Source organism: Oncorhynchus kisutch, linkage group LG25 (genome assembly GCF_002021735.2).
Source record: "Oncorhynchus kisutch isolate 150728-3 linkage group LG25, Okis_V2, whole genome shotgun sequence".
NCBI lineage: Eukaryota > Metazoa > Chordata > Actinopteri > Salmoniformes > Salmonidae > Oncorhynchus > Oncorhynchus kisutch.
Genome location: NC_034198.2, coordinates 21618661 through 21690749, shown reverse-complemented (window position 1 = coordinate 21690749; position 72089 = coordinate 21618661). Strand labels below are relative to the sequence as shown.

The 72089-nt window shown below is 44.9% G+C and overlaps 4 protein-coding genes and 1 long non-coding RNA gene across 6 annotated transcripts in view; 4 read left to right on the top strand and 1 right to left on the bottom strand.

The window, feature by feature from the left end:
• Window positions 1-2230, top strand: part of noxo1b (NADPH oxidase organizer 1b) — a 7776-nt gene extending 5546 nt beyond the window's left edge. The window contains exons 7-8 of the mRNA XM_031804590.1: window positions 912-1029; window positions 1492-2230. Coding sequence (XP_031660450.1) covers window positions 912-1029; window positions 1492-2230 — 857 coding nt within the window. The remainder of the gene's footprint in view (window positions 1-911; window positions 1030-1491) is intronic.
• Window positions 2231-8933: 6703 nt separating this feature from the next.
• LOC116357485 (uncharacterized) lies at window positions 8934-14678 on the top strand. 2 transcript variants are annotated; one of them, XR_004205491.1, is made up of 5 exons: window positions 8934-9057; window positions 9160-9276; window positions 9673-9861; window positions 10013-10102; window positions 14217-14678. It is a non-coding gene; the product is annotated as an uncharacterized LOC116357485 (long non-coding RNA). The 2 variants fall into 2 exon arrangements; XR_004205492.1 differs by lacking the exon at window positions 9160-9276.
• A 722-nt stretch (window positions 14679-15400) lies between these two features.
• On the bottom strand, window positions 15401-41483 carry LOC109870015 (testis-expressed protein 2-like). The gene is made up of 12 exons (XM_031804589.1): window positions 41022-41483; window positions 30537-32040; window positions 29310-29510; window positions 28699-29032; window positions 27924-28174; window positions 27675-27824; window positions 27271-27459; window positions 24913-25127; window positions 22482-22619; window positions 18960-19175; window positions 16510-16630; window positions 15401-16323 (listed from the first exon to the last, which is right to left on the bottom strand). The coding sequence occupies exons 2-12, from the start codon at window positions 32007-32009 to the stop codon at window positions 16108-16110; spliced, it is 3504 nt and encodes a 1167-aa protein (XP_031660449.1). The 5' UTR covers window positions 32010-32040; window positions 41022-41483; the 3' UTR covers window positions 15401-16107.
• Window positions 41484-44592: 3109 nt separating this feature from the next.
• neurl2 (neuralized E3 ubiquitin protein ligase 2) lies at window positions 44593-46212 on the top strand. Its single transcript, XM_020460946.2, has 2 exons — window positions 44593-45700; window positions 45835-46212. Exons 1-2 carry the CDS (start codon window positions 44890-44892, stop codon window positions 45948-45950), a joined length of 927 nt encoding a protein of 308 aa, XP_020316535.1. The 5' UTR covers window positions 44593-44889; the 3' UTR covers window positions 45951-46212.
• A 202-nt stretch (window positions 46213-46414) lies between these two features.
• LOC109870435 (methionine-R-sulfoxide reductase B1-A) lies at window positions 46415-48861 on the top strand. The gene is made up of 4 exons (XM_074933789.1): window positions 46415-46583; window positions 46878-47020; window positions 47187-47304; window positions 47509-48861. The coding sequence occupies exons 1-4, from the start codon at window positions 46529-46531 to the stop codon at window positions 47517-47519; spliced, it is 327 nt and encodes a 108-aa protein (XP_074789890.1). The 5' UTR covers window positions 46415-46528; the 3' UTR covers window positions 47520-48861.
• Window positions 48862-72089: the final 23228 nt, after the last annotated feature.

Below are 72089 nucleotides of genomic sequence, written 5' to 3'. Positions count from 1 at the left end.
AGTAAGAGTGCATACATTTACATGTAATCTGTTGTTACTCCCCAACCCTGGTAATGATCATGCAGTATAGTAAGCTTCTTGATATGCCACACCTGTCAGGTGGATGGATTATTTTGGCAAAGAATAAATACTCACTAACAAGGATCTAAACAAATTTGTGCACCAAATTTGAATGTAATAATATTTTTGTGCGTACGGAAAATGTACCTGTTAGCAAAGGTGTCCGCTAGAGATGAGATACAGGAGCTTTCAGGGATTTGTTGTTTTGCATCATGTCTACTTTGATGATAATTAGCATTTTCGAATCTGAGCGTAAATAGTGCCGAATATATTGATAAAAGTCACCTTGTCCGAGAGAGATTTACATGCTTATCAAAATGTCATGCCAGGGTCTACACAAAACACAGGCCTTATTTTAAATGTTTCTAAAATCCCCTATGGGAAAAATGAATGGTGGAAAAACAATTGGAACTATTTCCCTGTTCGACTGCTGTGTTTTATGGGTATTATGACTCCACTGTGAGGCTCTATACGATTGCATGTATTTATCATTTTACATATTTATGTTTAGCTCACATAATATAATGTAAAAGTATGCATTAACGTGACTGTAATAGAATACATGTGGCAAAACGAATGTAGACATTAGTAAATGCATTTCTATAGTTTACAAAATATGCAGGCACGGTGACTCCAACACAGCGCCTCCTGTCAGACATGTAGTGTATATAAATCATGGAGAATGACAGACTGAGATTGCATTCCAGATTACAAGATTGCATTACAAGACATTCTGTCATGGTTTTGAGATTCCTCAAGATCCAATATCAATAAATGCCCCGAAGGCTTGCTGTAGATGATGTAGAAAGGAATCTCTGTTGTTTTAACTTGCTTCCTGGTTTGTCCCTCAGGAACTCTCTACTGCGCTGTGAGGAGTTACTCCACTAAGAAGCATGACGAGGTGCCTGTTCCTATTGGCTCTGTGGTCGAGGTGCTGAGGAAATCAGACGACGGATGGTGGCTCATCAGGTATGTTAACTTGTAGCCTGACTATCTGTCTGCCTGTCTGCCTCTCAGAATGCTACACAGACAAAGCAACCAACACTGCGTTTCATTGTTGGGTCTGTAATACAAGAAAATGCAGACAATGTACAACCTCTCATTGTCTTAGCTGAGATAGTGTGGCAACAGGTATGTGGGAGGAACTGTTGAATGCATTGTCGCTACAAACGTGATTATGGCCACCAAAAGTTAATACCTGAAATAAAATGACATAAATCAGGGAATCCTGTGGTTTTCTTACAGAGGTATTTGGTAACTAATAACAGTAAGGAGAGTAGGGATAACATAACACTTGTTGGTGGTTCCCTTTGACAAATGACGATTGATGGCGACGAACGGCGCCACTTTCAACGTTCATGACCAGAAGATGTCCTCTAATCAAAAACAAACTCTTTGAACCCTGAGTGACACAACTCTTTTCCCCTCCAGGTATAAAGGCAGAACGGGCTACTCTCCCTCCATGTACCTGCAGCCTTACAACAACCCACGTGCTGGCCTCCACAACCTGCAGAGAAAGCTGCACAGCTCCTCTCTCAATCTGGCAACCCACATGGACAGCTCTACTCTCAACTTGGCATCCAGCAGAGACAGCCAATCTGGCAACTGTTACCCACCCACACTGTATGAGGAGACAGGGCTGCAGCAGCACACATCAACCCAGCCCAGGGATGATCCGTACCGGGCCTCCTGTCTCCAGAAGACCCGCTCTCTGGAGCTCCTGTCTGAGACCCTTCCCGACATGGCCGTCCCTCCATCCCAAAGAGAGAGAGAAGACCTTGAGTCAAATCCGGATCCAGCAATCCGCAAGAGCAGCATCAGCTGGACCAAGTCCTCCAACTCTGACATCAGCTCGTCAGGCCGGAATGTCAGGACGTCTTCTTCCAGCTGCAGTGAGGAGGAGCCCCAGAGCCCCCCAAACAGCCCCAGGTCTTCACCCCAGCTAAGGGAGAGTAACAATGGCTGCAGCATCCCAGATAAGAGTCTGTCATCCAGCCCTAGCTCCAGGTCTAAGATTGGGTCCTGTAAGATGCCCACCACTGCACCCAGGGTGCCCCCGCGACCCAGGGCCCAGGAGATCCTGACCCGGTGTACCACCATGACCCGCAAGGCTGCCTTGGCCTCCAGAGGGAGGCTGTTCTCCCTGCAGGACCCCGTCCAGACCCACTAGAAAGGCTGGGAGCGGTGGCGGGGGAACTGGGAGATGGGGTTAGGGTTATGGGGAGCCGTGGGTGGTGGAGAGTGGGGTTTTTGGGGTTACACTATTCTCTCCAGGTTGACTTTACATGAAGCGCAGTACTTTGAGTATGGCTTGCAATACAAGGGTTACATTTGCATAAAAATGCCTATTCTGTATGTTACGTTAACCATAATTCAATTCCAACCATTTTTATACGAGTAAAATACGTAAAACAGGAGAATACATTTTTGTCTGTGAAATACACTCCATGACCAAAAGTATGTGAACAACTGCTTGTCGAACATCTCCTTCCAAAATCATGGTCATTAATATGGAGTTGGTCCCCCCTCTGTTTCTTTACCAGCCTCCACTCTTCTGGGAAGGCTTTCCACTACATGTTGTAGCAGTACTTCCATTCAGCCACAAGAGCATTAGTGAGGTCGGGCACTGATGTTGGGCGATTAGGCCTGGCTCACAGTCGGCATTCCAATTCATCCCAAAGGTGTTAGATGGGTTTGAGGTCAGGGCTCTGTGCAGGCCAGTCAAGGTCTTCCACACCGATTCCGACAAACCATTTCTGTATGGACCTCGCTTTGTGCACAGGGGTATTGTCATGCTGAAACAGTAAAGGGCCTTCCCAAAACTGTTGCCAAACAATTGGAAGCACAGAATCGCCTAGAATGTCATTGTTATGCTGTAGTGTTCAGTTTTCCCTTCACTGGATCTAAAACAGACCATTATTCCTCCTCCACCAAACTTTACAGTTGGCACTATTGGGGCAGGAAGTGTTCTCCTGACATCCACCAAACCCAGATTCGTCCATCGGACTGACAAATGTTGAATCGTGACTCATTACTCCAGAGAACACATTACCACTGCTCCGGAGTCCAATGGAGGCGAGCCTTAAACCACTCCAGCCGATGCTTGGCATGCTTGGTGATCTTAGGCTTGTGTGCGGCTGCTCGGCCATGGAAAACCATTTTAGTTATTGTGCTGACGTTGCTTCCAGAGGCAGTTTGTAACTCAGCAGTGAGTGTTGCAATCAACTGAGGACAGATGATTTTTACGCGCTTCAGCACCTGGCAGTTCCGTGCTGTGAGTTTGTGTGGCCTACCACCTCGCGGTTGAGCCATTGTTGCTCCTTGACGTTTACACTTCACAATAACATAACTTACAGTTGACCGGGGCAGTTCTACCAGGGCAGAAATTTGACAAACTGACTTGTTGGAAAGGTGGCATTCTATGACTTCCACGTTGAAAGTCACTGAGCTCTTCAGTAAGTCCATTCTACTGACAGTGTTTGTCTATGGAGATTGCATGGCGGAGTGCTCGATTTTATACACCTGTCAGAAACGGGTGTGGCTGAAATAGCCAAATCCACTCATTTGAAGGGGTGTCCACATACTTTTGTATACATAGCGTAGATCATGCACCAAATGCAGTGGAAATGCTTTAATGTGCGTTTGTTGAGGAATAACCCTCATGTGGCAGTCAACTTTCAGTCACATGATGTTATGTTGTGAAGTCCTCCCACTACGACTTGGAGAAGCACACAGTTTAATAGTCTACAGATTCAATTAGTAATGATGAACCTCACAGGGTGGTGAAAGTGCATGGTGATGATGAGCTTGATACTCCTTAAAATATCCTCATTTTATGCTGGTGACATGTTGATCGGGGCTTGGCTGTCAATTGACAAATAAATATGATCTTGCTTTTATCCATAATCATATTTAAAGATGGGATGGAAACACATTGTACTTATTTTATTTTTATTAGTTAACTGAAAAATTATATGACAAAGTGATTTTTATGTGCACTACGTAATTACGCACAGCTTTTCATTTTCATCAAGCCAGTTTGATGTTAACAGACAAAAGGTCAAATGTGGATATTTTTTGGGTGCGCATATTAAGATATTTGCTTGAAAATCTTTCGACAAATTGATGGAAATCTAGCTAGTGTTGAACTTTAAAATGTGCTGACAACTTTCTGATGTTATTTATAATTGATAAACTATTGCTATTTAATTATACTTATTTAAATGAGCATGAAATGCTCACAGGTTATAAAGTTAGAAATTAATTGGCTACTAGTCTTAACCTTTTAAAGCCACACTCCTTCATTTGTGCATACACTTAAAGAGTAGGCCCCAAACAAAAAATAAATAATTTGACATGCAAATAAATAATACTACTCCTATTACTACACGGTAACACAAATGTTCACAAAAATGTCCCTTTTCTATTTTGAGATGAAACATTATATTCTGATGATATTTTCAATGCACCTTTCCTGTCTGATTTTAATATGAAGGAATGAGACACGCGGTTGTCTCTGAAAGATACGGGATGACACAGAATGAAATATAGTATGCTTGTATGATATCATTTGTATCTACTTTGCTTTAATATGGTAGAATGATTTTCATTATGATGTTGAAATTGCGCATTTGTTTCCGGAGGGGCATTTTCAAGGGGGTTCAGTTTCAATGTATTATTGAAATGCATGGAAATGCTCTCGTTCTACCCCTTTAGAGTTGACCAATGACTGGTTTGTTTGTTGTAGCCTACATATCATTCTTCTGTTGGTGTCTGAAGTCACTGTTATTCCATACTGGAATTTTACTGTAACCATTTATCATTACTGTCTGTATGCCTTATACGCATTCAACATTATCCTATACACTTAATTCAATGTATTTGTCTTCTCTCTTTCCAAGTCTTATTTTTTTTTACAGTGGTCATGTTTCATATATCTTCCACCTGTATAGTAATTATCTATTGTATTTTACAGTATTGTATTGTACTTATGTATTGTAGTGGTCCTGTACGTGGCTCAGTTCAAAAGAGCATGGCGCTAGCAACACCAGAGTTGTGGGTTCAATTCCCACTGCGGTCACATACCAACATGTGTGCACTGTCGTCACTTTTGATAAAAGTGTCTTCTACGTAATGGTATATATTACGGTATTACAGTACCATATTGCCCCCCACCCATCAAACAGGCCCCAGCAACTTCATTTTGGACACATGTTTACTGTATAGGGGATGCATTTATTTCTTGTTGTGGACTTCCTGGATAATTGAAGTATAGGTATTGTATTACTGCGCTATAGGAGCTTTTTGCTGCACCTGTACGAGACCAATAAACTTTGATTTGATTTGTTACATGTTTTGATTTGTTACAAAAAATATCCGTTTTTTTTTCAACTTAATGAAAAGTCAAATCATAGTATTAATCGTCATAGTATTACATTCAAGTATATACAATTGAAGTCAGAAGTTTACATACAGTTAGGTTGGAGTCATTAAAACTAGTTTTTCAACCACTCCACAAATGTCTTGTTAACAAACTATATTTTTTCCCAAGTCGGTTAGGACTACTTTGTGCATGACACAAGTCATTTTTCCAACAATTGTTTACAGATTATTTCACTATAATTCACTATCACAATTCCAGTGGGTCAGAAGATTACATACACTAAGCTGACTGTGCCTTTAAACAGCTTGGAAAATGTCAGAAAATGATGTCATGGCTTTAGAAGCTTCTGATAGGCTAATTGACATAATTTAAATCAATTGGAGGTGTACCTGTGGATGTATTTCCAGGCCTACCTTCAAACTCAGTGCCTCTTTGCTTGACATCATGGGAAAATCAAAAGATGTCAGCCAAGACCTCAGAAGAATAATTGTAGACCTCCACAAGTCTGGTTCATCCTTGGGAGCAATTTCCAAACGCCTGAAGGTACCACGCTCATCTGTACAAACAATGGTACGCAGTTATAAACACCATGGGACCACGCAGCCATCATACCACTAAGGAAGGAGACACGTTCTGTCTCCTACAGATGAACGTACTTTGGTTTGAAAAACGCAAATCAATCCTAGAACAACAGCAAAGGACCTTGTGAAGATGCTGGAGGAAGCAGGTACAAAGTATCTATATCCACAGTAAAACGAGTCCTATATCAACATAACCTGAAAGGCTGCTCAGCAAAGAAGAAGCCACTGCTTCAAAACCACCATAAAAAAGCCAGACTACGGTTTGCAACTGCACATTGGGACAAATATTGTAACTTTTTGGAGAAATGTCCTCTAGTCTGATGAAACAAAAATAGATCTGTTTGGCCATAATGACCATCGTTATGTTTGGAGGAAAAATGGGGAGGCTTGCAAGCCGAAGAACACCATCCAAAACGTGAAGCAAGGGGGTGGCAGCATCTGTTGTGGGGGTGCTTTGCTACAGGAGGGACTGGTGCACTCAAAGCAATTGAGGAGCTGAGATTCTGATTCACATTACTCACTTTTTCTTGGACTCTTTTATCTTTCCCAATGAGTTCAATTCCATTCATTTCAAATGGAAGATTACTTACATGTTCAAGGACCCTCTTATCCAGAGTGACTTACAAGAGCAATTAGTGTTATGTACCTTGCTCAAGGGGTCATCGACAGATTTTTCACCTAGTCAGCTCAGGGGTTCGAAACAGCAACATTTTGGTTACTGGCCAAACGCTATTAACCACTAAGCTACCTGCTAGCTTGCTTAAACGGAATAATTAAATGCATTCCTTAAATGCAGTCATAGGGATTGCCATGACACTTTCCAGCATTTTAATGTGAGATTGTAGATTTGCTTCTAATTGAGGTGAGAATAACAGTATGTTACGTAACTTGGTTGTTTTAGGCAGGTAGCCTAGTGGTTAGAGTGTTGGGCCAGTAACCAGAAGGTTGCTGGATTGAATCCCTGTGCTGACAAGGTAAAACTCTGTTGTTCTGGCCCTGAGCAAGGCAGTTATCCCACTGTTCCCTGGGCGCTGTGGAAGTCGATTACGGCAGGCTCCCCACACACCTCTCTGATTCAGAGGGGTTGGGTTAAATGCGGAAGACACATTTCAGTTGAAGGCATTCAGTTGTACAACTGACTAGGTATCCCCCTTTCCCTTTGACCTCTACCAGTCTTGTCTGTCATAAGGATTAAGTCTCCTTGGCCTGGACACTGCTGGATGATAAATGAGTTTGTCTCTCAAGTTGTTGTCGTTGGTAAATAACCTCTCTCTGCATGTTGAGAAAAGGCCTTTGTTAACATGACTCATACTACAGTAAAATTGATTCTTATTTTTGGACATAAATGTCTCTTAAACGTATCATACTCAATATAAATCTTCACGGACAATATATGTTTTGCTTTTCAAAACAAGAAAACAAAAAAGCAGTTCATGACCCATTTATTAGTATGTTAAATAATGAAGGTATTCTCATAGTTTCTCTCTAAGAAATATAGTACTCACAGCAGCAATCCATGCCTTATCACAAGCAGATTACAGTAGCCCACTATATCTAGATAGTGAAAAATATGTCAATAAAACAATAAAGGAAATATATAAAAGAGAAGAATGTGGAGTTTCCAATTCATTACATCTCTGATTGCGTCTATAATTCCCACTATTGCTACTAAAGCAAATCAACAGTGTACTTTAGGAGTGGCATTTGCGGTCAGTAACAAAGGGTTAATTGTGTTGACATTATGACTCCTTCATCCAAACACAAGGAAGAACACTGATAAAACATTTAGATGCTGGGAAGAGTAGATACATTTTGCCACTTGGCATAGTGCCATGCTTGCTTATTGCACACAGGTGTTGCTAAAAGAATGACGGCTTATTGGGCAAATGTGAACATATTTAATGGAAAGTGACGGCAAAGACGAGGGAACGTTCCTGGCGGGAATTGTTTAGGGATCAATGATTTACTGGTGGGAATGTTTTTAAGGGAAGGTTTAAGACTGTAAGAAAGATAATAAAGATTTGTATGCATCAGGAGATTATTCAATTGAACTTTAACCCCAACTCATTGCTGATATATAAAAAAGCATTCCCATGTCTCCAATTTACTGGAAGCCTGTAACGTTTTTCCAGTAAGTGAGATCAGTGCAACGTACTCAAAGCATGTCACAAGTTGGCATCCATTCAGAATAAAGGAGGGATCAGCATACATGTGGCGCTTAAGAAAGGTGACTTAATAAGACCAGTCAAAGCATCATCTCAATCAACTCACTCGACAGGCCAGGTATCTGCAGATACCCGTCACACAGGCGTCAATAATAATCAGTATCCATAATTCTCACACTACCAACATTGCTGAGTAACAACTTCGCCCTGTCTCCATCCTTACCAGATGTTTAGAAACATTTAGCCAGTAAGTGAGACCTGTGCATTGTCTTCCCAAGCATACGTAGCAAGTTGGTGTGTTTTCAAGATTCATAATCCACATAATAATTGACATTTACGGGATTATTTTCCTGCAGTAGCAAACTGGCTCAAATTAAAATCCTACATCTGTAAACACCACAGGTTTTCAAATATGCAAAATAATAGCACGCTTTTAAAAACCTTGGTTCTCATGAAAACCTTCAGCCAATGTCACAGACAAAAGTTCTGAAATGCATGATGTATAAAGTAAACCACAAAATTAAGTTGGCTGTTACTGAAAGTGTACTTTTTATTGAATAGAGACCTCAGCTGAGTTCTGAAAGAAGCCTATTCATAGTAGCCCATTCAATGTGGCAGTCAGTCAGAACAATAGCTAGAGAATGTGTTTGGTTTGGAAGCTCTAGAGCCTGCCGCCATTCAAAGCCCTATTTCTGTTTCCATGGCAACATCTAGTCAAAGCAGTAAAGAGAGGTAGAGAAGAAAATACCCAGGTGGTGAAATCACTAGCTCTGGACATTATCATGAGTTTTGAGCCAAACAGTAAGTACTATAGTGTGGGCCCTAAAACTTCAGAGAAGAGGAATGACATGGAGCTGAATGATTACTGGTCAGTTGGTGTCTTATTTCCAGGGTGTTTTAGCAGTGTATTGTTGTGGCTCGGCACTAATGACTATTTGTTTGTGTATGTGTTTGTGCTGTTGACATGTAGGCTAGTCCTAACTAAGGGAGTGAGGGGCTGAGCTGTGGGAATGAAAGCTGAGCTATGGGAATGAAAACAGTGGCAACTGTGACCTCATGACAATTGAAAATAGAGCAGGGAAATATGGTGAGTTAGGAAGTGTAAATTATAATGAACAGTGACTTTATGGATGGAATATGGATTATGATTTTCGAGAACAACTTTGTGTCTAGAGAGCTACAGGTATCCAAAAATACATCTGCTGGTTGATTCTTCCTGTGTTCCTTTTCACGGATTCTGATTTATTATAACAAAGTGGCTTTGATTTGACTAACTTACTGCTTTTGACATTCCTTTGATTCAGAACTACCTAAAGTAGTGTGTGTGTGTGTGTGTGTGTGTGTGTGTGTGTGTGTGTGTGTGTGTGTGTGTGTGTGTGTGTGTGTGTGTGTGTGTGTGTGTGTGTGTGTGTGTGTGTGTGTGTGTGTGTGTGTGTGTGTGTGTGTGTGCGTTACGACGTGGACCTGTTTGTGGGCGGTCCAGACTATGATCTGCTCTGCACCATCTGTAGATCTGTCCTGAGGTATCCTGTCAGAGTGGCCTGGAACCATGTATTCTGCAAGATCTCTATCCTACAGTGGCTCAGGAGGTAGAGTACACTGGGTCATCTCCTCAGTGTAACCTTAACTGGATTATTCATAAGAAAATGTAGTAGCTGTGTTATTATGAAAGGTACGAAGCAACCTGTGTTTCTAGGACACAAAATGTAGATTTTTGGCATATTTTCACAGTGCTTAAATATGATGACCATCTAGTTTCTTCAGGTTTCTACTGTAGAAGTGCAACATTTTATGTGATTGATTCAATTCTGCTTTCTCTCTAGACAGGAGACACGCCACTACTGTAGGAAACCTATCAGGTCCAGCTTTATATTTGTCATGTACAATTTGAGGAAAACTATCAGCCACCTCGGGTGAGTCATGACAGCCTAATGTTGCTAAATGTTTCTTTTACAAAGTAATTGGTTTCCTTTTCCTCAAGAAGCAATGTGTGAGGGTCACACAGTAGGAAGGAAATGGGATTTTTCAAGCATAGAGGAACACATGGGAGGCTTGTCAAACTTTAGTTTTTGTTTTCTGGGGATTGTGTTGTTTATTATTGGGCACAGGAGAGGCTAGTTGATTGTTTTACTGTCTACATTCATTTTTATGGCCGGTTTTACTATTTTTTTCCATCCTTACACTCTTAGAAAAAAAAGTGCTACCTAGAACATTAAAGGGTTAAACGGCTGCCCACATAGGAGAACCCTTTAAGGAACCCTTTTTGGTTGCAGGTAGAACCATTTTGGGTTCCATGTAGAAACTTTTCTACAGAGGGCTCCTCATGGAACCAAAAAGGGTTCTACCTGGAACCAAAAAGAGTTCTCCTATGGGGACAGCCGAAGAACCCTTTTTTTCTAAGAGTGTTGCCAAATTTGCTCATCTGCTTGCATGTGCCTCCTCTATATCAAGGTGTGTTGGTACTTCCCTTATGCATTACACTTTTCAGCACATTAACTTTTATTATAAACTGGTGGAATGAGCCCTGAAATCTGATTGGCTGAAAGCTGTGGTATATCAGACCATATACAACAGGTATGACAAAAAATGTATTTTTACTGTTGTAATTATTTTGGTAAGCAGTTTATAATAACAATAAGGCACCTCAGGAGTTTGTGGTACATGGCCAATATACCACGGCTAAGGGCTGTATCCAGGCACTCCGCGTTACATTGTGCACAAGAACAGCCCTTAGCCCTGCTATTTTGGCCATATACCACACCCCTCGTGCCTTATTGCTTAACTATACCGCAGGTCTATATAATCTGTCTATCCTGCCCTCTATTCACCATTCATAGTGACAATACTGGTAGGTGGATTGTTTGTCCAGATCTGCAATAGGCTAACTAGCAATCATACCACACATAAATGCCTTCAAAGCTGCATACATTTTCAATATTAATCCACAAGAACAATTAGGAATAGATGATAGGCAGGTTAGAGGCAAGGTGCCTTTACTGTGCATGAAAAAACAGTGAAGATCTAAGACATGCAGTTCAGAAAGCTTGATCTTGTTTAGGGACAATAAAATGATCACACCTAGACTAGCCTACAACACCACAATACAATGAACCTACCTAGACTAGCCTACAACACCACAATACAATGATCCTGCCTAGCATAGCCTACAACACCACAATACAATGATCCTACCTAGACTAGCCTACAACACCACAATACAATTATCCTACCTAGACTAGCCTACAACACCACAATACAATGATCCTACCTAGACTAGCCTACAACACCACAATACAATTATCCTACCTAGACTAGCCTACAACACCACAATACAATGATCCTACCTAGACTAGCCTACAACACCACAATACAATTATCCTACCTAGACTAGCCTACAACACCACAATACAATTATCCTACCTAGACTAGCCTACAACACCACAATACAATGACCCTACCTAGACTAGCCTACAACACCACAATACAATGATCCTGCCTAGCATAGCCTACAACACCACAATACAATGATCCTACCTGGACTAGCCTACAACACCACAATACAATTATCCTACCTAGCATAGCCTACAACACCACAATACAATTATCCTACCTAGCATAGCCTACAATAAAATTATCCAACCTAGCATAGCCTACAACACCACAATACAATGATCCTATCTAGCATAGCCTACAACACCACAATACAATGATCCTACCTAGACTAGTCTTCAACACCACAATACAATTATATTACCTAGACTAGCCTACAACACACAATACAATGATCCTACCTAGACTAGCCTACAACACCACAATACAATGATCCTACCTAGACTAGCCTACAACACCACAATACAATGTATACTTGCATTATTGTTTTCAAGTGAGTTTCTACTCAAGGCTGCAGTGAAAAGGTAATTTGAATAATGGTGCAAAGGCCTTGTGATATTTCATTCCATTTAAGAATTGTGCTTAAATTCTCCCCTTGTGGAGGTCAAACATTTTAAGCAGCTAAGCAGACTATCTGTGGGGGAAAAAAGAGTAGAATTAATTGAACTTGGTCTGGTCCACAGAATTATTATGGACTCCAGATACCTATCCAAATATGTTTTATTTGTTAGAGATGTTCACCAGCATAATACCAGAGCCAGAGACTCGACTACTCACTGTTTAAATCTATCTAGTAAGAACACATTTTTATAGACCAATTTGTTGAGTGGAACAAACTACCACTGTAACTCAAAGCCATACTAACCATAATCACGTTTTAAAAGAACGTCAAAATCTGGCTAATGAGTGAACAGTATAACCTTTTTGTCTGTATCTATATAATGTGTCTGTGTCTATGTAATGTGTCTGTATCTATGTAATGTGTCTGTGTCTATGTAATGTGTCTGTATATAATTAATGTGTCTGTGTCTATGTAATGTGTCTGTATCTATGTAATGTGTCTGTATCTATGTAATGTGTCTGCATCTATGTAATGTGTCTGTATATAATTAATGTGTCTGTATCTATGTAATGTGTCTGCATCTATGTAATGTGTCTGTATATAATTAATGTGTCTGTGTCTATGTAATGTGTCTGTATCTATGTAATGTGTCTGTATCTATGTAATGTGTCTGTATCTATGTAATGTGTCTGTATCTATATAATGTGTCTGTGTCTATGTAATGTGTCTGTATCTATGTAATGTGTCTGTATCTATGTAATGTGTCTGTATCTATGTAATGTGTCTGTATCTATGTAATGTGTCTGCATCTATGTAATGTGTCTATGTAAATAATAGGGACCACAATGGAAATAAGTTCCTAACTTTATTGTGGAATCCCGATCACTTAAAAAAAGATTTGTCTGTGTGTATATACACAGTGCCCTCCTTAATTATTGAGGTAGTGAAGCATTGTTTATTAAACTCCAAAAGTTTGGATTTGAAATTATACAATGACTATGGGGTTAAAGGGCAGACTGTCACCTTTAATTTGAGGCAATTGTTTGTACATGTTCGCCCCAATTTTAGGGGAGAAAATTATGAATATTCATGAGTGGGATAGTTACCAATGGGGGTATGATATTAGTGCCTCTGTAACTTTCTCACTCATCATTATTCACAATTCATTCAGGATTATCCGTAATCATGGTAGCATCCACATTTATGTAGAAGTGTTCAGAAACACATAATATTCTTATTTACAATAAAAGTGACTCCGAAATGACACAATCCATTATTTACCATTCATTCTAAAAGATCATCTGAAGCACAACCAAAACAACCAGAAAAATCATCCAATAGATTTGTAGTCACAAGCTTGATGTAGTCATTGCATGTTATGAATATGCAAATACTTAACTTTAATAAAAATATAAGTGAATTTGGCCCAATACTTTTGCTCCCCTAAAAGTAATTTGTCATTTCTAAACGGTTCACCCAATATGGATGAAAAGACCCTCAAATTAGAGCTGACAGTCTGCACTTTAAATCCAAACGTGTCAAATATAGAGTCAAAAGTACAAAAAATACTTTACTGTCCCAATAATTCAAATTGTTGAAAATGTGATTTCCTCCTAGTTGATTGTTGCCTGCAGCCGGCTCTGATCGTAGTGTAAATGATACAGGCAAGGAGACTGAGCTCGTCTGTTCTGGTCGGCGAACCCTCAACGTTCTAGCCTGTAGCCTTGCGTGGCATCGACTGCGCCACAAAAGTGGTAAAGTCGATATCCACGTTTATAAACACAGGGTCGCTACAATTATTGTTATTTGGGGTCATAAAAATGAGCAATTTTTCTTACAGTACAATACAGTACAATGGGAGGGTCGTGAAAATATGTTTAACTTTGTCTTGTTTTCTATGACACCTTGAGCTGGACCAGTCCCCCCCCCCCCCCCCAGTAAATGCAGAACTATCCCTCAATCTTGTAAACATCTGACCACAATCTTTGACTTGACTTTGACTTGCACTTTCCCACAGTCTTCCACTCCCCCCCCCCCCCCCCCCTCCTCTCTCCCCTTCTCACTCTCCCATGCAGTGTAACAATGATGGTTGCTCGGCCACCTTCCCTCTGTCTGAGGAGTTCCTTGGTGCACCGGTCAGCCCTGGAGCCAGCTCTGCCCCATGGACTGTGGTGCTCTGCTCACACAGGCCACCCAGAACCAACACAAACAACTGCTTCAGTTTGGATTCCAGGCTAGAATTTCCCCTTGACAATATACAAATGATCTTGGTGTAAATGGATGAATCCTCTTTGATGATGATTATGGTTACCCTAGGCGGCTGAAGCTGCAGGTGGAGTCCCAGAGGCAGAACCACAGAGCCATAGCTAGCGCCCTCCGGAGGAAGATGAGGAGAAGGCAGATACAAGTTAGGAGGCAGGTGGCACTCATCTGTGAGAGTCTAGAGGTCATGGGAGAGGCAGAGGAGGGACAGGAGGGTGAGGGAGAGGGTGAAGGAGAGGTGTATGAGAGATATAGAGAGGGGGAAGGAGAGGTGTATGAGGGATATGGAGAAGGGGAAGGAGAGGTGTATGAGGGATATGGAGAGGGGGAAGGAGAGGTGTATGAGGTATATAGAGAGGGGGAAGGAGAGGTGTATGAGGGATATAGAGAGGGGGAAGGAGAGGTGTATGAGGGATATGGAGAGGGGGAAGGAGAGGTGTATGAGGGATATAGAGAGGGGGAAGGAGAGGTATATGAGGGATATGGAGAGGGGGAAGGAGAGGTGTATGAGGGATATAGAGAGGGGGAAGGAGAGGTGTATGAGGGATATAGAGAGGGGGAAGGAGAGGTGTATGAGGGATATAGAGAGGGGGAAGGAGAGGTGTATGAGGGATATAGAGAGGGGGAAGGAGAGGTGTATGAGGGATATAGAGAGGGGGAAGGAGAGGTGTATGAGGGATATGGAGAGGGGGAAGGAGAGGTGTATGAGGGATATGGAGAGGGGGAAGGAGAGGTGTATGAGGGATATAGAGAGGGGGAAGGAGAGGTGTATGAGGGATATAGAGAGGGGGAAGGAGAGGTGTATGAGGGATATGGAGAGGGGGAAGGAGAGGTGTATGAGGGATATGGAGAGGGGGAAGGAGAGGTGTATGAGGGATATGGAGAGGGGGAATGAGAGGTGTATGAGGGATATAGAGAGGGGGAAGGAGAGGTGTATGAGGGATATGGAGAGGGGGAGACTACAGAGGAGAGTAACACAAGCAGCAGCTCCTAATATGGGAACAGGGTTTATTTTTGTATTTTACAAATGATTAATGACGTTTTAAAAGACATACAGGTTTTTATATAAAATAATGATTATGCGGAACTATGAAAATTAAAGAGGTTTGTATTTTAATTAAACTTTTAATTTAATTTTGGTGTGTTTTGTACAGACTGCAGATGTATTCTGATGGAATGTTTCATTTTCATAATGTTTCTATTAGGTTGATTATTGTATTCTGGCAAATCCAAATGTTGAATAATTAAAAACATGACATAAAAACATTTCTATATGTCTTGGTTTTATTCAACGATCGTTTTCATCTTTCACGTATTAAATATGGACTCTCTGATCAAAAGGAAATTGAACTGTAAAAAATGAAATCAACACGCAAACACACATCTCTTTACTGTTCCTCACATGTAAACATTGACCAAAGGTATCACTTAAAGTCTGTAATATACAGTATCTCACTACATTTGGTGGCACATCTATACTGAACAAAAAAAACGCAACATGCAACAATTTCAAAAATGTTGCTGAGTTACAGTTCACATAAGGAAATCAGACACTTTAAATAAATACATTTGTTCCTAATCTATGGATTTCACTTGGTGGGCAGCCAGGTCCAGCCAATCAGAATGAGTTTTTCCCCACAAAATGGCTTTATTACAGACAGAAATTCTCCTTTATTTCAACTCATGAAACATGGGACCAACACTTTACATGTTGAGTTCATATTTTTGTTCAGTGTAGTCCAAGTCCAAGTTTGCAGCAGTGTTGTCCTGGGAGATCCTCTCCATGGACTCCATGGAGGAGTGTTGTGAGTGTGACGACTGGGCTGGACACTCCTCCAGCAGCCCAGCTGGAGGACTGTCCATCCCAGAATGCATCAGAGGCAGGTAGATATCGTCCATGTTGGGCAGCACAAATACTTTCTGGAATGGAGAGAAGACAGATTAATTGTTTTATTGGGGATAGATTGTCTTACTTGGGATTTGGGGGGAAGGGGAGGCAGGGGAGAGAGAGCGAGAGAGCGAGAGAGCGAGAGAGCGAGAGAGTGAGAGAGCGAGAGAGCGAGAGGAAAAGAGGTGGAGCAGCAGGAAAGGGAAGAGAAGTCTAACCTCAAACTCATCCTGCAGCTTCTTCTCGATCCACTCGGTCACGTGACAGAAGGTGACCTCCCTCTCCCCCAGCTTGGGTCTGACACGCAGGTCCAGCTTGGGAGGCACACAGAAACTGTACCTGGAATACACACACACATGCACAAATATAGGACCCTATCAGGACCCTATCTTTCAAAGATAATTTGTAAAAATCCAAATAACTTCACAGATCTTCATTGTAAAGGGTTTAAACACTGTTTCCCATGCTTGTTCAATGAACCATAAACAATTAATGAACATGCACCTGTGGAACGGTCGTTAAGACACTAACAGCTTACAGACGGTAGGCAATTAAGGTCAGTTATGAAAACTTAGGACACTAAAGAGGCCTTTCTACTGACTCTGAAAAACACCAAAAGAAAGATGCCCAAGGTCCCTGCTCATTTGTGTGAACGTGCCTTAGGCATGCTGCAAGGAGGTAAGAGGACTGCAGATGTGGCCAGGGCAATAAATTGCAATGTCCGTACTGTGAGACGCCTAAGACAGCGCTACAGGGAGACAGTATGGACCACGTGTAACAACACCTGCACAGGATCAGTACATCCGAACATCACACCTGCGGGACAGGTACAGGACGGCAACAACAACTGCCCGAGTTACACCAGGAACGCACAATCCCTCCATCAGTGCTCAGACTGTCCGCAATAGCCTGAGAGAGGCTAGATTGAGGGCTTGTAGGCCTATTGTAAGGCAGGTCCTCACCAGACATCACCGGCAACAGCGTCGCCAATGGGCACAAACACACCGTCGCTGGACCAGACAGGACTGGAGAAAAGTGCTCTTCACTGACGAGTTGCGGTTTTGTCTCACCAGGGGTGGTGGTCGGATTCGTGTTTATCATCGAAGGAATGAGCCTGTACTCTGGAGCGGAATTGATTTGGAGGTGGAGGATCCGTCATGGTCTGGGGCGGTGTGTCACAGTATCATCGGACTGAGCTTGTTGTCTTTGCAGGCAATCTCAACGCTGTGCGTTACAGGGAAGACATCCTCCTCCCTCATGTGGTACCCTTCCTGCAGGCTCATCCTGACATGACCCTCCAGCATGACAATGCCACCAGCCATACTGCTCGTTCTGCGCGTGATTTCCTGCAAGACAGGAATGTCAGTGTTCTGCCATGGCCTGCGAAGAGCCCGGATCTCAATCCCATTGAGCACGTCTGGGACCTGTTGGATCGGAGGTTGAGGGCTAGGGCCATTTCCCCCAGAAATGTCCGGGAACTTGCAGGTGCCTTGGTGGAAGTGTGGGGAAACATCTCACAGCAAGAACTGGCAAATCTGGTGCAGTCCATGAGGAGGAGATGCACTGCAGTACTGTACTTAATGCAGCTGGTGGCCACACCAGATACTGACTGTTACTGTTGATTTTGACCCCCCTTTGTTCAGGGACACATTATTCAATTTCTGTTAGTCACATGTCTGTGGAACTTGTTCAGTTTATGTCTCAGTTGTTGAATCTTGTTATGTTCATACAAATATTTACACATGTTAAGTTTGCTGAAAATAAACACAGTTGACAGTGAGAGGACGTTTTTCTTTGCTGAGTTTACATTTTTTCCTCAATAACGTAGAGTAAGAGCTGTGAGTCAGAGCTAGAAGGTTGTTTGGATTGGGGAGGTGGGGGGGGGGGGGGAGTAAACAACATGGTCTTGTAGTGGATGCAAGCCTCGAATGGAAGCCAGTGGAGTGGTGTGTGGCAAAATGGGGTGAGATGAGAGAACGTGGGAAGGTTGAATACCAGGCGGGTTGCAGCGTTCTGTAAAAACACCAGGAAGTCAGCTCCAAGAGATTATCATTTTGGAAATCTGTTCCCAAGTACTCCCGTGCATAATAAAGAGACACGTGATCGTATACAAATGTAAGCAAGGTTTGAAATTATTATGTTATGGTCAAATATTATATCTGTTTTGGCTTCTTGTGGTTAATTTGAAATCTAGAAATTATTTGCAATTATGTTCAGGCCCACTGACCTTCTGCTCGAGAAAAAGTCATCCGGCTGAATCGAGTTCATGATCTGTGTCGTAGAGTGGGTCATACCATATTCTATCTGTAGGGGGAGGAGGGATATGGAGTGTTGGCTGTACCATATTTTATCAGTAGGGGGGAAGGGATATTGAGTGTGGGCCGTACCATATTCTATCAGTAGTGGGAGGAGCGATATTGAGTGTGGCCCGTACCATATTCTATCAGTAGGAGGAGGAGGGATGTTGAGTGTGGGCCGTACCATATTCTATCAGTAGGGGGAGGAGGGATGTTGAGTGTGGACCGTACCATATTCTATCAGTAGGGGAGGAGGGATGTTGAGTGTGGGCCGTACCATATTCTATCAGTAGGGGGAGGAGGGATGTTTAGTGTGTGCCGTACCATATTCTATCAGTAGGGGGAGGAGGGATGTTGAGTGTGTTCCGTACCATATTCTGTCAGTAGGGGGAGGAGGGATGTTGACAGCCAGTGTTCCAGAAAGCTCCTGAACCTCCACTGCCAGCAGCAGGGGCGTGTTGGACATCTCCTCAATCTTCTTTTTGATGTACTCATTCTCTGTCGCCTTCTGGAAGTACTTAGACTTAGCAATTTTGTCTACAAATCTCAAAATCCGCCTGCCTGTCCTCCCGCCACCAGCAGCAATCCTGCAGAGGGGAGGAGAGGAGGAGAGAGGACTTATACATGAGAGGACTTGTGCCTTCAGACTTATGCCTTCAGATGTAAATGTCACACCGGTCACAAATGAAAACAGCACTGCTATAACCTGCACTGCTATGATCTAAAACTAAGGGCCCTATTCAATCCATAGCACTGAATATCCACTTCATAGCGAGATTAACAATTGACGTATTTTAATCGAGATCTATTGCAATACGGATTGAATCCAGCCATAGTAGCTTAAATGTAAGCTATATTCTGGGAAAGTGATGTCAAAGTACAGTGCATTCGGAAAGTATTCAGACACATTGACTTTTTCCACATTTTGTTACGTTACAGCCTTATCCTAAATGGATTTTTTTTAAATCCTCATCAATCTATACACAATACGTCATAATGACAAAGTGAAAAAAGGTTTTTACAAATGTTTGCAAATTACATAAGTATTCGGGCCCTTTGCTATGAGACTTGAAATTGAGCTCAGGTGCATCCTGTTTCCATTGATAATCCTTGAGATGTTTCTACAACTTTACTGGAGTCCACCTGGTGTAAATTCAATTGATTGGACAGGATTTGGAAAGGCACACACATGACTATATAAGGTCCCACAGTTGACAGTGCATGTCAGAGCAAAAACCAAGCCATGAGGTCGAAGGAATTGTCTGTAGAGCTCCGATACAGGATTGTGTCGAGGCACCAATCTTGTGAAGGGTACCAAAACATTTCATTCTACATTTAAAATCCCCAAGAACACAGTGGCCCCCATCTTTCTTAAATGGAAGAAATTTAGAACCACCAAGACTCTTCCTAGAGCTGGCTGCCCAGCCAAATTGAGCAATCGGGGGAGAAGGGCCTTGTTAACCAATGATGGTCACTCCTCTGTGGAGATAGGAGAACCTTCTAGAAAGACAACCATCTCTGCAGCACTCCACCAATCAGGCCTTTATGGCAGAGTGGACAGACGGAAGCCACTCCTCAGTAAAAGGCACATGACAGGACTCTCAGAACATGAGAAACAAGATTCTCTGGTCTGATGAAACAAAGATTGAACTCTTTGGCCTCAATGCCAAGTGTCACATTTGGAGGAAATCTGGCACCATCCCTACGGTGAAGCATGGTGGTGGCAGTATCATGCTGTGGGGATGTTTTTAAACCTAGTTAAATTAAGAGATCTTTGATGAAAATCTGCTCCAGAGCGCTCAGGTCCTCAGACTGGGACAAATGTTCACCTTCCAACAGGACAACGACCCTACGCACACAGCCAAGACAACACAACAGTGGCTTCGGGACAAGTCTCTGAATGTTCTTGAGCGGCCCAGCCAGAGACCAGACTTGAACCCGATCAAGCATCTCTGTAGAGACCTGAAGATAGCTGCGCAGCGACACTCCCCATCCAACCTGACTTGAGATGATCTGCAGAGAAGAATGGGAGAAACTCCCCAAATACAGGTGAGCCAAGCTTGTAGCGTCATACCCAAGAAGACTCTAGACTGTAATCGCTGCCAAAGGTGCTTCAACAAAGTACTGAGTAAAGGGTCTGAATAATTATGTAAATGTCAGTTTTAAAAAAAATACATTTGCAAAAATATCTAAACCTGTTTTTGCTTTGTCATTGTGTGCAGACTGATGAGGAACTTTTTTTACTCAACTACAAATCCTTGTCTATTTTTTGAGGCTACCAGAGGGCCGTTTCATTATTTGTAGCAGCCATAAGGGCATGAAATCAGCAGACGGCAAGGCAGGTTGAAGTGCTCGGAGTGTAGATTTATTTACAGGTGATCCATGGTGAAAGCGCCATATACAAAATATACAAGGACAATAGGCCAAAAGAAATCGCCCTCTGTATCAGGTTCAACCTGTCCTATCTGAATGGACAAGTAGAGGGCAAGACTGTGTAGCCTCCCCTTGAGAAACCAAATGGAATCTGTCTAACAGAAGCTCAAACATTATATGATAGAATCACTTGGTCCCCAGAACCATACAATTACCCAATTGGCAATTACAACCCATAAACTGGTTCTACAATGTAAAAGACCATTTCCACTTCCATTGTTACATTCCTTTTAATCAAGATGAATGATTGGTAATGATATTTCAGCACCAACAATCAATTTCTCTTATTTAAGGTTCTGACTCCAAAGCGGGGAGCGCAGACAAACGGAAGTCCGACAGAACCCGGGAAATAGGAAATAAACAGAACCTCTACCAGATAAGTCTTGTGAACGTTCATGTGCACAGTAAACGGTACAGAGATGGAATGATGAAACGCTATCAATTATTGTAGTATTAGATGAAATATAGATTTACCAGATAGGGCCTATGCACTTTAACGTGTGAAAACAACAGCAAACACTTCAACAAGAGAAAAAAAGCAGTTTGTAGAGCATAATGAAGAGGTGCGCAATGGTGCATCTTTACCACAGTAATAATACAATTGAAACAAATTCCAAAGGCAAGTTTCATATGTAGATGATCAATTTAAAGCTGTTGCATACCAGCAGGCCTATGCTAGCAACTGTTGCCCCATTACTGATGAGCTTGTAAAGTGTTCTTACACACCAAGACATTTTTGTAGCTGTATATGTATTACGGCAATCCTCTCTTCTATAATTTAACCTGATCCTATAGCTGTACAGCAATCTGTTCTCTAGCTCGTCACCCGACCTGTGTTGATTGACAGCTTGCTGGTCCAATCACAGTGCCGAGTGTGTGTTTCACTAGCCAATCTGTTACAGTTTTTTTTGCAAGGGCGATGCTGTGCTGCTGTCGCTGGCTGGGTGTACAGTAATCCACATAGACTCTGTGCCACAAAATGAGTGACAAAACATGACAAAACCTGGCCAGATAAGTTCAAGTCATCAGTCTCGAGTCAAAGCCGAGTCCCAAGTCTTGAGGGTCCAAGTCAAGTCTCAGGTTATTTTATTTTCTATCAGGTTGAGTCTAAAGTCATCAAATTTGTGACTGGAGTCAGATTTGAGTCCAAGTCATGTGACTCGAGTCCACAACTCTGGTTGTGACTATAGAAAATTATATTAGGGCTCGAAGCGCTTCAGCTTGAAATGTCAAGATAATTTCAGATGAAGCCAACATATGCAGCGTTTACCGTGAATGCAGTCTCTGCTAGCGTGGGAACATTGCCTTTAAATGTAAAACGAGCGTCAAAACCGAATGTCACCGCTACGAATTGAAACGAGGCAAATACAGTACAAGGTCACAGTCAGGAAAAACTCCTGGCCGCATCATTCTACATGGCCGTCTATATTTGGTGTGTAAGAGAAAGAGACATCAATTACCCTTCAGCACCAGGTAGAGTCCCCTTTTCTCCCACAATGCTTTGGTGCTCTGAGAGCAGTACTTCCTCCTCATCTGAAGAGCCGGCGCTGGAGGACTCTTCATCACTGTCAGCCAAAACACTGAGGACGGGTCTGGACCTGGACACAAAACACAATAACACAGGTTTCCTAAGTGTCTCGTGTGGCTCAGTTGGTATAATGTGGCACTTGTAATGCCAGGGTTGTGGGTCCACTTCCCATTGGCAACTAGTACAAAAAAGAGTGAAAATGTATGACTGTAAATCGCTCTGGCTAAGCATGAGAGCAAAATGATTTCAGCTCTCACTGAGACTAACCTTAATCCTTATCTGAGTTCAGCCCCAACCCTAGCTTTATCCACAAACCTGATAGAGACATTTTGGGGATTTGACACCTAAATAAAACCATACTCAGCAGAGCCAACCATACTGTAAAAACAAGCTCATACATGCTCAACAAAAAATATGATCTATTGTAGGAATCCATTTAAATCTGGAAACAGACCAACTAGTCAACATAATGTATAGAGAGCTCTGTCATGTATAGATAGCTCTGTCATGTACAGAGAACTCTGTCATGTATAGAGAGCTCTGTCATGTTCAGAGAGCTCTGTCATGTATAGAGAGCTCTGTCATGTACAGAGAGCTCTGTCGTGTATAGAGAGCTCTGTCATGTATAGAGAACTCTGTCATGTATAGAGAACTCTGTCATGTATAGAGAACTCTGTCATGTATAGAGAACTCTGTCATGTACAGAGAGCTCTGTCATGTATAGATAGCTCTGTCATGTACAGAGAACTCTGTCATGTATAGAGAGCTCTGTCATGTACAGAGAGCTCTGTCATGTATAGAGAGCTCTGTCATGTACAGAGAGCTCTGTCGTGTATAGAGAGCTCTGTCATGTATAGAGAACTCTGTCATGTATAGAGAGCTCTGTCATGTATAGAGAACTCTGTCATGTATAGAGAACTCTGTCATGTACAGAGAGCTCTGTCATGTATAGAGAGCTCTGTCATGTATAGAGAACACTGTCATGTACAGAGAGCTCTGTCATGTATAGAGAGCTCTGTCATGTACAGAGAGCTCTGTCATGTATAGAGAGCTCTGTCATGTACAGAGAGCTCTGTCGTGTATAGAGAGCTCTGTCATGTATAGAGAACTCTGTCATGTATAGAGAGCTCTGTCATGTATAGAGAACTCTGTCATGTATAGAGAACTCTGTCATGTACAGAGAGCTCTGTCATGTATAGAGAGCTCTGTCATGTATAGAGAACACTGTCATGTACAGAGAGCTCTGTCATGTATAGAGAGCTCTGTCATGTATAGAGAGCTCTGTCATGTATAGAGAACTCTGTCATGTATAGAGAACTCTGTCATGTACAGAGAGCTCTGTCATGTATAGAGAGCTCTGTCATGTATAGAGAACTCTGTCATGTACAGAGAGCTCTGTCATGTATAGAGAGCTCTGTCATGTATAGAGAACTCTGTCATGTACAGAGAGCTCTGTCATGTACAGAGAGCTCTGTCATGTATAGAGAACTCTGTCATGTATAGAGAACTCTGTCATGTATAGAGAGCTCTGTCATGTATAGAGAGCTCTGTCATGTACAGAGAGCTCTGTCATGTATAGAGAACTCTGTCATGTATAGAGAACTCTCGTCGCCGGCCTATTAGCTGCCATCGATTCCCTTTCCGTTTGTTTCTGTTTATTGGGTTTAATTGGGTACACCTGTTTTAAATTAGTGTTTGTTTGCAGACTATTTAAGGGCACTAGGCCCGCTGGGTATTGGTGCGGGCTTCTGTTACAACTTCTAACAATGGTGAGTGGAGGAGTCAAGCTCAGAGAGCAGGTAATTCTGTACGTGGATATTTTATTCCATAGACTGTGGAGCCACGACATGCAAAACACCAGGGTCATAAAACAACCCGTCCCAAAATACAACGGACTAAAACTGTCCAGAAAAAATACTGATAACACTCATACACCAGATAACAGGGAACAAGCCTGCACAAATACCCAGCGGGCCTAGTGCCCTTAAATAGCCTACAAACAAACACTAACTCAAAACAGGTGTACCCAATTAAACCCAATAACGGAAAGGGAATCGATGGCAGCTAATAGGCCGGCGACGATGACCGCCGAGCGCCGCCCGAACAGGAAGAGGCACCATCTTCGGCGAGATTCGTGACATAGATGCCGCAAGGCAGTGGTTATATTGTAGCCTGAAATCCAGATCTGTTTGGTGCAAAAATTCCATAATAGCACAAACAGACTGCAACCCAGGCTAGTAATTTTGCAGTTCAATTTACAATGAAATAATAGCGTTAGTTGTACTACGTAAAATGCATGTTGTTCAGTACACCATATATTTTCTTTTAGATGATAGTGCAGTATTAACTGTAATGTGACTGACCCTTGGCTGCCAGTATCAGTGAGGCTGTCAGTGTCCAGGCTTCCCTCCTTGCCCTCCTTGCCCAGTTTGGACAGGTTGATCTTGGTCTCCAGGGTCATCTGCAGGGCCCCAGTGTATACCACCTCCAGCTCCAGCCACAAGCCTGGAGAACACACACACACATGTGCGAATGCAAGCACGCACACACACACACACTGCCGCATGCACACACACACACACACACACACACACACACACACACACACACACACACACACACACACACACACACACACACACACCAGCACAGAGATTAAGAGGCAGATCAGATGATTGAGAGGGAGGAGACGGTCCATTGCTCATGTCATCTGATTATGATAGAGTCCTGAGCATCAGATGAGTCGATATTATTACAGTAATCTGTTGTAATCTCAGTGAGCCAGGGAGCTGTTACGTCCTGCTGGGGACGTGCAGCATATTGGTTTGGTGGTGGTGTGTCTATGTGTGTCTGTGTGTGTCTATGTGTGTGTGTGACTATGAGTGTCTATGTGCGTGTGTGTGTCTATGTGTGTCTATGTGTGTGTGTGTGTCTATGTGTGTCTGTGTGTGTGTGTGTGCATCTGCGAACGCATACACACGGGGGGCATTTATAGTGCTTGGACAGGATTTGCTGGCTTGTGCTTAATAGTCTATTGACGCACCCGTGCGTCAATCTAAGTAAAATAATAAAAAAGATATCCCATCAAAATCTGTCAGATTATAATAGAGATATCACATCTCAATCTGTCAGATTATAATAGAGATATCACATCTCAATCTGTCAGATTATGCTAGAGATATCACATCTCAATCTTTCATATTATGCTAGAGATATCACATCTCAATCTGTCAGATTATGATAGAGATATCACATCTCAATCTATCAGATTATAATAGAGATATCACATCTCAATCTGTCAGATTATAATAGAGATATCACATCTCAATCTGTCAGATTATAATAGAGATATCACATCTCAATCTGTCAGATTATGCTAGAGATATCACATCTCAATCTTTCATATTATTATAGAGATATCACATCTCAATCTGTCAGATTATAATAGAGATATCACATCTCAATCTGTCAGATTATAATAGAGATATCACATCTCAATCTGTCAGATTATAATAGAGATATCACATCTCAATCTGTCAGATTATGCTAGAGATATCACATCTCAATCTTTCATATTATGATTGAGATATCACATCTCAATCTGTCAGATTATTATAGAGATATCACATCTCAATCTGTCAGATTATAATAGAGATATCACATCTCAATCTGTCAGATTATAATAGAGATATCACATCTCTATCTGTCAGATTATGCTAGAGATATCACATCTCAATCTGTCGCATCCACCTATGTTGGCCTTCCAAATCTACGGTGGAAGGTGGCCGAGCTACAGCGGTGTTTGTCAGACCATGAGACATCCCGAAAATCGGTCTTCTCACAGAAATGTCTGTAGCGTCTGAACGTTATGACCCTTCTATGGAAAGGGCAGACTCTCAGGAACACGATGGTGTTCTCAGTTTTGCTATACGAACCACAGAATAGTCATGGGACTCGTCTGAAGGAAACCCATACCAACAAATGGAAATATAGAGGTAGTTTTGTGTCCCAAAAAAATAAGGGGTTAAATATGTGTAAATATTTCCTTTCTTATATCTGCTAGATATGGGACAGATACTTCAAAACCTTTTTCCTTATGATAATTTTTTTTAACTATATTTTTTGCCATTTATGAATTCAATCTGTTTCTATCGGCGATAGTAATAAAGGCCAAATTAAATATTTTTGCAAATATTATTATTATTATTATACCTAAAGGGGTCCTAAAACAGCTAAATGATCCACGGTATGACCATCTTAAAACAATTCCATGTGTTAGTTTAGTTCCTACAGAGAGGGTTAGTCTGTAAGCCCTTTCCTCATGTCTCTCTGCTCGCATCACAACTTGCGCAAGGCAACACGACCTGCGTCATATCCATGCCTCTCTAATCACACACCATCCCATTTACAGGTTCATACAGAGCTCCCTCTGCACAGTCCACATTTGTCACCATCATTCTTTTGGGGAATTATAATCTGTCGTAATTTGCTGTAATTTGCAGACCTTCATAATCAGGACAAATCCATTTAATCTGCTTCTAAGTACCCCTCCAGAATCTAGATTAGACTAAGTATGACACATTGTCATTGTCTTTCACTAATTGGTGCTCTGAGAGTTTCATGTACTGTATGCAGAGTGGGCTGATTCGCTGTGTCATCATTAGGGTCAGGAGTTATTCCTGACAATATTTGGGCCGCAGAGTTTCTCCTGGTCAGGTCACATGGTCTGGAAAACACCCGGCCCTAGTCATCATCGCAGAAACATCAGGGAGAGTAAAAAGGAAGAGTGAGCTTTTTAGTTGACACTCGCCTCTGCTGTTGACTACAGGTCTGGACGCACTGGTGATTTGGGGCAGACAGGAGCCCATGTCCAGTTCAGTCAGAGTCAGCTCATTCATGAAGTAAGGCAGCTGCACACACACACACACACACACAAACAATCAAAGAATGTAATTTCGCTCCTCTGTGTTGCTTGTTTCCAGTGGATTTTGTGGTTATGTTGGCTATATACTACTATATACTACTATATACTATATACTATAGACAATTACCAAATAGAAACATTGTACAAGCTCCCCTTACTTCTGAAGAGGGGATTTTACACTGTGAGAGCTCACACACTCACTCTGATTTTGCTCAACTTTTTCTGGATCTTTCTGGAGACAATGTCCGCCCAATATTTCTCACGCAGGAAGTCCCAGAATATTCGACCAATCAGTGCATTGACCCAGTCAGTGTTGTCCTCCACCGGGAACTCTGGGAAATCACAGGTGCACTGTAGGGAAATATATACGCCACTACAGATTAACACACTATTTAATTATATAATCTATCTGTTTCTAGATGTCTCATTCAGGTGGTCAGCAGAACTCACCCTCACTTTGTTGGTGGGGCTTGTCTCTGTGCTGTTGAGGGGTGGACTGGGCAGGGGGCTGGGCTGCTCTGAGGGCAGGAAACGAGCCATGTAGGAGGGGTAGTCCAGCAGTGGAGAGCCCACCCTGGATGGTTGGATGGAGGGGGCAGAAGGGGGAACGGGGAGGTCCTCTTCAGTGCTCCCAATCCTGCTGGAACCTCTGCTGTCCTGGGACCGTCTTGATGGGCTCACCCCTCGCAATACCGACACATCTAGATACAGAGATGACAGCTGTCGGTTCACAGATTTTACATTGTTGTGATCATTTCTTTTAAGTGTTACATGAGAGTGCATCTGCAAGGAAATGTGTAATATTCGCAGCGATAGATTTAGCTTCAGGGGACTTAGTGGACTGTCTAAGACGTAGGACAACACTGTTCAGTTTACTACCAGGACAGACCAGAGCAGGGACAGAAACATGTGTGGTTAAGTGCTTTGAGAGCATCACGACAGTACTATATTCTCCTACATGTCCACGCATCTGTAATCTACAAATGAATCATCCTTGAATACATTGAACTGGAGCATATAATCCACTAGAGTAACATTTGCTGGATTTATCCTTCCCTTTCCACATGTATTGCTAATGCATTATATTTTCATGGCCAATATATGTACTGTGAAGATTTGTCATTACACAAAAAACACAAATAAAATACTAACGCAAAGTCAATTAAATGAGGGAAAAAGGCAACCATACAAGACAACAAAAACAAACAAAAACAGTTTATCCTACCTGATCTGCACACACATCTGCCAGGCCTCTCATTCTCCTTCTCCTTCTCCTTCTCCATTACCATGGACGCGGACAGGAAGTGATGAAACCACTCCTCCTTCTCTCTTCCTGTCCGTCCGAAGAGGTATAGGGTTGTAGGGAGGTTGGCTGCTGGTTTGAGGTTGGAGGTGGGTCGTGTTTGGAGTTGGGGGTCTCCCCCCTGCTCCTCTTTTGGGGTCTCCACTGTGCCCCTCCCCTCCTCCATGACCCCCTCTCCCTCTGCCAGCTCAATGCAGATAGGGTACTTCAGGTTCCACAGCCTCTTGCGGGCTAGCTCAGAGGGCAGCAGGAACACCTAGTATTACAACTAGACTTATTAGAAACCTCTTATAACACAACATTAATACATCTGGTTATTATGCTTTCAGACCATCTCAAAAAACATTGCAAGCGCCATGCTAAACCAACTGGGCTACAGAGGACCACTACTGACGCGATTATTGTATGTAACACACATATAAATACATTTTAAAAACATCTCAAGGTTTTATGAAGTCAATGAATAAAACATTGGCATCATATTTCCTCAAATGAAGCGTTAAGCTTTGAACAGCGAGGGTAAGCAGACAGACCTTGCTGTGTCGTAGCTGGAAGCAGCGCGTGCTGACAACCGCAGCCTCGGGAGGCTTTTCATCGTAGGTGGCTCTGCGGCTGATGTTGTTCCTGGGGTAGTCCAGGTGGAGGCAGTGCCCCTCCAGGCTGGCGAACACAGAGTGGGTCAGGGACAGGTGGTAGGTCTCTGGGTCGTACTCAAACATCTCGTTCAGCCAGCCCTGAAACCAATGGGAACATACCCAGTTATATAGTGAGACAGCAAGTGAATACCTGAACGTCACATGGGAATACTGAGAGCATGCTTCAATGACTACGACAAGCTGTTGTGTAACACGCTATTTTATATGTTGATAATAGCTTGTCCTTCAGAACACATGTCAATGCAGTTAGTCAAAGAGTGAACATACACCATGGCACATAGAGAAAGCTACAAAGCAAAACATCTATCGATATTAGACATGACTCTTCGGGGAGCCTCGGTCATTTAAATGGTGTTAGTGTTAGAGGGGAAAAGTCTCAAAACTCCCTCGCACTGATGTCCACGACTAACTGTTCACCCCAAGGCTCAGTCTGACATCCACTTTCCAAACAAATCCACCAAATAACCAAGGGAATTATCCCTCCTCATGAAGATAACCTCTCTTTCCCCCTGTGGCGCTACACTTTACCACTGATAAGACTGCCAATGAACCTGAGAAATGACACAGCCCCAGCGTCTCTGCTCAGTTAATTGCCTCTGGAGCTGTACCCTGCATCTGGCAAGGCTGTGCTCTGCCCTGCTGTTCTCAGCCCTGCTGTTCTCAGCCCTGCTGTTCTCAGCCAAGGGAGACAACACTAATGAGGCTCTGTATCTCTTTAAGTTTGGAGGAACTTTTTTATTGGGCGACGTTAATTGCATCCCAGGCACTTTTAGCTATCGCACAGGCACCACATTACAAAGGATTCAGGCTCAGAGAGGGAGAGAGGGGAATGGGAAGTGCTGACTGGTTTTAGGAAGACAAGTTCTAAGAGGTGCATTCCACATTATGTAGGATTTAAAAAGATTGTTTCTATTCAGACAATTCCTGTGTGGGTGTCAAGATCTGTAAAGACCAAGGCCATTTTCTGACTCCATGGTTATAAGTTCCCATTCAGACGTAGCTGGTCTTTTGTGCTGAGAGAAATGAACTGTACAAAAAGGGATTCACCTTCAGCCTCTTATCTTTTGGGGGGGAATTTATTTTCACTATTGAACACTATCTTACCTTGAGGACGTCTGATTCGTTGCCGAGGGTATCAGCCTGCTTAACAACCTCAGTCAGGGCCTGAACGTCTCTGTGTGGATGTGGCTGAGCTGTGTGTCTAGTTGAGCCCAACCTGATGAGCAGCAGCCCCAGCAGGAAGCCAAAGGCCATGCCCAGAGCCAGGCCTGATATATAGGGGCCCAGGGGAAGGATGAAGTAGGCGTAGGACAACACAGCCACACAGAACAACACCATGTGTGGTGGAGGAGGTGGAGAGGTGGGTTGAACAACCACACGATGGGGTCCTGAGGAGATCAGTGAACCAGGCAATCTCCGCGGGCGCCTGTGATGATGACTCTCAATGGCAACAACCTGCATGACTTCATCGTAGGTGCAGATCTCCAGTTCCTCTGAATTGTCGTTGGGTTTGTTACCGTGGTGATCGTGGACAGAACATGTTCTAGTGGGCAGACCCTTCTTTGGGTGTTTGACACACGGCCAGTCAAACACCGGCGGAGAGTCACCATCCGTTCTCTTGGCGCTCCGCAGCGGAGACTCTGTGATGCCCACCTCCGTGCTTTCCATCCTCCCCACATAGACACCTCTGGAGCTGGGGGAGCCAGCTGAGTGAGTCCCTGTAGCTCTCTGGTGCTTGGGGCTGCCTGCAGCTGCATTCTCCTTCTCATCCCCCATGATCTTACTGAAAATACTGATAGGTTTACTGAACATAGGCTCCTGCATGGCCTCAGAGAACTTCCGCTTCGTGTCCTCCAGCTCCATCTTGAAGAAGCCCGCCTTGGTGCCCTCGGACGGGGATAGAGCGATGGGCGAGGGTGGCGCGGTACGGGAGTCTCCATCACTCCTTCCCTTAGGCTGAGTCAGGTTCTTCCACTGCAGGTGCAGGTTGAGGCGGGAGTCAGACTTGGACTGCGACACCTCTGGTTCTGAGCGGGAGATCTCAGTAGAGATGGACTTGACTAGGCTGAGGAAGGGCCTGGGTCTGAGGGATGAGCCATGAGGGAGCTCCAGCTCCGTGGACAGGGACTTGACCAGGCTAGCCAGTGGCCGGTGGGTGGGGGTGGCTGGGCTGGGGGACAGGTAGCTGGGGGCTGAGTTGGAGCAGTCCCCCAGGGACCCAGGTGAGGAGGGGGAGAGGGGTACGTGGAAGGCTGGGGAGTGCAGGCAGTGTTGGTTCTCCTCTTCCATGGAGTTCTGTCTCTCCTTGGAGAGGGAGATGTAGGGAGTCTGGTCGTCATAGTCGTTGTGTTCAAGGGGGAAGATGAGCTCGTTGTCATCCAGACTGTCCCACTCACCCTCTGTGCCTGTTAGCTGGATCACGATGCCCCTCCTGAGCCCGACATGGTGGGCCCTAACTGGGGGAGCAGAAAAGGGAAAGGGGGCAGGGCTCTGGGGGTCATGAGGTGGCCTTAAACCTCCCACTCCATCATCTCCTTCTTCTCTTCCTCTTGCCACATTTTCTCCTATCTCTGCCATTTATTGTCTTATCATTGTAGACCCGAGGCACCTAGGAGTCAGCAAAAGAAAGATCAACCCAGTCAGCTACTGTTGATGATTAAGTCCCAGGAGAAAGGGAGAAGAGAAAGAGAGAGAGCTTCTGTTCATATGTTACGCCTCATTTTCATCATTAGCATTCCTTTCAGTGAGAGTCTGCCCTTCGTGTTCATGCAAGGAGGTGTGAATGCAGCTTGGCAAGCAAAGGGAAATGACATCATTTTAAATCTCTGTGTTGACGTTTGCCTACATCTGAATTAGGCCCCCGATAACAACCTCTCTGTCTCCCGCTGCCGTCGCTTCGCATTTCAAATCAAATCAACATGTTATTGGTCACATACACATGGTTAGCAGATGTTAATGCGAGTGTAGTGAAATGCTTGTGCTTCTAGTTCCGACAGTGCAGTAATATCTAACAAGTAATATAATAATTCCACAACAACTACCTAATACACACAAATCTAAGTAAATGGATGGAATAAGAATATGTACATATAAATAAATATATGGATGAGCGATGACCGAGTGGCATAGGCAAGATACAATAGATGGTATAGAATACAGTATATACATATGGGATGAGTAATGCAAGATACGTAAACATTCTTAAAGTGGCGTTATTAAAGGGACTAGTGATTTGTGTGTGTGTGTGTATGTGTGTAGGTTGGTGCTTGGAAAGTAGGGCCTATACAGAAATAGATAAGAGAGTTTCCTCCCTAAATGTTGTTTAAAGTAGGGCAGAGAACTGGGCTTGAATCCAATGCTGTACTTTGGGGGCCTGTTGCTCCAAATACCATGCAGATTTGGGGTGGAAGAAGTACTGATTAAAATGTAAGATTACACTCATTTACAAGACTAATATATTAATAATTTCATGTATATGAACAGGGAAAAGACACATTTTTCATATAAGCCTGATGTAAACACTGTTTGTAGAGGTGTTGGCCTATCACATCATAGAATAAGCATATGTGCACTTCAGCTCTGACCAATCGTATGATTTGGGGATCTATTATACACACTTCTCTGCATTGTTGCCATGCAACCAAGTGATTTTTAGATTCACCTCAATCAAGGCACTTCAGATGACACTCTCAGAGAAAATAAGATGTACTGTATGTGCCTCTCACACTCATCTGTCTAAGAGACATCAGTTGGTTTTACTCTGATCCCTGCCGTCAGAACCCAGAGCAGTCCAGAGCAGCCCGCCAACACGATCTGATGACTGCTTCAGCAGCTTAAAGAGCAGCTTATGTAATACTAAGATGAATGGTAACGGTAGTCAGAGACGCTTTCCATCACCTCCTCCGGGCAGCCATTTAACATCTATTCTACACCATGGTACTAAAGAGCTGAATGGCAGAATTGGCAGTAGGCCTGGCTATAACATTATAGGCATTAAAGGCAGCTAGTAGTCCAAGTCAGTCCAAGAAAAGAGCATGTGTAGATCAGTGGACAGGAGAAAGATGATGATCGGGACCCTATGAGATACACTACAGTTCATTTGTAAAGTATTCAGACCCCTTGACATTTTCCACATTTTGTTACATTACAGCCTTATTCTGAAATGGATTAAATCATTTCCCCCCTCATCAATCAACACAAAATACTCAATAATGACAAAGCAAAAACAGGATTTTAGAATATTTGCAAATGTATAAATAAAAAAACGGAAATATCACATTTACATAAGTATTCAGACGCTTTACTCAGTACTTTGTTGAAGCACCTTTGGCGGCGATTACAGACTTGACTCTTCTTGGGTATGACGCTACAAGTTTGGCACACCTGTATTTGGGAAGTTTCTCCCATTTTTCTCTGCAGATTCCATAAAGGTCTGATTGGTGGAGTGCTGCAGAGATGGTTGTCCTTCTAGAAGAAGGCCTCTCCGTCAGAGTGACCATCGGGTTCTTGGTCACCTCCCGGACCAAGGCCCACGTCCAATTGTGCCCCACGGACGCAGCCAGCTACGACAGAGCCTGGGCTTGAACCCAGAGACTCTGGTGGCACAGCTAGCACTGCGATGCAGTGCCTTAGACCACTGCGCCACCATGTTTTTCATGGTTTGTGCTAGGCCCCTCACTTCCAGTGAAGGGAAATCTTAAGCTACAGCATATAATTACATTCCAGAGGATTCTGTGCTTCCAACATTGTGGTAACAGTTTGGGGAAGGCCCTTTCCTGTTTAAGCATGACAATGCCCCCATGCATAAAGCGAGGTCCATACAGAAATGGTTTGTCGCGATCGCTGTGGAAGAACTTGACTGGCCTGCATAGAGCCTTGACCTCGACCCCATTGAACACCTGTAGGATGAATTGGAACGACGACTGGGAGCAAGCCCTAATCGCCCAACATCAGTGCCTAAACTCTCTAATGCTCTTGTGGCTGATTGGAAGCAGGTCCCGGCAGCATGTTCCAACATCTAGTGGAAAGCCTTTCCTGAAGAATGGCGGCTATTATAGCAGCAAAGGGGGGACCAACTCCATATTAATGACCATGGTTTTGAAATGAGATGTTCGACGAGCAGGTGTCCACATACCTTCAGTCATGTAATGTATAGACAGGGAATAAGATACCATTTCAAATGCAGACTAGGTCAATTACTCTGTGAGTTTAACTCCACCATCTGTGGTTGGTTATGTAACTGCATTATGATGCTATGGCACAAATTCTACAGCATCTGGCGGCAGATTCTCTGTAATCCCTTCAGCCAAAATGGGCTGGAGAGCCATCAGATATTAGAGTCACAGAGTCGCAAACAGCATTAGACCTGCCTCCCAGCCTGGGGCCAGGGGGATAGAAGGCAAGTTCTGCAGGGTGAATGGGTGCACAGTGCATTTACATGAATAGTAGAAATAGACACAGGTGCATGAGTGCACACACAAACACACACACAAAAACACACAAACAAGTTCTACAGATGGTCATACTAACAACCAACTATCTGTTGATAAGTAACGGCTTGCTACGGTTACAGTTAGGGTGAGGGTTAGACTAAGGGTTAGGGTAAGGGTTAGAATAAGGGTTAGGGTAAGGGTTAGACTAAGGGTTAGGGTGAGGGTTAGACTAAGGGTTAGGGTAAGGGTTAGAATAAGGGTTAGGGTGAGGGTTAGACTAAGGGTTAGGGTAAGGGTTAGAATAAGGGTTAGGGTAAGGGTTAGAATAAGGGATAGGGTAAGGATTAAGTTTAGTGTTAGGACTAGGATTACGGTAAGGGTTCAATTTAGGCTTAGGATAAGGGTTAAATGTAGAGTTAGGGCTAGGATCAGTAGATAGTTAGTTGAAATGTTACTGATAGTCTGTAGAGCATCTACCCAAATAAAGCGTTACCACATATTCTGAGAATAAAGCCCGTTCCTCAGTCTGTAGTAATCTATGGCCTAAACCAGTGGCATCACTGTACTGTGACAGACATGTCTGCATCCCAAATAGCACCCTATTTCCTTTATAGTGCACTACTTTTGACCAGAGCCCATACAGTGCCTTCAGAAAGTATTCATGACCCTTTCCACATTTTGTTGTGTTACAACGTGAGATTAAAATGGATTTAATTGTATTTTTTTTGTCAACAATCTACACAAAATACTCTGTAATGTCAAAGTGGAAGAAAAATTCAAAAATATGTAAAAAAAGATTAAAAATTAAACACTAATCTTGATTAGATTCAATGCCCCGAGTCAGTTAGAATCACCTTTGGCAGTGATTGCTCAGTTTGGTCGGGCGGACAGCTCTAGGAAGAGTCTTGGTGGTTCCAAACTTCTTCTATTTAAGAAGGATGGTGACACTGTGTTCTTGTGGACCTTCAATGCTGCAGAAATGTTTTGATACCCTTCCGCAGATCTGTGCCTTGACACAATCCTGTCTCAAAGCTCTACAGACGATTCCTTCAAACTCGTGGCTTGGTTTTTGCTCTGACATGCACTGTCAACTGTGGGACCTAATATAGACAGGTGTGTGCCTTTCCAAATCATGTCCAATCATTTGAATTTACCACAGGTGGACTCCAAGTTGTAGAAACACCTCAAGGATGATCAATGGAAACAGGATGCATCTAAGCTCAATTTCGAGTCTCATAGCAAAGGGTCTGAATACTTAATCATGTATTTCTGTTTAAAATAAATGTACACATTTGAAAACATTTCTAAAAACCTGTTTTCACTTTGTTATTATGGGGTATTGTGTGTAGATTGATGAGATTTTTATTTATTTAATCCATTTTAGAATAAGTCTGTAACGTAACAAAATGTGGAAAAAGTTGAGGGGTCTGAAAACCTTCAAAATGCCCTGTATATGGCCTTGTGTTTTAGGTTATTGTTCTGCTGAAAGGTGAATTTGTGTAATTAATAATGTCACCATTCTCAAAGGGATATTCTATGTATTTTATTGTTTACCCATCTACCAATAGGTGCTCTTTTTAGTGAGGCATTGGAAAACCTCCCTGTTCTCTGTGGTTGAATTTGTGTATAAAATTCACTGCTCGACTGATATGTCGAGCAATATGACGTGTGGCGTACAGAGAGCTCATCACCTCGCTAGGGACCCTGGGACTGAACCCCTCTCTCTGCAAGTGGATCCTGGACTTTGTGACGGGCCACCCCTAGATGATGAGGGTAGGCAACAACACCTCTGCCACGCTGACCCTCAACATGGGGGCCCCTCAAGGGTGTGTGCTTAGTCCCCTCCTGTACTCCCTGTTAACCCACGACTGCGTGGCAGTGCACGACTCCAACACCATCATCAACTTTGCTGATGACATGATGGTTGTATGCCTGATCACAGACGTCGATGAGTCAGCCTACAGGGAGGAGGTCAGAGACTTAGCAGTGTGGTGCCAGGACAACAACCTCTCCCTCACTGAGGAGCTGATTGTGTATCATAGGAGAAAGAGGGGACAGCAGGCCCCCATCAACATCGACGAGGCTGTTGTGGAGCTTAACATGATCCACATTAACCTGCACAGTCGTAAAGAGGGCATGGCAGCGCCTCTTCCCCCTCCCCCTCAGGAGACTGAAATGATTTGGCATGGGCCCTCAGATCCTCAAAATGTTCTACAGCTGCACCATCGACTGGTTGCATCACCGCTCGGTATGGCAATTGCCCCGACCTTGACCGCAAAGCGCTACAAAGGGTGGAGTGGACAGCCCAGTACATCACTGGGGCCGAGCTCCCTGCCATCTAGGACCTCTATATTAGCTGGTGTCGTGGGAAGGCACAAAAAATTGCAAAAACTCCAGCCACCCAAGTCATAGACTGTTCACTCTGCTACCGTCCTGCAAATGGTACCAGAGCATTGGATCTCGGACCACCAGGCTCCGAGACAGCCCCGAGCCATAAGACTACTAAATAGTTCATTAATGGTACCCTACTGTCTTCACTGACTCTATCTTGCACTGACCCTATGCACACGCACTAGACTATATATACACACCATATACACAGTAACTCACACATTCACAAATACTACACACACACACGCATACCGAGACAACACAAACACACATACATACACTTTTACACTCATCATTTGCTGTTGCTAGACTGTTCTTTATTTAACTCTTATTATTATCTATCCGGATGCCTAGTCACTTTACCCTGCCTTCATGTACATATCTACCTCAAGTACCTCTGTACTGTGATCTGGTACTCCTTGTATATACTGTACCTCCATTCTTGTGTATTTAATTTAATTTATTGTGTTAGTTACTATTTTATTGTGTATTATTATTTGATCAACTCTGCATCGTTGGAAAAGGTTCGCAAGCAAGCATTTCACTGTATAGTCTACACCAGTTGTATGTGATAAATACAATTAATTTGATTTGGAATACTTATTGACTCAAGACATTTCAGCTTTTGATATATTATTAATTTGTAAAAAGGTCTAAACATAATTCCACTTTGACATTATGGGGTATTGTGTGTAGGCCAGTGACATTTTAAATTCAGGCACACAACAAAATGTGGAAAAAGTCAAGGGGTGTGAATAGTTTCTGAAGGCCCTGTAGGACTCTGCCCTATATATTACTAAAATGGGAGCCCTTCGGGCAGCGTCCATGGTTATGAAACACCGCAGCATTATCTATCAATCAGCATTATCCTAGACAGGCTCAACCATGGCTTGGCTAATATAATGCCTCTGATCCTGTCAACTGCATGACACACAATGATGAGGATTTGACGTGCCAACTCGGCGCGTGATGTAAAGAGCAAGAAGGAGCACAACCAGTCAGTGGCACATGCAAAGTGTGGCATTATGCAGGTGCACACTGGCAGTATAGAACAAAACAAATGATTACGAGCTAGTTTACCAGTTTCAGTAGTACGTGGATTTTCTATTGTGGGGTTGACCCCTCAATAAAAGTTAAATTCGACATAAAATTGATTCCAAATCTCATGTGTACTATTCAATACAGGCTCTAGAGGAAAACTTCAGAGGCAGCAGCAAGTATTTGCCTTGTTAATCTGAGATTCAATTCTGTCTATAGAGGAGTTATGGAGGATGACTGTTACTCTACTCCTCCTAGGGCAAGTCAATATTCTCCATCGCAACGAGAGAATTGTTGCACAGACCAAGCCAGACAGACAAACAGACAGACAAGCAGGCAGGTCTGTTCCTACTGCTGCTCTCCTCTCAGACCATGCAGTGTCAATACATCTCTCTGAGTCTGATCAGTCTGAGTCTGATCAGACAGGGGGACAGTGCCAGAGAACCGGATTAACCATAATGCAGGCTTTCACTGTAAAGTCAGACAAATCTACGAGGATTATGGACAAAAATAATAACGGATATGTTTGGAATCTGGAAACGTGTTTTATGCATGATGCCTTTGTTTGCTTTATGCAAACATCACTGAGAGAGATGAGTGACAGCAGTAGGCCTATAGATATCTTCCAAATAAACTGGAAGTGGTACAGGATAATGACTAGCGAGCTCATTGATACATGTATGGTATAAATAAATGGTGATCAGTTATGGTTATAAATGATGCTCTGTCGAGAGACAAAAGGCAAAACATTGCTGACATGTTGTTATGACATTCAATTAAATAAAGCATTTCAAGAAATAGGTTTATGTTTATGATTTAATAGTTCTTAAAGAGAACATTTAAAAAAAATCAAAAACCAGATAGGTAATTTGACAAGGGAAGTCAGTTCAGAACAAATTCTGATTTACAATGTCAGCCTACCCCAGGAAAACCTTAACGACACTGGGCCAATTGTGCGACGCCCTAAGGGACTCCCAATCAAGGCCACTGCGCCACTCAGGAGCTCAGCTACAGTGAAACACGTAAATCCTGGTCTTTATTTTGACAGTTTGTTGAAAACGTGACATACACTGAGTGTACAAAACATTAGGACCACTTTCCTAACATTGAGTTGCAGAAGCCACTGCTCCAAAACCGCCATAAAAAAAGCCAGACTACAGTTTGCAACTTCACATGGGGACAAAAATCGTACTTTTTGGAGAAATGTCCTCTAGTCTGATGAAACAAAAATAGAACTGTTTAGCCATAATGACCATCATTATGTTTGGAGGAAAAAGGGGGAGGCTTGCAAGCCGAAGAACACCATCCCAACCGTGAAGCACGGGGGAGGCAGCATGATGTTGTGGGGGTGCTTTGCTGCAGGGGGGACTGGTGCACTTCACAAAATAGATGGCATCATGAGGTAGGAAAAGTATGTGGCTATATTAAAGCAACATCTCAAGACATCAGTCAGGAAGTTAAAGCTTGGTCGGAAATGGGTCTTCCAAATGGACAATGACCCCAAGCATATTTTGTGGCAAAGTTGTGGCAAAATGGCTTAAGGACAACAAAGTCAGGGTATTGGAGTGGCCATCACAAAGCCCTGACCTCAATCCTATAGAACATTTGTGGGCAGACCTGAAAAAGCGTGTGCGAGCAAGGAGGCCTACAAACCTGACTCAGTTACACCAGCTCTGTCAGGAGGAATGGGCCATAATTCACCCAATATATTGTGGGAAGCTTGTGGAAGGCTCCCTGAAACGTTTGACCAAAGTTAAACAATTTAAAGGCAATGCTACCAAATACGAATATAGTGTTTGTAAACTTCTGACCCACAGGGAATGTGATGAAATAAATAAAAGCTGAAATAAATCATTCTCTCTCTTATTATTCTGACATTTCACATCCTTAAACTAGTGGTGATCCTAACTGACCTAAAACAGGGAATTTTTACAAGGATTAAATGTCAGGAATTGTGAAAAACTGAGTTTAAATGTATTTGGCTAAAGTGTATGTAAACTTCCGACTTCAACTGTATATACCTGTGTATTTGTTTATCCTTTATTTACAGTATTCACCCCATGCCCACACATTTCTAATTCTGAAAATTGAAAGCATACCTGTGAGCATACCCTGGTCGTAGTTGGTTTTATACTGTACCCAAAAGCAATCTGTGAGTTAATTTGACCATTGGAAAAAGATCTACCTTGTAAATACTGCAATGAAGGTTGGATTGAGCCCCTAATCTTAATTTTCAAGGTGATGATAACACTTTTATTCCCAACACAATACATGTGAGTCCACATTTCAAATATATATTTTATACCCCATTAGGGATTCGAATGTAGACCTCAAGTGGCAACAGATGTCAGGAAATCGGCGCCTTACCACTGTGAGCTAACTGTCCAGGGGGTCTTTTGCTCGCGACGCACACAAAGTTATTATCAGAGCGTGTCAGTGGACTTCTGCTAAGTATGTCTACTGAGAAAGTTTTGGGACAGGTACATCTACGTTCACCCACCAACGAAATTAATATTTATTAGCAATTCCTCCCACCCACAACTTCTCACCTGAGATGTTGTGTTTGTGGCCGGGTCAAATGTAAATTTTGAAGGGGTTGGGCAAAGGCTGAAATTGGGGTTGACAGTTACCCTTAAAGTATTTGAACTTGAAATTAAATATTTCGAGGCTCCAAACATATTCAATTAAAAAGCAATAATATCAAGTACTAAAACTGAATTCAATTTACCTGGTTATCGATGCAGCATGGACACAAACCACACCACTTCTGTATTGTTCAATTATCACTGACACATCGAGAAGCGAACTCCAGTCTCCACGATTAACTTGACAATACGACTTACAATTCGATAGTTTTTATTCTCCAAAATAACGGTGTGTCAAGGTTGTCAAATGCGACCTAGAGAGATGTCCTGCGAAATGCTCATAGTGCGCGCTTGTCACATCACAAGCCTGGTTTGCTGCGCCCACTTGTATCAACAATGTTAATTCTTCACGGCGGACCGCAGTAAGAATAATTGATGGTAGTTCGTGTTCAGCGATGTGTAGTGACTGTCTATTAAAAAGAGAAAGGTGCGCTGCCCACTGATCTTTTAATATAAAATATAGTGTGACTCTAGTTCCACCACACGCTGCGCTCGTGCACACCTCCCACTTGCGGACTCTGTTCTAGATATGACACGCGCTTCCAGCATCATCAGCAGAAGCTCTAGAGCTCCTCTCACCAATCTGATTATAAAAACCATGGCCGCAGTGCACTTTAATCCAGATTAAATAGTCCAGCCTCAACACACTCTCTCCGAACGTTTTCACTCTCACACACACACGCACCTAGAGTGAAACAGAGATGCTCAGTTGGTGTTGCTTCTAAAGCCTACCTCTCTTTTTTTATAGAAGGTTTAGCTTTATTATATAAATTCAAACAATTGTGAAACCACATATGAAATGGCCAATATATTATTTCACACAAGCAAGCCAATAAAAAAAAATATACAATCACATTTAGTCTATTTTTCACAGGCCATGGATGCTATGACAATGCTCTCAACCCCATTCTATAGAAACCTTTATTAACTTGTCCTATAGATAAAATGAGCAGGAGTCAGCTCTCTGGCCTGGAGCAGGAGAACACTTATGAAAGCAGGGGAAAGGGAGAAAATAATGAATAGGGCACTCCATCTATCTTGGCCTAGATACAGAAAGCTCTGGAAATGACAAGGAACAGGGCAGAGTGTTCAGACTCACTGCTGCAGCTGGGGAATACCCCCCCCCCCCCTGCTCCTCCTCTCTTTCTCTCCCTCTCTCTCTTTGCCTCTCTCCCTCTCGCTCTTTCTCTCCTGCTTTCTCTCTTTTCTTCCGCTCTCTCTCTCTTCTCTCTCATTCCCCTCTCTCTAGGATAACCCCCTACTAGAGGATACCTCTCTCTCTTCTCTCTCATTCCCCTCTCTCTCTTCTCTCTCATTCCCCTCTCTCTAGGATAACCCCCTACTAGAGGATACCTCTCTCTCTTCTCTCTCATTCCCCTCTCTCTCTTCTCTCTCATTCCCCTCTCTCTAGGATAACCCCCTACTAGAGGATACCTCTCTCTCTTCTCTCTCATTCCCCTCTCTCTCTTCTCTCTCATTCCCCTCTCTCTAGGATAACCCCCTACTAGAGGATGCCTCTCTCTCTTCTCTCTCATTCCCCTCTCTCTAGGATAACCCCCTACTAGAGGATACCTCTCTCTCTTCTCCCACATTCCCCTCTCTCTAGGATAACCCCCTACTAGAGGATACCTCTCTCTCTTCTCCCTCATTCCCCTCTCTCTCTTCTCTCTCATTCCCCTCTCTCTCTCTTCTCTCTCATTCCCCTCTCTCTAGGATAACCCCCTACTAGAGGATACCTCTCTCTCTTCTCCCTCATTCCCCTCTCTCTCTTCTCTCTCATTCCCTCTCTCTCTTCTCTCTCATTCCCCTCTCTCTAGGATAACCCCCTACTAGAGGATACCTCTCTCTCTTCTCCCTCATTCCCCTCTCTCTAGGATAACCCCCTACTAGAGGATACCTCTCTCTCTTCTCCCTCATTCCCCTCTCTCTAGGATAACCCCCTACTAGATGATACCTCTCTCTCTTCTCCCTCATTCCCCTCTCTCTCTTCTCTCTCATTCCCCTCTCTCTCTTCTCTCTCATTCCCCTCTCTCTAGGATAACCCCCTACTAGAGGATACCTCTCTCTCTTCTCCCTCATTCCCCTCTCTCTAGGATAACCCCCTACTAGAGGATACCTCTCTCTCTTCTCCCTCATTCCCCTCTCTCTAGGATAACCCCCTACTAGAGGATACCTCTCTCTCTTCTCTCTCATTCCCCTCTCTCTCTTCTCTCTCATTCCCCTCTCTCTAGGATAACCCCCTACTAGAGGATACCTCTCTCTCTTCTCTCTCATTCCCCTCTCTCTAGGATAACCCCCTACTAGAGGATACCTCTCTCTCTTCTCTCTCATTCCCCTCTCTCTCTTCTCTCTCATTCCCCTCTCTCTAGGATAACCCCCTACTAGAGGATACCTCTCTCTCTTCTCTCTCATTCCCCTCTCTCTAGGATAACCCCCTACTAGAGGATACCTCTCTCTCTTCTCTCTCATTCCCCTCTCTCTCTTCTCTCTCATTCCCCTCTCTCTAGGATAACCCCCTACTAGAGGATACCTCTCTCTCTTCTCTCTCATTCCCCTCTCTCTAGGATACCCCCCTACTAGAGGATACCTCTCTCTCTTCTCTCTCATTCCCCTCTCTCTCTTCTCTCTCATTCCCCTCTCTCTAGGATAACCCCCTACTAGAGGATACCTCTCTCTCTTCTCTCTCATTCCCCTCTCTCTAGGATAACCCCCTACTAGAGGATACCTCTCTCTCTTCTCTCTCATTCCCCTCTCTCTAGGATACGCCCCTACTAGAGGATACCTCTCTCTCTTCTCTCTCATTCCCCTCTCTCTAGGATACCCCCCTACTAGAGGATACCTCTCTCTGCCCAAAGGAACAGTTCTTGTTGTAGCTATTCTCAACGATACTGTGACATCATACCATTCGTCCCTCTCCTCTAACACAACACTGATGTCACTGATGTTTTTGTCTTACCATGGGAGCAGAGCCAACATACTGAATACATAATCTACATCAAGCAGAGTCATCTCTTTCAAGTCCCATATAGACACGGTCTGCATCTTAAATGTCAGCCTTCTCCCTATATAGTGCACTACTTTCTGCCAGGGCTCAAAAGCAGTGCACTATGTAGGGAATAGGGTGCCATTTACCGTGCAGACATGGTCCAATTGGCTTCTTCAGAGGTCCATGTTATAAATGAGTAAAGACACATTTATTCTGAGGGGGACATGAATTTATCATTATAATGACTGATTTACATAAGAATACATTTGCACGGACTATATTTAGAAACCTGCTATCAGATAGTACATCTAGCAACATATGAATTTATTAACATACGATACTATGATAATTAGGTATTATCATACAGCAATTAGACAACTCTATATTGTAGTATATTGGCCTAATGACTGATTTATCTACAAATTGTATTCAGACAATTTTGTTCCGACTTTAGACTTAATAATATAATACATGGTCTTATCTGGCATATAAGCATTATGATAATTAGACTACTGTATAATACTGTGCATATTATATAGTGAAATTAAATGAGCACTTGGGCCCAGGGGGTTCTCTAACTAACCACTCCCCATCCATCCATGTGTGTGTTTATGGGTCTCCCCTTGCATACCTTGCCATCTGTTGACATATGCAGCTGTTCAAAAATAGCCCTCTCCATGGCACCAGAAACTTCCCTGAGTAGCCAACAGATAGGCACTAGGCTAAGGGGTAGTTGTGTGTATGCGAGTGTGTGTCTGCACAATGACCATGCATTTACTACCAACTCTACTCAAAATAAGGAAGACACCGTAAGAGCTTTGGATAGAGGGCCACTTGTACACCTTTTGTATGGTTTCGGTTGGGAGTGTATTTGTTGATTCAGATCCACAGGCAACAGGCCTACTCTTTAGGCATATCATTTCCACTGAAGCAGCTGTATCCAGTCCACCAAGTCACTTTGTGACATGGAACCTTTACCTTTTCTTGACCAGTTTCAGGAATTCCACCATATCCATGGAACCAACGTGCGGCTAGACCCTACGGGGACCCAGGCTACCCGAGTGGAAAGCTTTGCCAACGGGGTGTGCTTCAGCAGAGAGCCGCTGAGTCCTGGGGAGATCTTCTTGGTGGAGATCGAGGAGAAGGAGCTGGGCTGGTGTGGCCACCTGCGGATCGGGCTGACCGCCAGAGACCCTCTGACCTTCGAAACGGTGCCTGAGTACTCTCTGCCGGACCTGATGGACCTGGGGGACAGCTGGGTGTTTGCTATCACACGAAACCACAACCGGGTGGTGGAGGAGGAGGCTGTGGCGCCTGAGGGAGAGGGGGCAGGAGATGGAGGGTTGGCCGGGGGTCATAGGTTAGGGGATGGTAGGGAAGAGGGAGGTAGGAGGCTACCTAGGCTGGGGGGTGGTGATGTGGAAGAAGAAGCGATTAATCCCAAACCCAAGACGTTCTTCACAGACTCCCACCTGCACATTGAGAAAGTTAAAATCCCCATGGACAAGCTGGTTGGTCGGAGTCGACCCGGACGCTACAGCCACATCTTGGATGACCTGTACAAGACCAATGCCCTCCCCCCCACTGCCAGACGTAGTCGGATAGGGGTGCTGTATGTGCCCAAAGGACAGGGCCTGGCTGACATGCATGTTGTCATTAACGGAGAGGATATGGGTGCATCAGCTAAGGGCATCCCAATGCTTCTGCCTTTGTTTGCTGTGGTTGATGTGTACTCTGCTACAAAGCAAGTTCGCATTGTCCAGGTGGAATATGGATGTAAGTGTCAAGTGAATGAAACCAAAACATATACAATATGCACATACAAGTATTTCAGATTGAGGTTGTTGTAGTTTCTATTAATTCAATTTAACAAGGCTTTTCTCTCTTTCTTTTCTCATCCCTTGCTTCAGTTTCCTCCCTGCAGACTCTGTGTAGAAAGTGCATCCAGAAAAACATAGTCCACAGGATGGCTCTGGACTGGCTGGAACTGCCTGAGAGACTCAAACACTACTGCAAGTATGAGTGACAGACAGCGCACTTTGGACTTAGCACCTCCTGAAGAAGCTTCTCACGAGAGCCGAACTTAAGATCCAAGTGGTTTATGCATTTCAGAAAAGATAAATGTACTTAATGTGTTTTTATTTTTGAGATCTTCTTTACAATGAATCCCTGGTCTCTTACCAGTTATGTTTTTAACGATTGACCTATTCTTTTTTTGTCTGTCAGAGATGCCTTTTTGGAAAACTGGTAAATAAATGGATAACATCAACTTCTTATGATCTATTTTCCTCCTATATCTACCATACAGTTATTTGTGTCCGCTGTTCGTGTGTCTCGAAGAGTATTCTAGATGTATCACTTACTTAGGCGTCTTGTAACTCACTTGCTTCGCCAGGACTTTCTCCAAGTCACTTGTGTCTAACTGTTTGTCCAACACTGACATCTAGTGGTCAGGATTTGAACCGTGGGCAGGGCTTGCATAATACAACTTGGTCACATGTGCGGAAGCTTATCTTGTAGCCCGATCCATTCTGTGCTTGCAGTCTATTTAAGTGGTGCTGTCAAAGCTCATCTCCACAAATAGTGTTTTCCTTTACATTCAGAATGTCTTTTTGCTCCTTCTTTGATGGCGAGGTCTATAAAGACCATTTCAAACCAGGTGAGTATTTATGTGATTAAGCACATTTCTGCTTTGATTGGTGTTGTAACTTGCTCTTGTTTCAGGATGAAATACTACTGAACCGTTACTACAGGCTAATTAATCAGTTATCTAAGCTGCAGGTTAGGCTACTACTCTTATGTGTTATACAAGGTTTGTATAAAAACCTCACTACATCTAAAATAGCCATTACATGTATTATAATGCAATATAAATATCTTGTTACGTACATAATGTGTATCTTTCCTTAATGACGATGTAACCCTCTACACCCCTCTACCTGGTTCTCTCTAGGTATGTATGTGTGTTCTCAGTGCAACAACCCGCTGTTCTCCAGCAGGTCTAAGTTCCCCCACTCCTCCCCGTGGCCTGCCTTCACTGAGACCATCAAAGAGGACAGTGTCACCAAGATGATGGAGTCACTCACAGCCTTCAAGGTAGGCTGACTCTCCTAGAGATTTACATGAATATCCCAGATTGTGCCTCTAAACCCTGATATTTAGCTGTAAATATTAGAGTTGACCTTTAATGGGATTGTTTACCCCAAAATCAGTGTATCTTCTTACCTCAATAGTGGTGTAATGTTGTGGTAATGGTGTTCAGGTGCTTTGTGGGAAGTGTGGTAACGGACTGGGCCATGAGTTTGTCAACGACGGTCCGGAGGAAGGCATCTCACGATTCTGAATATTCAGCAACTCGCTCAAGTTTGTCCCAAATAAAGGTAACGTGCCAAAAGACTAATCAGAAAAAAGAACTGTTTGGTTTGTGTGTAGTTGTGTTAATATGAATCTAGTTGAATGAGGATTTGCCTTTGTCAAAATAAAAACTGTCCATATTTTGACTCACATTTGCTTTTCTATTTGAGTGTGTACTGAAATGCACTCTCCTCTCTCTCTTTCTCTTCTCTCTCCTCACCTTGCTCCAGACAAACAGTAAGTCGAGTTGAGGAGCCCAAGCAGGTAGCTGTAGCCTCACATCACAGCCCTGTGTAAGGGACTGGTCAGTATGTGACGTGGACAGGAACAAGGCCCAGGAGGGACACCCTGTACACTGATGACTCTATGACCAGCCTGGAATACAGGGACATTCTAGAGAAACATTATTTTTCCCCAAGATAGTTGGTCTATAGACGTGGTAGTGTTTTTCAGTGCATCACAGATCTAAAAGCATTCCTTGAAAACCTCTTATAATAAGCATGCAGATTTAGTTCATCTTTAAGATATAGGTTACGTTAAGATATAGGTTACGTTAAGATATAGGTTACGTTAAGATATAGGTTACATTAAGATATAGGTTACGTTAAGATATAGGTTACATTAAGATATAGGTTACGTTAAGATATAGGTTACATTAAGATATAGGTTACATTAAGATATAGGTTACGTTAAGATATAGGTTACGTTAAGATATAGGTTACGTTAAGATATAGGTTACATTAAGATATAGGTTACATTAAGATATAGGTTACGTTAAGATATAGGTTACGTTAAGATATAGGTTACGTTAAGATATAGGTTACATTAAGATATAGGTTACATTAAGATATAGGTTACATTAAGATATAGGTTACGTTAAGATATAGGTTACGTTAAGATATAGGTTACGTTAAGATATAGGTTACGTTAAGATATAAGCCTATGGTGGATTATATGCTTTGTATGCTAATCTGCATTCCATTGCTTTGTAGCAGTTCAAGCATGTGAAGCAATTTGAGTTTTTTGTTGTTGTATTTAGTTATTTGATTATTTATTTGAATATACTTACCATGTATTCTGTAAGGAGGTGACACAGTTGGTGCAAGGTGTCATGTTCTTGAAAAAAACTCTCACTGCAATTTAGCCAAAGACATACGCAGGCTTGCTATCACATCTATGCATTTGATGTACATGTATACTACTCATTGAAATATCACTTCCTTATATTATGTAGATAAATATTGAACAATTAGCTGAATTTCGGTTGTATGGACCATTTGTGATTTAACATTGCTACAGTATATTTGCACATTGAGCCATGTGAAATGGCATACTTGAATTGACTAGCATGATTGCTTATTATTTATATGATCTCGTATGTCATTTATGACTTGGAGTCTTCTGTTGTGTGATTCCTATGACATTATTTTAATTAATACATGTTCTAACTGGCAATGCAAATGGAATAAACAATGATTTTTCTGGTATTAATACAATTGCACTGATGAAATGCAGATGCTTTGTTTATCTGTCATGATTCTATTATATTGATAACAATAAATTACGATAGTTTACTAAAACCATTGCCTCTGTTACATTGTCTCTCATTATTTATTCAGAAATTGAGAAATCCATTCGAATTGAGGTAATAGACATTTGCAATTCATGTCCAGCTGGAGGGGCTATCTCTCTGTAAATGAGCCACTGAAAGCACCCCCCAGCTTGGCGCATCGGATTTTGCATGCCTGGTTGTGGGAAAGGAGTATTTTAAAGTAAGGAAAACACTCACCTGAATTGGCCAGATTTAGGTTGGTGGAACTTGAGGTGTAGATTGTTTTAACAAAAAATTTAGCTGAACATTATACACCGTACTGTGTTTAATGTCTTCGTGATGCAGTGTGTCACCAACATTATGTCAGCAAGCTGCCTTAGTTATTTGATTATGTACCAAGGGGCCAGGGTTGGTCTCTTTCTCTGTGCCCCAGCTTGAAGTCATTCTGTGGGCAGTGGCACGGACGGACCCTGTGGGGGAAGGAGTGGCCCTGCAGACCAGCTAGACTCAGAGGGGTATCATTTACTGTACCAGCACTACTGACAGACACACTGCCCTCTTACGCATCACATACTCGCTCTTGACATGTTTCTGAAGCAGTTCCTACTCTGCTGTATGTGTCTTGAGGGAACTGCTGTGTGTTTTTGTGGATTTCACCACAAGTGTAATGCTTATTTTCTTTAAAAAGATTGATCCTTGTAGTGAACATTTACTGAATGACTCAATGTTTAAGAGTGTACCAGAGCCCATTAAAGCAAAGCAGAGTTCAGACATTTTTAAACATATATAATCAACACACTGAAGACCGAAACATGCATATAAATGCATACATTTTGACCTACGTATCCCTCAGTTACGCCCTTTGAAAACCAACATATGATCTCAACTCCATTAGGGTTAAACTGTCTGACCTGGCTGTTGTCATTGTAGTCAGAAAAGAAGAGGAAGACAATCTGTTTCCCTCCAGCAGGTGGCGTTTTTTCGTTGTTTCGCCCACCAAGCAAGGAGTGTTTGCATGGAGGTCAATGAGTGTTGAAATTGGTTAATACTTAAGGTTTATTTTATCTAATATAAGTTCCGTCATGCTTAAGTTGTTATGAGTGTACTGATATAAGTAGGACACAAGACATCCCAGCAACTTTGAGAAAAACACTTTATATCGGACTTGTCTCGAGGTAGCTATGCATATTCATAATATGAGGCTAGTAGCATCTCTCGCCATTGACGTCAACAACCCTCATTGAATATTCAAAAATGGATGACAATAATTAGATGTATCCACCAATCAAAATAAAGGATAGGAGGGAGCAAACTGCCCTAGAGCGGAGAGACATGTATCTTGTCAGATATAAATAATCTTTGTTGTAGTGTTTCTAGTGTCCTTTTGCAAAAACGGGATGAACGTATCCAAGATTTTGATTGGATATTACATTTCAAGAACCCTCCCCCACACGCCCGTAGAACGGGTGCTGTGTGTGTGGGCTTCATAGTTATTGCCTATGCTAGTTTCAAGTGCTAGTTTTCAAGTTATCATTGTTTTTTTCTATTTATTTCACCTTTATTTAACAAGGTAAGCCAGTTGAGAACATGTTCTCATCTATAACAATAAATAGGCAATAAATAGGCCATAGTAGCAAAGTAATTACAATTTAGCAAATTAACACTGGAGTGATAGATGTGCAGATGATGATGTGCAAGTAGAAATACTGGTGTGCAAAGGAGCAAAAAAATAAATAACTTAATGGGGATGAGGTAGTTGGATGGGCTATTTACAGATGGTCTGTGTACAGCTGCAGCCGTACGCTGCTCAGATAGCTGATGCGATGAATATGTAGCGAGGGCCAGCCGATGAGAGCATACAGGTCGCAGTGGTCGGTGGTATATGGGGCTTTGGTGACAAAACGGATGGCACTGAGATAGACTGCATCCAGTTTGCTGAGTAGAGTGTTTGTAAATGACATCGCCGAAATCGAGGATCGGTAGGATAGTCAAAGTTATAGTCAAAAGTCATCAAGTGTGGCCGACGGCCTGCAATTCATTTTTCATGAAATTAACAGTGGATTACGCTGGGAAAGTTAAACGTCACAACATGTTTTAAACCGCTCTGGTGACAAACATACTTTACTCCTTGTCTCCATTCGTCCACATGGCTGCGCTTTGCTACCAAATCTAATGAGTTGATAATCACGTGTGCTATTGCTGGGCTGGAATATAATTTTTTTGTTCACTAGAAATCCTGCTTTATCCTACTTGTTTCTACTCAGTTATCTATTGTTGTTTAGACTAAGATATCTAATCTTTACATACCAGTTAGCTGATTTGTACATTTTGAAGTGATGAAGTGTTGATTCTTTCAAGTGAAGTGTTTAAAGTTGTTTTAATTGTTAAACTATTTTTCAAAATGAACTACTGTCAATGTTGATTAATCACATACACTGTATAGACAAAAGTATGTGGTCACCCCATCAAATGAGTGGATATGGCTATTTCAGCCACACCCATTGCAGACATGTGTATAAGATCGAGCACACAGCCATGCAATCTCCATAGACAAACATTGGCAGTAGAATGGCCTTACTGAAGGATAAGATAGTGACTGGGCTAACACTGCCAGCCTTTTAGGTCAATAATATGCTGTTTTTATTAAAATTTAGTTGGCTTTATAATCATGAAAGAAATATAACTAGCTAGTAGCTAGATAATTATACCTAGGTAGCTTACAAGGCTAGCTGACTGTTCTCAAAACGAACCTCATTGTTGCCATCTACTTCCTGTCCCTCATGCTAGTCTTTACAGCCAAATATCACTTCAGAAACATCAAAATGTAAAATATTGATATGGCCAGCATTGTAGATCATTTCTCCCCTCTTGCTGCAGCTATAGCTCATCTCGTAATAACAGAAATTCTGTGAAAACCAGTGTGCTGCAAACATTGTAAAATGCAAGCCATTTGATTTGTTGTGAGGTGTCACTGATTTACACAGGGTTCCGACCCCTCTTCAGCTTATTTCTTCCATGGAAATTCCCCAGGCTTCCTCGACAAGGCTAATGTTCCTAGCAGTGATGACAGATCCAACACATGACTGCACTTTCACTCTATTTACATGTTGAAGGTAGGCTATAACACCTTTGCCACGCCGATCTTCAACACGGGGGCGCCACAGGGGTACATGCTCAACCCCCTCATGTAATCTCTGTTCACCCATGACTGCGTGGACATGCACGTCTCCAACTCAATCATCAAGTTTGCTGATGACACAACAGTGGTAGGCCTGATTACCAACAACGATGAGACAGCCTCCAGGGAGGAGGTGAGAGCCGTGGTGGAGTGGTGCCAGGAAAATAAACTCTCCCTCAATGTCAGCAAAACAAAGAAGCTGATTGTGGACTTCAGGAGACAGCAGAGAGAGCCCGACGTGGCCACAGCGGAGAGGGTCTAAAGCTTCATGTTCATCGGCTTGTACATCACTGACAACCAGAGATGTAGTGGTACAAATAGGTGGGTAAACCATAAACTTCAGTGGGACGATCGAGAGAAGACGAACAACCACCGATATAAACCAAAACATATTACATTTTCAGGACTGTATTGTTTGATTGCATTTTCATGCAGGTCTTTAGGGAAGAAGGCCTAATGTAATTTCCTATAGTTAACAATGACACAAAATGCACATCCCTCCCAAAATAGCTAATTTGGACTGGACACTAGAAAAGTCCAGAAAAATAGGATGTGCAGATGTTTATGTTTAAATGTGTTATCTTTTTAATTACGTTCATGCTCTTAGTATCTCATGTGAGCTGCACTGCAATTCAGTGTTCTATATTGTAAACTGATAAAGTGCACCAGTGTAAAATGCCCTTAGTGGACTATAAAATATTGTATTCTATACCTATTTGAAGAGAAACAAGTTATAAATGTGTTTGATGAGAATAAAGATTATCTTATGGGACCCCATTTAAATTTTAGGGGACCCCACATGGGTCCACCGACCGCAAGTTTGGGAACCACTGTACTACTAAACTCTCTCTGCTTGCTTCCTCTCTCTGTGTCTCCTTTGCCTCCTGCATTGCAGCCTGCCTAGTCTGTCTCACTACTCTTTGTAAAGCAAGATTATTTTATGAGAATTTATAGCAGCCTATCTTTTGTTAAGATTATAGCTACAGTAGCCAGAGCACATCTGGCTGAAATATCAGCGACTATTTACCAGTTGTACACTCATTCTCTGAGCGTCTGGGTAGTTTTGTTAGGGGGGATGTCTGTTGACACGGCATGACTTGAGGGATGTTATGTCCAGCATCTCGCAAGGACACTGGAAGAATCTAATTTGCATACTCCTTGTGTCCTATCTGCTATTCGCCTCCTTAAAAAAAACATTGAAGGAGAAGGCCATAGTTGTTTCACGTCTCGGCCTATGCCATTGGCAGAGTTTGCTGTTGGACAGAGTGGTGAATGAATTTGCTGAATGAATGCGCTGGCATATCCGGGGGAGCAGGGGAATATAATGAGCATACCTGAATCGCAGAAAAGCAAGCTCGATTAGAACTCAGATCATGGCTCACATCAACACCATTATCTCAGAAACCCTAGACCCACTCCAGTTTGCATACCGCACCAACAGATCCACAGATGATACAATCTCTATTGCACTCCACACTGCCCTTTCACACCTGGACAAAAGGAACACCTATTTGTGTATGCTATTCATTGACTACAGCTCAGCATTCAACACCATAGTACCCTCAAAGCTCATCACTAAGCTAAGTACCCTGGGACTAAACACCTCCCTCTGCAACTGGACCCTGGACTTCCTGACGGGCCGTCCCCAGTTGGTAAAGGTAGGTAACAACACATCCGCCACGCTGATCCTCAACATGGGCCCCTCAGGGGTGCGTGCTCAGTCCCCTCCTGTACTCCCTGTTCACTCATGACTGCACGGCCAGACAGACTCCAACACCATCATTAAGTTTGCTGATGACACCACACTGGTAGGCCTGATCACCGACAACGATGAGATAGCCTATAGGGAGGAGATCAGAGACCTGACCGTGTGGTGCAAGAACAACAAACTGTCTCTCAACGTGATCAAGACAAATTAGATTATTGTGGACTACAGGAAAAGGAGGATTGAGAACGCCGCCATTCTCATTGACGGGGCTGCAGTGGAGCAGGTTGAGAGTTTCAAGTTCCTTGGCGTTCACATCACCAACAAACTAACATGGTCCAAGCACACCAAGACAGTCATGAAGAGAGCACAACAAAACCTATTCCCCCTCAGGAGACTGAAGAGATTTGGCATGGGTCCTCAGATCCTCAAAAGTTTTTACAGCTGCACCATCGAGAGCATCCTGACGGGTTGCATCACTGCCTGGTATGGCAACTGCTCGGCCTCTGACCGCAAGGCACTACAGAGGGTAATGTGTACGGCCCAGTACATCACCGGGGCCAAGCTTCCTGCCATCCAAGATCTCTATATCAGGCGGTGTCAGAGGAAGGCCATAAACATTGTCAAGGACTCCAGCCACCCTAGTCATAGACTGTTACCTCTGCTACCGCAAGGCAAGCGGTACCGGAGTGCCAGTCTAGGTCCAAGAGGCTTCTAAACAGCTTCTACCCCCAAGTCATAAGACTCCTGAGCAGCTAATTAAATGGTTACCCAGACTATTTGCATTGCCCCCCCTGTCTTCTACACTGCTGCTACTCTCTGTTATTATCTACGCATTGTCACTATAATAACTCTACCTACATGTACATATTACCTCAATTACCTCGACACCGGTGACCCTGCACATTGACTCTGTACCGGTACCCCCTGTATATAGCCTCCACATTGACTCTGTACCGGTACCCCCTGTATATAGCCTCCACATTGACTCTGTACCGGTACCCCCTGTATATAGCCTCCACATTGACTCTGTACCGGTACCCCCTGTATATAGCCTCCACATTGACTCTGTACCGGTACCCCCTGTATATAGCCTCCACATTGACTCTGTACCGGTACCCCCTGTATATAGCCTCCACATTGACTCTGTACCGGTACCCCCTGTATATAGCCTCCACATTGACTCTGTACCGGTACCCCCTGTATATAGCCTCCACATTGACTCTGTACCGGTACCCCCTGTATATAGCCTCCACATTGACTCTGTACCGGTACCCCCAGTATATAGCCTCCACATTGACTCTGTACCGGTACCCCCTGTATATAGCCTCCACATTGACTCTGTACCGGTACCCCCTGTAATATAGCCTCCACATTGACTCTGTACCGGTACCCCCTGTATATAGCCTCCACATTGACTCTGTACCAGTACCCCCTGTATATAGCCTCCACATTGACTCTGTACCGGTACCCCCTGTATATAGCCTCCACATTGACTCTGTACCGGTACCCCCTGTATATAGCCTCCACATTGACTCTGTACCGGTACCCCTGTATATAGCCTCCACATTGACTCTGTACCGGTACCCCTATATAAAACCTCCACATTGACTCTGTACCGGTTCCCCCTGTATATAGCCCCCCGCACATTGACTCTGTACCGGTACCCCCCTGTATATAGCCTCCACATTGACTCTGTACCGGTACCCCCTGTATATAACCTCCACATTGACTCTGTACCGGTACCCCCTGTATATAGCCTCCACATTGACTCTATACCGGTACCCCCTGTATAAAGCCTCCACATTGAACTCTGTACCGGTACCCCCTGTATATAGCCTCCACATTGACTCTGTACCGGTACCCCCTGTATATAGCCTCCACATGGACTCTGTACACGGTACCCCCTGTATATAGCCTCCACATTGACTCTGTACCCGAGTACCCCTGTATATCCTCCACATTGACTCTGTACCGGTACCCCCTGTATATAGCCTCCACATTGGACTCTGTACCGGTACCACCTGTATATAGCTCCAACATTGAACTCTGTACCGGGTACCCCCCTGTATAATAAGCCTCCACATTGACTCTGTACCGTACCCCCTGTATAAATACTCCACATTGACTCTTGTACCGGTACGCCTTAGTATAGCCTCCACATTGACTTCTAGTACGGTCCCCCTTATATGCCTCTCACATTGACTCTGTAACCGGTACCCCTATATAAACCTCCACATTGACTCTGTACCTTTCCCCCTGTATATGCCCCCGCACATTGACTTCTGTACCGGTAACCACCCTGTATATTAGCCCCACATGACTCTGTACCGAGTACGCCTGTATATAACCTCCACATTGACTCTGTACCGCGTACCCCCTGTATATAGCCTCCACATTGACTCTGTACCGGTACCACACCTGTATACTAGCCTCCACATTGGACTCTGTACCGGTACCCCCTGTATAGCCTCCACATTTACTCTGTACGGTACCCACCCGTATATTTAGCCTCCAACATGAGCTGTACCAGTACCCCCTGTTGTATATAAGCCTCCAAATTGGACTCTGTACCGGTACACCTGTATATAGCTTCTCCACATTGACTCTGTACCGGTCCCCTGTAATAGACTCCTGTACCGGTACCCCCTTGACTCTGTACCGGTACCCCTGTATATAGCCTCCACATTGACTCTGTACCGGTACCCCCTGTATATAGCCTCCACATTGACTCTGTACCGGTACCCCCTGTATATAGCCTCCACATTGACTCTGTACCGGTACCCCCTGTATATAGCCTCCACATTGACTCTGTACCGGTACCCCCTGTATATAGCCTCCACATTGACTCTGTACCGGTACCCCCTGTATATAGCCTCCACATTGACTCTGTACCGTACCCCCTGTATATAGCCTCCACATTGACTCTGTACCGGTACCCCCTGTATATAGCCTCCACATTGACTCTGTACCGGTACCCCCTGTATATAGCCTCCACATTGACTCTGTACCGGTACCCCCTGTATATAGCCTCCACATTGACTCTGTACCGGTACCCCTGTATATAGCCTCCACATTGACTCTGTACCGGTACCCCTGTATATAGCCTCCACATTGACTCTGTACCGGTACCCCCTGTATATAGCCTCCACATTGACTCTGTACCGTTACCCCCTGTATATAGCCTCCACATTGACTCTGTACCGGTACCCCCTGTATATAGCCTCCACATTGACTCTGTACCGGTACCCCCCTGTATATAGCCTCCACATTGACTCTGTACCGGTACCCCCCTGTATATAGCCTCCACATTGACTCTGTCCCGGTACTCTCCCCTGTATATAGCCTCCACATTGACTCTGTACTGTTACCCCCCTGTATATAGCCTCCACATTGACTCTGTCACCAGCTACCCCCTGTATCATAGCCTCCACATTCGGACTCGGTAACTGGTTTACCCACCCTGTATATAGACCTCCACATTGACTCTGTACCGGTTACCCGCTTGTATATAAGCCTCCACATTGACTCTGTACCGGTACCCCCCTGTATATATCCTCCACATTGAATCGGTACGGCTATCCCCTCTTTATATAGCCTCCACATTGACTTCTGTACCGGTACCCCCTGGGTAGTATAGGCCTCCACATTGACTCTGTAACTGGTTACCCCCTGTATATAGCCCTCCACATTGACTCTGTAACGGTACCACCTGTGTATATAGCCTCCACATTGGGGTAAACTCTGTACCTGGTACCTCCCTGTATATAGCCTCCACATTGGACTTGCTTACCGGTACCCCCTGTATATAGCCTCCACATTGACTCTGTACCGGTACCCCCTGTATATAGCCTCCACATTGACTCTGTACCGGTACCCCCTGTATATAGCCTCCACATTGACTCTGTACCGGTACCCCCTGTATATAGCCTCCACATTGACTCTGTACCGGTACCCCCTGTATATAGCCTCCACATTGACTCTGTACCGGTACCCCCTGTATATAGCCTCCACATTGACTCTGTACCGGTACCCCCTGTATATAGCCTCCACATTGACTCTGTACCGGTACCCCCTGTATATAGCCTCCACATTGACTCTGTACCGGTACCCCCTGTATATAGCCTCCACATTGACTCTGTACCGGTACCCCCTGTATATAGCCTCCACATTGACTCTGTACCGGTACCCCTGTATATAGCCTCCACATTGACTCTGTACCGGTACCCCCTGTATATAGCCTCCACATTGACTCTGTACCGGTACCCCCTGTATATAGCCTCCACATTGACTCTGTTACCGTACCCCCTGTATAATAGCCTCCACATTGACTCTGGTACAGGTACCCCTGTATATAGCCCTCCAATTGACTCTGTACCGTACCCCCTGTATATAGCCTCCACATTGACTCTGTACCGTCCCCCCTGTATATAGCCTCCACAATTGCTCTGTACCGTACCCCCTGTATATGCCTCCACATTGACTCTGTACCGGTACCCCCTGTATTAAGCCTCCACATTGACTCTGTGACCACCGTACCCCCTGTATATAGCCTCCACAATTGAACTCGTCAACCGGTACCCCCCCCTGTATATAGGCCTCCACATGACTCGTAAACCCCGGGTTACCCCCTGTATATAGCCTCCACATTGACTCCTGTACCAAGGTACCCCCTGTATAATACCTCCACATTGACTCATGTATCCGGTACCCCCCCTGTATATTAGCCTCCAAATTGACTCTGTAACCGGTCCTATATACTAACCTCCACATTGAACTCGTACCGGTTTCCCCCCCTCGTCTAATAGCCTCCAGCAATTGACTCTGTACCGGTACCCGTTGTATATAGCCTCCACATTTGACTCTGTACCGGTACCCCCCTGTATATAGCCTCCACATTGACTCTGTACCGGTACCCCCTGTATATAGCCTCCACATTGACTCTGTACCGGTACCCCTGTATATAACCTCCACATTGACTCTGTACCGGTTCCCCCTGTATATAGCCTCCCACATTGACTCTGTACCCTGGTACCCTCCACATTGCCTCACCACAACCCCCTGTATAAGCCTCCACATTGACTCTGTACCGGTACCCCTGTATATAGCCTCCACATTGACTCTGTACCGGTACCCCTGTATATAGCCTCCACATTGACTCTGTACCGGTACCCCCTGTATATAGCCTCCACATTGACTCTGTACCGGTACCCCCTGTATATAGCCTCCACATTGACTCTGTACCGGTACCCCCTGTATATAGCCTCCACATTGACTCTGTTCCGGTACCCCCTGTATATAGCCTCCACATTGACTCTGTACCGGTACCCCCTGTATATAGCCTCCACATTGACTCTGTACCGGTACCCCTGTATATAGCCTCCACATTGACTCTGTACCGGTACCCCCTGTATATAGCCTCCACATTGACTCTGTACCGGTACCCCCTGTATATAGCCTCCACATTGACTCTGTACCGGTACCCCCTGTATATAGCCTCCACATTGACTCTGTACCGGTACCCCTGTATATAGCCTCCACATTGACTCTGTACCGGTACCCCTGTATATAGCCTCCACATTGACTCTGTACCGGTACCCCCTGTATATAGCCTCCACATTGACTCTGTACCGGTACCCCCTGTATATAGCCTCCACATTGACTCTGTGTACCGGTACCCCCTGTATATAGCCTCCACATTGACTCTGTACCGGTACCCCCTGTATATAGCCTCCACATTGACTCTGTACCGGTACCCCCCTGTATATAGCCTCCACATTGACTCTGTACCGGTACCCCTGTATATAGCCTCCACATTGACTCTGTACCGGTACCCCCTGTATATAGCCTCCACATTGACTCTGTACCGGTACCCCCCTGTATATAGCCTCCACATTGACTCTGTACCGGTACCCCCCCCACCCGTATGTATAGCCTCCACATTGACTCTGTACCGTACCCCCCCCCTGTATATAGCCTCCACATTGACTCTGTACCGTACCCCCCCCCTGTGTATATAGCCTCCACATTGACTCTGTACCGTACCCCCCCTGTATATAGCCTCCACATTGACTCTGTACCGGTACCCCCCCTGTATATAGCCTCCACATTGACTCTGTACCGGTACCCCCTGTATATAGCCTCCACATTGACTCTGTACCGGTACCCCCTGTATATAGCCTCCACATTGACTCTGTACGGTACCCCCCCTGTATAGCCCCCACATTGACTCTGTACCGGTACCCCTGTATATAGCCTCCACATTGACTCTGTACCGGTACCCCCTGTATATAGCCCTCCACATTGACTCTGTACCGGTACCCCCTGTATATAGCCTCCACATTGACTCTGTACCGGTACCCCCCCTATATAGCCTCCACATTGACTCTGTACCGTACCCCCTACCCCCTGTAATAGCCTCCACATTGACTCTGTACCGGTACCCCCCTGTATATAGCCTCCACATTGACTCTGTACCGGTACCCCCTGTATATAGCCTCCACATTGACTCTGTACCGGTACCCCCTGTATATAGCCTCCACATTGACTCTGTACCGGTACCCCCTGTATATAGCCTCCACATTGACTCTGTACCGGTACCCCTGTATATAGCCTCCACATTGACTCTGTACCGGTACCCCCCTGTATATAGCCTCCACATTGACTCTGTACCGGTACCCCCTGTATATAGCCTCCACATTGACTCTGTACCGGTACCCCCCCCCTGTATATAGCCTCCACATTGACTCTGTACCGGTACCCTGTATATAGCCTCCACATTGACTCTGTACCGGTACCCCCTGTATATAGCCTCCACATTGACTCTGTACCGGTACCCCCTGTATATAGCCTCCACATTGACTCTGTACCGGTACCCCCTGTATATAGCCTCCACATTGACTCTGTACCGGTACCCCCTGTATATAGCCTCCACATTGACTCTGTACCGGTACCCCCTGTATATAGCCTCCACATTGACTCTGTACCGGTACCCCCTGTATATAGCCTCCACATTGACTCTGTACCGGTACCCCACCCCCCCCCCTGTATATAGCCTCCACATTGACTCTGTACCGGTACCCCCCCCCTGTATATAGCCTCCACATTGACTCTGTACCGGTACCCCCTGTATATAGCCTCCACATTGACTCTGTACCGGTACCCCCTGTATATAGCCTCCACATTGACTCTGTACCGGTACCCCCTGTATATAGCCTCCACATTGACTCTGTACCGGTACCCCCTGTATATAGCCTCCACATTGACTCTGTACCGGTACCCCCTGTATATAGCCTCCACATTGACTCTGTACCGGTACCCCCCTTGTAGTATAGCCTCCACATTGACTCTGTACCGTACCCCCTGTATATAGCCTCCACATTGACTCTGTACCGGTACCCCCCCCCTGTATATAGCCTCCACATTGACTCTGTACCGGTACCCCCTGTATATAGCCTCCACATTGACTCTGTACACCGGTACCCCCCTGTATATAGCCTCCACATTGACTCTGTACCGGTACCCCCCTGTATATAGCCTCCACATTGACTCTGTACCGTACCCCCCCTGTATATAGCCTCCACATTGACTCTGTACCGGTACCCCCTGTATATAGCCCCCACATTGACTCTGTACCGGTACCCCCTGTATATAGCCTCCACATTGACTCTGTACCGGTACCCCCCTGTATATAGCCTCCACATTGACTCTGTACCGGTACCCCCTGTATATAGCCTCCACATTGACTCTGTACCGTACCCCCTGTATATAGCCTCCACATTGACTCTGTACCGGTACCCCCCCCCTGTATATAGCCTCCACATTGACTCTGTACCGGTACCCCCTGTATATAGCCTCCACATTGACTCTGTACCGTACCCCCTGTATATAGCCTCCACATTGACTCTGTACCGTACCCCCTGTATATAGCCTCCACATTGACTCTGTACCGGTACCCCCTGTATATAGCCTCCACATTGACTCTGTACCGGTACCCCCTGTATATAGCCTCCACATTGACTCTGTACCGGTACCCCCTGTATATAGCCTCCACATTGACTCTGTACCGGTACCCCCCTGTATATAGCCTCCACATTGACTCTGTACCGGTACCCCCTGTATATAGCCTCCACATTGACTCTGTACCGTACCCCCTGTATATAGCCTCCACATTGACTCTGTACCGGTACCCCTGTATATAGCCTCCACATTGACTCTGTACCGGTACCCCCCTATATAGCCCTCCACATTGACTCTGTACCGGTACCCCCTGTATATAGCCTCCCCACATTGACTCTGTACCGGTACCCCCCCCCTGTATATAGCCTCCACATTGACTCTGTACCGGTACCCCCTGTATATAGCCTCCACATTGACTCTGTACCGGTACCCCCTGTATATAGCCTCCACATTGACTCTGTACCGGTACCCCTGTATATAGCCTCCACATTGACTCTGTACCGGTACCCCCTGTATATAGCCTCCACATTGACTCTGTACCGTACCCCCCTGTATATAGCCTCCACATTGACTCTGTACCGGTACCCCCTGTATATAGCCTCCACATTGACTCTGTACCGGTACCCCCTGTATATAGCCTCCACATTGACTCTGTACCGGTACCCCCCCCTGTATATAGCCTCCACATTGACTCTGTACCGGTACCCCCTGTATATAGCCTCCACATTGACTCTGTACCGGTACCCCCTGTATATAGCCTCCACATTGACTCTGTACCGGTACCCCCCTGTATATAGCCTCCACATTGACTCTGTACCGGTACCCCCTGTATATAGCCTCCACATTGACTCTGTACCGTACCCCCCCATAGCCTCCACATTGACCCCACCCCCCTGTATATAGCCTCCACATTGACTCTGTACCGGTACCCTGTATATAGCCTCCACATTGACTCTGTACCGGTACCCCCTGTATATAGCCTCCACATTGACTCTGTACCGGTACCCCCCTGTATATAGCCTCCACATTGACTCTGTACCGGTACCCCCCTGTATATAGCCTCCACATTGACTCTGTACCGTACCCCTGTATATAGCCTCCACATTGACTCTGTACCGGTACCCCCCCTGTATATAGCCTCCACATTGACTCTGTACCGGTACCCCCCCCCCCCCCCCCCCTGTATATAGCCTCCACATTGACTCTGTACCGGTACCCCCTGTATATAGCCTCCACATTGACTCTGTACCGGTACCCCCCCCCCCACTCCCCCCCCCCCCCTGTATATAGCCTCCACATTGACTCTGTACCGGTACCCCCTGTATATAGCCTCCACATTGACTCTGTACCGGTACCCCCTGTATATAGCCTCCACATTGACTCTTTACCGGTACCCCACCCCCTGTATATAGCCTCCACATTGACTCTGTACCGGTACCCCCTGTATATAGCCTCCACATTGACTCTGTACCGGTACCCCTGTATATAGCCTCCACATTGACTCTGTACCGGTACCCCCTGTATATAGCCTCCACATTGACTCTGTACCGGTACCCCCCCCCTGTATATAGCCTCCACATTGACTCTGTACGGTACCCCCCCCTGTATATAGCCTCCACATTGACTCTGTACCGGTACCCCCCTGTATATAGCCTCCACATTGACTCTGTACCGGTACCCCCTGTATATAGCCTCCACATTGACTCTGTACCGGTACCCCTGTATATAGCCTCCACATTGACTCTGTACCGGTACCCCCTGTATATAGCCTCCACATTGACTCTGTACCGGTACCCCCTGTATATAGCCTCCACATTGACTCTGTACCGGTACCCCCCTGTATATAGCCTCCACATTGACTCTGTACCGGTACCCCCTGTATATAGCCTCCACATTGACTCTGTACCGGTACCCCCCTGTATATAGCCTCCACATTGACTCTGTACCGGTACCCCCCCCCACCCCTGTATATAGCCTCCACATTGACTCTGTACCGGTACCCCCACAACCACCGTACCCCCCTGTATATAGCCTCCACATTGACTCTGTACTGTACCGGTACCCCCCCTGTATATAGCCTCCACATTGACTCTGTACCGGTACCCCCTGTATATAGCCTCCACATTGACTCTGTACCGTACCCCCTGTATATAGCCTCCACATTGACTCTGTACCGGTACCCCCTGTATATAGCCTCCACATTGACTCTGTACCGGTACCCCCTGTATATAGCCTCCACATTGACTCTGTACCGGTACCACCGTACATACCCCCCCCCCTTTATAGCCTCCACATTGACTCTGTACCGGTACCCCCTGTATATAGCCTCCACATTGACTCTGTACCGGTACCCCCTGTATATAGCCTCCACATTGACTCTGTACCGTACCCCCTGTATATAGCCTCCACATTGACTCTGTACCGGTACCCCCTGTATATAGCCTCCACATTGACTCTGTACCGGTACCCCCCTGTATATAGCCTCCACATTGACTCTGTACCGGTACCCCCCCCTGTATATAGCCTCCACATTGACTCTGTACCGTACCCCCCCTGTATATAGCCTCCACATTGACTCTGTACCGGTACCCCCTGTATATAGCCTCCACATTGACTCTGTACCGGTACCCCCTGTATATAGCCTCCACATTGACTCTGTACCGGTACCCCCTGTATATAGCCTCCACATTGACTCTGTACCGGTACCCCTCTGTATATAGCCTCCACATTGACTCTGTACCGGTACCCCCTGTATATAGCCTCCACATTGACTCTGTACCGGTACCCCCCCCTGTATATAGCCTCCACATTGACTCTGTACCGGTACCCCCTCCCCCCTGTATAGCCTACTCCTCCACATTGACTCTGTACCGGTACCCCCTGTATATACCTCCTCCACATTGACTCTGTACCGGTACCCCCTGTATATAGCCTCCACATTGACTCTGTACCGGTACCCCCCCTGTATATAGCCTCCACATTGACTCTGTACCGTACCCCCCTGTATATAGCCTCCACATTGACTCTGTACCGGTACCCCCTGTATATAGCCTCCACATTGACTCTGTACCGGTACCCTGTATATAGCCTCCACATTGACTCTGTACCGGTACCCCCTGTATATAGCCTCCACATTGACTCTGTACCGGTACCGCCCCCTGTATATAGCCTCCTCCACATTGACTCTGTACCGTACCCCCTGTATATAGCCTCCACATTGACTCTGTACCGGTACCCCCCCCTGTATATAGCCTCCACATTGACTCTGTACCGGTACCCCCCCCATATACCCCTCCCCCCTGTATATAGCCTCCACATTGACTCTGTACCGGTACCCCCTGTATATAGCCCACCTTGACTCTGTACCGGTACCCCTGTATATAGCCTCCACATTGACTCTGTACCGTACCCCCCCCCCCCTGTATATAGCCTCCACATTGACTCTGTACCGGTACCCCCCTGTATATAGCCTCCACATTGACTCTGTACCGGTACCCCCCTGTATATAGCCTCCACATTGACTCTGTACCGTACCCACCCCCCTGTATATAGCCTCCACATTGACTCTGTACCGGTAACCCCCTGTATATAGCCTCCACATTGACTCTGTACCGGTACCCCTGTATATAGCCTCCACATTGACTCTGTACCGTTACCCCGCACCCCACCCCCTGTTATAGCCTCCACATTGACTCTGTACCGGTACCCCCTGTATATAGCCTCCACATTGACTCTGTACCGGTACCCCCCCCCTCCACCCCCAACCCCCTGTATATAGCCTCCACATTGACTCTGTACCGTACCCCTGTATATAGCCTCCACATTGACTCTGTACCGGTACCCCCCTGTATATAGCCTCCACATTGACTCTGTACCGGTACCCCCTGTATATAGCCTCCACATTGACTCTGTACCGGTACCCCCCCTGTATATAGCCTCCACATTGACTCTGTACCGGTACCCCCCCCTATATAGCCTCCACATTGACTCTGTACCGTACCCCCTGTATATAGCCTCCACATTGACTCTGTACCGGTACCCCCTGTATATAGCCTCCACATTGACTCTGTAACCGGTTACCCCCTGTATATAGCCTCCACATTGACTCTGTACCCCGTACCCCCCCCCCCCCTGTATATAGCCTCCACATTGACTCTGTACCGGTACCCCCTGTATATAGCCTCCACATTGACTCTGTACCGGTACCCCCTGTATATAGCCTCCACATTGACTCTGTACCGGTACCCCCCCCTTATATAGCCTCCACATTGACTCTGTACCGGTACCCCCCTGTATATAGCCTCCACATTGACTCTGTACCGGTACCCCCTGTATATAGCCTCCACATTGACTCTGTACCGGTACCCCCCTGTATATAGCCTCCACATTGACTCTGTACCGGTACCCCCCTGTATATAGCCTCCACATTGACTCTGTCGGGTACCCCCTGTATATAGCCCCACATTGACCCCCCGTACCCCCCCCATATAGCCACATTGACTCTGTACCGGTACCTCCTGTATATAGCCTCCACATTGACTCTGTACCGGTACCCACCTGTATATAGCCTCCACATTGACTCTGTACCGGTACCCCCTGTTATATAGCCTCCACATTGACTCTGTACTGGTACCCCCTGTATATAGCCTCCACATTGACTCTGTACTGGTACCACCTGTATGTAGAGCCTCCACATTGACTCTGTACCGGTACCCCCCCACCCACCCCCTGTATATAGCCTCCACATTGACTCTGTACTGTACAAACCCTGTATATAGCCTCCACATTGACTCTGTACTGGTACCCCCTGTATATAACCTCCACATTGACTCTGTACCGGTACCCCTGTAATAGCCTCCACATTGACTGTACCGGTACCCACCTGTATATAGCCTCCACATTGACTCTGTACTGGTACCAACCGGTATATAGCCGCCACATTGACTCTGTACTGGTACCACCTGTATATAGCCTCCACATTGACTCTGTACTGGTACCACCTGTAAATATAGCCTCACATTGACTCTGTACCGTACCACCCCTGTATATGCCTCCACATTGACTCTGTACCGGTACCCACCTGTATATAGCCTCCACATTGACTCTGACTGGTACCACCCTGTATATAGCCTCCACATTGACTCTGTACCGGTACCCCCCTGTATATAGCCTCCACATTGACTCTGTACTGGTACCACCTGTATATAGCCTCCACATTGACTCTGTACCGGTACCCCCTGTATATAGCCTCCACATTGACTCTGTACCGTTACCACCTGTATATAGCCTCCACATTGACTCTGTACTGGTACCCACCTGTATTAGCCTCCACATTGACTCTGTACTGTACCTCAACCCGTAACCCTAATAGCCTCCACATTGACTCTGTACCGGTACCACCCCTGTATATAGCCCTCCACATTGACTCTGTACTGGTACCACCTGTATATAGCCTCCACATTGACTCTGTACGGTACCACCTGTATATAGCCTCCACATTGACTCTGTACGGTACCACCTGTATAGACCTCCACATTGACTCTGTACTGGTACCCCCCCTGTATATAGCCTCCACATTGACTCTGTACCGGTACCACCTGTATATAGCCTCCACATTGACTCTGTACTGGTACACCCTGTATATAGCCTCCACATTGACTCTGTACCGGTACCACCCCCTGTATATAGCCTCCACATTGACTCTGTACCGGTACAACCTGTATATAGCCTCCACATTGACTCTGTAACTGGTACCCACCTGTATATAGCCTCCACATTGACTCTGTACCTGGTATCCCCTGTATATTCCTCCACATTGACTCTGTACCAACCGACCTGTATATAGCCTCCACATTGACTCTGTACCGTACCACCTGTATATAGCCTCCACATTGACTCTGTACTGGTACCACCTGTATATAGCCTCCACATTGACTCTGTACTGGTACCACCTGTATATAGCCTCCACTTGACTCTGTCCGGTACCCCCTGTATATAGCCTCCACATTGACTCTGTACTGGTACCACCTGTATATAGCCTCCACATTGACTCTGTACTGGTACCACCCTGTATTAGCCTCCTCCCACATGGACTCTGTACCGGTACCCCCGTATATAGCCTCCACATTGACTCTGTACCGTTACCGACCTCCAATAGCCCCTGGTATATATCCACGCCTCCACATTGACTCTGTACCGGTACCGACTGTATATAGCCTCCACATTGACTCTGTACCGGTATCCCTGTATATAGCCTCCACATTGACTCTGTACCGTTAAACCACCTGTATATAGCCTCCACATTGACTCTGTACCGGTACCACCTGTATATAGCCTCCACATTGACTCTGTACTGGTACCCCCCTGTATATAGCCTCCACATTGACTCTGTACTGGTACCACCTGTATATAGCCTCCACATTGACTCTGTACCGGTACCACCTGTTATATAGCCTCCACATTGACTCTGTACCGGTACCACCTGTATATAGCCTCCACATTGACTCTGTCCGGTACCCACCTGTATATAGCCTCCACATTGACTCTGTACTGGTACCCCCTGTATATAGCCTCCCATTGACTCTGTAACCGGTACCACCTGTATATAGCCTCCACATTGACTCTGTACCGGTACCGCCTGTATATGCCTCCCACATTGACTCTGTACCGGTACCGACCTTATATAGCCTCCACATTGACTCTGTACTGGTACCCCTGTATATAGCCTCCACATTGACTCTGTACCGGTACCCCCCTGTAATATAGCCTCCCACATTGACTCTGTCTGGTACCCCCTGTATAGCCCCCCCCACTTGACTCTGTACTGGTACCACACCCCTGTATATGCTCTCCACATTGACTCTGTACCGGTACCACCTGTATATAGTCTCCACATTGACTCTGTCCTGTACCACCTGTATATACCTCCACATTGACTCTGTACCGGTACCCCTCCCGCCCCTGTATATAGCCTCCACATTGACTCTGTACTGGTACCACCTGTATATAGCCTCCACATTGACTCTGTACTGTACAGACTACAACCCTGTATATAACCTCCACATTGACTCTGTACCGGTACCACCTGTATATAGCCCTCCACATTGACTCTGTACCGGTACCACCTGTATATAGCCTCCACATTGACTCTGTACCGGTAACCACCTGTATATAGCCTCCACATGACTCTGTGGGTACCCCTGTATATAGCCTCCCACATTGACTCTGTACTGGTCCACCTGTATATAGCCTCCACATTGACTCTGTACCGTACCCCCCTGTATATAGCCTCCACATTGACTCTGTACCGGTAACCCCCCCCCCCAAGCCCCCACCGACCTTTGTAATATGCCTCCACATTGACTCTGTACCGGTACCCCGTATATAGCCTCCACATTGACTCTGTACTGGTACCCCCTGTATATAGCCTCCACATTGACTCTGTACCGGTACCCCCTGTATATAGCCTCCACATTGACTCTGTACCGGTACCCCCTGTATATAGCCTCCACATTGACTCTGTACGGTACCACCTGTATATAGCCTCCACATTGACTCTGTACTGGTACCCCCTGTATATAGCCTCCACATTGACTCTGTACCGGTACCCCCTGTATATAGCCTCCACATTGACTCTGTACCGGTACCACCTGTATATAGCCTCCACATTGACTCTGTACTGGTACCCCCTGTATATAGCCTCCACATTGACTCTGTACGGTACCCCCTGTATATAGCCTCCACATTGACTCTGTACCGGTACCACCTGTATATAGCCTCCACATTGACTCTGTACCGGTACCCCTGTATATAGCCTCCACATTGACTCTGTACTGGTACCACCTGTATATAGCCTCCACATTGACTCTGTACGGTACCCCCCCCTGTATATAGCCTCCACATTGACTCTGTACCGGTACCCCCTGTATATAGCCTCCACATTGACTCTGTACTGGTACCCCCTGTATATAGCCTCCACATTGACTCTGTACCGGTACCCCTGTATATAGCCTCCACATTGACTCTGTACCGGTACCCCCGTATATAGCCTCCACATTGACTCTGTACCGGTACCCCCTGTATATAGCCTCCACATTGACTCTGTGGTACCCTACCCCCTGTATATAGCCTCCACATTGACTCTGTACCGGTACCACCTGTATATAGCCTCCCATTGACTCTGTACCGGTACCCCCCTTATATAGCCTCCACATTGACTCTGTACCGGTACCACCGTATATAGCCTCCACATTGACTCTGTACCTGTACCACCCTGTATATAGCCTCCACATTGACTCTGTACCGGTACCCCCTGTATATAGCCTCCACATTGACTCTGTACCGGTACCCCCTGTATATAGCCTCCACATTGACTCTGTACCGGTACCACCTGTATATAGCCTCCACATTGACTCTGTACCGGTACCACCCCTGTATATAGCCTCCACATTGACTCTGTACCGTACCACCCTGTATATAGCCTCCACATTGACTCTGTACCGGTACCCCTGTATATAGCCTCCACATTGACTCTGTACTGGTACCCCCCTGTATATAGCCTCCACATTGACTCTGTACTGGTACACCCTGTATATAGCCTCCACATTGACTCTGTACCGGTACCCCCTGTATATAGCCTCCACATTGACTCTGTACCGGTACCCCCTGTATATAGCCTCCACATTGACTCTGTACCGGTAACACCCCTGTATATAGCCTCCACATTGACTCTGTACCGGTACCCCCTGTATATAGCCTCCACATGACTCTGTACTGGTACCCCCTGTATATAGCCTCCACATTGACTCTGTACCGGTACCCCCCTATATAGCCTCCACATTGACTCTGTACCGGTACCCCCTGTATATAGCCTCCACATTGACTCTGTACTGGTACCCCCTGTATATAGCCTCCACATTGACTCTGTACTGTACCCCACCCTGTATATAGCCTCCACATTGACTCTGTACCGTACCCCCCTGTATATAGCCTCCACATTGACTCTGTACTGGTACCACCTGTATATAGCCTCCACATTGACTCTGTACCGGTACCCCCTGTATATAGCCTCCACATTGACTCTGTACCGGTACCCCTGTATATAGCCTCCACATTGACTCTGTACCGTACCCCCTGTATATAGCCTCCACATTGACTCTGTACCGTACCACCTGTATATAGCCTCCACATTGACTCTGTACCGGTACCCACCTGTATATAGCCTCCACATTGACTCTGTACCGGTACCACCCTGTATATAGCCTCACATTGACTCTGTACCGGTACCCCCTGTATATAGCCTCCACATTGACTCTGTACCGGTACCCCCTGTATATAGCCTCCACATTGACTCTGTACCGTACCCCTGTATGTATTAGCCTCCACATTGACTCTGTACCGGTACCCCCTGTATATAGCCTCCACATTGACTCTGTACTGGTACCACCTGTATATAGCCTCCACATTGACTCTGTACTGGTACCACCTGTATATAGCCTCCACATTGACTCTGTACCGGTACCACCTGTATATAGCCTCCACATTGACTCTGTACCGTACCCCCTGTATATAGCCTCCACATTGACTCTGTACCGGTACCCCCTGTATATAGCCTCCACATGACTGACTCTGTACGTACCCCTGTATATAGCCTCCACATTGACTCTGTACCGGTACCCCCTGTATATAGCCTCCACATTGACTCTGTACCGTACCCCCCTGTATATAGCCTCCACATTGACTCTGTACCGGTACCCCCTGTATATAGCCTCCACATTGACTCTGTACCGGTACCCCCTGTATATAGCCTCCACATTGACTCTGTACCGGTACCCCTGTATATAGCCCCACATTGACTCTGTACCGTACACCCACCTGTATATAGCCTCCACATTGACTCTGTACCGGTACCACCGTATATAGCCTCCACATTGACTCTGTACCGTACCCCCCTGTATATAGCCTCCCATTGACTCTGTACTGGTACCCCCTGTAATAGCCTCCACATTGACTCTGTACCGGTACCACCCTGTATATAGCCTCCACATTGACTCTGTACCGTACCCCCTGTAATAGCCTCCACATTGACTCTGTACCGTACCCCCTGTATATAGCCTCCACATTGACTCTGTACCGGTACCCCCTGTATATAGCCTCCACATTGACTCTGTACCGGTACCCCCTGTATATAGCCTCCACATTGACTCTGTACCGTACCCCCTGTATATAGCCTCCACATTGACTCTGTACCGGTACCCCCTTGTATATAGCCTCCACATTGACTCTGTACCGGTACCCCTGTATATAGCCTCCACATTGACTCTGTACCGGTACCCCCCCTATATAGCCTCCACATTGACTCTGTACCGGTACCACCTGTATATAGCCTCCACATTGACTCTGTACCGGTACCCCCTGT

What these genes read in the sequence shown, in the direction of transcription:
- LOC109870015 (XM_031804589.1), bottom strand. Translation starts at nt 32,009, where the DNA reads ATGGCAGAGATAGGAGAAAATGTGGCAAGAGGAAGAGAAGAAGGAGAT. An exon ending in ACTCTACCTGGTGCTGAAGG is followed by an intron (nt 19,176 to 22,481) that starts GTAATTGATGTC and finishes TCCCCTCTGCAG; the next exon opens with GATTGCTGCTGGTGGCGGGA. An exon ending in CCCCCTACTGACAGAATATG is followed by an intron (nt 16,631 to 18,959) that starts GTACGGAACACA and finishes TGTGTATTCCAG; the next exon opens with GTACAGTTTCTGTGTGCCTC.
- neurl2 (XM_020460946.2), top strand. Translation starts at nt 44,890, where the DNA reads ATGGAACCTTTACCTTTTCTTGACCAGTTTCAGGAATTCCACCATATC. An exon ending in TGTCCAGGTGGAATATGGAT is followed by an intron (nt 45,701 to 45,834) that starts GTAAGTGTCAAG and finishes CCCTTGCTTCAG; the next exon opens with TTTCCTCCCTGCAGACTCTG.